Source organism: Vicia villosa, unplaced genomic scaffold, assembly GCF_029867415.1.
Source record: "Vicia villosa cultivar HV-30 ecotype Madison, WI unplaced genomic scaffold, Vvil1.0 ctg.002312F_1_1, whole genome shotgun sequence".
NCBI classification, from domain to species: domain Eukaryota; kingdom Viridiplantae; phylum Streptophyta; class Magnoliopsida; order Fabales; family Fabaceae; genus Vicia; species Vicia villosa.
In genome coordinates this window covers 299,993-372,081 of record NW_026705891.1, presented here as the reverse complement: position 1 = coordinate 372,081, position 72,089 = coordinate 299,993, and the positions used below count along the sequence as shown (strand labels likewise).

Below are 72,089 nucleotides of genomic sequence, written 5' to 3'. Positions count from 1 at the left end.
CGATCACACAAACTTTTGTCACAGGTGGATATGAGCACGTATCCATGATATCTAGCATGGAGGGAACGTCCAATTTCATCAGAATGATCAGGCCAGGAGAACAACTTCAAAATTGGACAAGCCTGGAGATACCGGAGATAGTTTACATTTCAAAGTAATTTGCTTTTCTGTCGTGTGTTTCATTTCCCTTTCAAGTTATTAAAATAAAAAACAATGTCGCTCATGCCTCGCCCGAAGCATAGAGTTGGTTTGTAAGGGCCCCATTTTACTTTCAAAGATCCAAGTTTATTAATAAAATTTTCGTTTGCGTTTGGTATCAAAATCCTGTCTCGCTCTTGCATTCACCTTCTCAAAATGACAAATAACTTTCTTGCATAAAACAAAAGCACAAACATAATTGCATACTAAAAAGACAAAAAAATCAACTTGTGCAGATCACCTTCTAACATCACCGATAATAATACTGCTGAAACTCAATATAAATTCGAGGCTCTCGCTAATCAGTCTGAGGAAGAAGATGAGGAAGACGAGGAACTTCCAGAAGAATTGTCAAGGCTAATGGAAAGAGAATCCAAAAGCATGCTCCCTCCTCAAGAGGCAATCGAAATCATAAACTTGGGCACCGACAAAGAACCCAAGGAAATCAAGATTGGGGCAACACTGAACGAGGGCATAAAAGCAACACTGGTCAAACTCCTCCATGACTATGTGGAAATATTCGCTTGGTCATACCGGGATATGCCTGGGCTGGACACAGACATCGTCGTGCATAGGTTACCACTCAAAGAGGGCTGTACACCTGTCAGACAAAAACGCAGAAGAGTCCGACCCGATATGGATAACAAGATCCGAGAAGAGGTACTCAAGCAGTTTGATGCAGGTTTCCTTGCCGTAGTCGAATATCCGCCGTGGATCGCCAATATAGTCCCAGTACCTAAGAAAGATGGAAAGGTACGCATGTGTGTTGATTATAGAGACCTGAATAAGGCAAGTCCAAAGGACGACTTTCCGCTGCCACATATAGACATACTAGTGGACAACACCGCACAAGCTTCAGTGTTCTCATTCATGGACGGATTCTCAGGATATAACCAGATTAAAATGGCTCCTGAGGACATGGAGAAGACCACCTTCATGACATCCTGGGGCACTTTCTGTTACAAGGTAATGCCTTTTGGATTGCGAAACGCCGGGGCAACATATCAAAGAGCTATGGTCACACTATTCCATGATATGATACACAAGGAAGTCGAGGTGTATGTAGATGACATGATCGCTAAATCCCATACTGAAGAGGAGCATCTCACACACTTACAAAAGTTGTTTGAACGCTTGAAGAAGTTTAAGCTAAGGTTGAACCCAAACAAGTGTACATTTGGTGTGAGATCAGGAAAGTTGCTGGGATTCATAGTAAGCCAACGAGGCATAGAGGTAGATCCTGACAAAGTAAAAGCCATACAAGAAATGCCCGTCCCGAAGACAGAAAAAGAGGTTCGTGGTTTCTTAGGGCGCTTGAATTATATCTCAAGGTTCATTTCGCACTTAACTGCTACGTGTGAACCCATATTCAAGCTACTAAGAAAAGATCAACCAATCAAGTGGAATGACGATTGTCAAGTAGCTTTCGAAACTATAAAGCGTTATCTACAAGAACCACCAATACTCGTACCCCCGGTGTCAGGAAGGCCGTTGATCATGTACCTCACTGTCCTCGACAGGTCCATGGGATGCGTACTGGGGCAGCAAGACGAAACAGGGAGGAAAGAACACGCTATTTACTACCTTAGCAAGAAATTCACTGATTGCGAATCCCGGTATTCACCATTGGAAAAGACATGTTGCGCCCTAGCATGGGCCTCCAAACGTCTAAGGCAGTACATGCTGAACCATTCCACATGGTTAATATCGAGGATGGATCCTTTGAAATACGTGTTCGAGAAACAGGCTCTCACGGGAAGAATTGCTAGATGGCAAATGCTACTGTCAGAATATGATATCCAATACGTCACCCAAAAAGCAATCAAAGGGAGTGTATTGGCAGAACATCTAGCTCACCAGCCCATTGAAGAGTATCAGTCTATGAAATTCGACTTCCCTGATGAGGATATCATGCTGGTCAGGGACTATGAAATGCCCGGACCCGATGAAGGGCCCGAACCAGGATTGGTATGGACTCTCACATTCGATGGAGCCTCAAATGCATTAGGACATGGCATAGGGGCAGTCTTGACATCTCCTGACAATCGTCATATACCTTTCACTGCAAGATTGTGTTTTGACTGTACCAACAACATTGCTGAATATGAAGCATGCATATTGGGTCTCGAGGCGGCGATCGATCTGAGGATTAAGTTACTTGAAGTATATGGGGATTCAGCATTAGTAATCCACCAAGTCAATAAAGAATGGGATACGCGAGATGCAAAGCTAATCCCATACCGAGACCTCATACTGGAACTAATGGCTGAGTTCGACATTATCACTTTCAATCATATCCCGAGGGAAGAAAACCAGATGGCTGATGCGTTGGCAACACTCTCCTCCATGTTCAAAGTAAACTGGCCTAATCACGAACCGCAAATAACGGTCAGACACTTTGAAGAACCAGCCTATTGCCTCACGATTGAGAAACAAGCTGATAACAAACCTTGGTACCATGACATCAAGGAATACTTGGAGAAGCAAGTGTATCCAGAAAACGCCTCCACGATTGACAAAAAGACACTAAGGAGGTTGGCATCTAAGTTCTTCCTAAATGGTGATGTCTTGTACAAGCGAAACTACGATTCAGTGTTGCTAAGGTGTGTGGATAAGAGTGAGGCCAAGGAGATTATCAAGGAGATCCATGAAGGAACCTTTGGGACTCATGCAAATGGACATTCAATGGCAAGAAAAATACTAAGAGCTGGTTATTACTGGTTAACAATAGAGGCCGATTGCTTCCAACATGCAAGGACATGCCACAAATGCCAAATATATGCTGACAAGGTTCATGTGCCACCAAATCCACTGAACGTACTAAGCTCGCCATGGCCATTTGCAATGTGGGGAATTGATATGATAGGTACGATCGAACCCAAAGCATCTAATGGACACCGATTCATATTGGTTGCTATTGACTATTTCACCAAGTGGGTCGAAGCTGCTTCCTACACTAATGTAACAAGACAAGTGGTTACTCGATTCATCAAGCATAACCTCATCTGCCGATATGGGATCCCAAGTCGAATCATTACCGACAACGGGTCGAACCTGAACAACAACATGATGAAGGAGTTATGCGAAGAGTTCAAAATTGAACACCACAATTCTTCACCATACAGGCCTAAGATGAATGGCGCTGTTGAAGCCGCGAACAAAAATATCAAAAAGATAATACAGAAAATGGTGAAGACGTACAAAGATTGGCATGAGATGCTTCCCTTCGCCCTGCACGGTTACAGAACTTCAGTACGTACATCCACAGGGGCAACCCCTTTCTCCTTGGTCTACGGCATGGAAGCAGTTCTCCCTATCGAAGTGGAGATTCCATCGTTAAGAGTCCTAGCCGACACAAAGTTAGAAGAATCGGAATGGGTAAAAACCCGCTTTGATCAGCTTAATCTCATTGAAGAAAAGCGACTGACAGCTTTGTGCCACGGGCAGCTCTATCAAAAACGAATGAAAAAGGCGTTCGATAAAAAGGTCCGCCCTCGAACTTACAAAGAAGGAGACCTCGTTCTCAAGAAAATCCTACTACCCCGACTTGACGCCCGAGGAAAATGGACACCAAACTACGAAGGGCCATATGTCATAAAAACAGTGTTCTCAGGAGGAGCGCTCGTCCTTACCACCATGGACGGAGACGAGTTAACACATCCGATCAATTCAGATGCAGTCAAGAAGTACTATGCCTAGCAGGGGCAAGACTTCAAACTACGAGCCCAAGACAATTCGTAAAGGATAGGAAATCGAGCAATCATTAACTTCCGAAGTCAAAGGATTACTGGGGCCCTCGATGGTAAAAGAGCGATAGTAGTATTAATATCATTTCTATTTGTCATTTTTCTTTCTCATGTACACTCGCCAATTCAAGGCAACAATCAATAAAAGTCTTTCCTTTTCATATCTATCTTTTCATCATTTCAACACCAAGTGCAAAGGATAATTTGTTTCTTATAAACTTTAAACTCTGAACTTAAAATAAGAAACTTACAAACTAACAGACTAAGCTAAAAGGGGATGAAACTACGACATCTCCGGTAGTCAATACAAGCCTGGTCCCGAAAGCACCGCAATACCCCAGTATACTAACTTCAGGCGATCTAAGATAAGACCCATGGAGCTGCTCAAAGGCCAAACAAATCCAATGGGTGACAGGAGATAAAGCATCGAGTTCGTCATACATATTCATACTCATGAACATTCACATATGTACTGTCTGCATAAGCATGCATACATTTACAACAAATCATAAGCATATACATTCGCAAAGCATCATTCTACAGACAAAAGCTCGGGTTCCCTCGAATCCAATCTCCAAACTCAACTCTCAAGTTCAAATTCAAACAAAAATCGTAACCCACGCGTTACGTCTTGTCACGGTAGTGATAACGGCACCCAACAAAAATCGTAACCCACGCGTTACGTCTTGTCACGGCAGTGATAACGGCACCCAACAAAATCGTAACCCACGCGTTACGTCTTGTCACGGCAGTGATAACGGCACCCAACAAAAATCGTAACCCACGCGTTACGTCTTGTCACGGCAGTGATAACGGCACCCAACAAAATCGTAACCCACGCGTTACGTCTTGTCACGGCGGTGATAACGGCACCCAACAAAAATCGTAACCCACGCGTTACGTCTTGTCACGGCAGTGATAACGGCACCCAACAAAAATCGTAACCCACGCGTTACGTCTTGTCACGGCAGTGATAACGGCACCCAACAAAATCGTAACCCACGCGTTACGTCTTGTCACGGCAGTGATAACGGCACCCAACAAAATCGTAACCCACGCGTTACGTCTTGTCACGGCAGTGATAACGGCACCCAACAAAATCGTAACCCACGCGTTACGTCTTGTCACGGCAGTGATAACGGCACCCAACAAAATCGTAACCCACGCGTTACGTCTTGTCACGGCAGTGATAACGGCACCCAACAAAATCGTAACCCACGCGTTACGTCTTATCATGTTAGTCCCTTGGCAGTGATATGGCACCATGTTTTCCAGCAACACATCTATTTTCACACTCCACAATACCAGCAAATTTCAGGGTACTCTCAGTGTTCAATAATCTTCCACCTTCAGGTCGTAACAGGCAAACAAGCCTATCCGCCTCTTCAGGTTTAAGAATATTGAACAGGGGCAGCTGTCATACCCCAAAATTTGCCCTACCTACTTCACTCACAAAGTTTCAAAGGATAGGGCTCCATTCAAGATGCACTCCTAGTCAAAAGCCTCCTAAGGCTAGGGTTTGAGATTCCTCTAAGAGGGATCAATGAGATGAGGCTCTTAATCAAGGGTATATGGCTCATAATGATCTAATCTAACCCCAGGGCAAAGGTCAAGGCACCACTCCAAAAGTCACATGTTCAAACAGTCTCCAAATCTACAATCAGCTGATTCAAAATCAAAGTCAAGGCATGAGCCAAACTTCTAAGCATGGGTCAAACAACAAGTATGGGGATGTATATCCATCATTTGATCAAAATTGATCATGATTCCATTAATAGAAACTCAGAGATGAACCAATCTAAAAAGTTCAAATTAGGGTTTCTATAGGAGAAAGTCAACCCAACTTTGACTGGGCATAACTTTCACATGGAACATCAAAAATTCCCCACTCAAAGCCTATTTTGAAGGAAATTGGATTCTCTACAACTTTGTCTCTCACAAGCCAAGGCTAGAAATGCTTCATTTGGAAGGTACAAGGCAAAAGATTACAGGTCCTTTTTAAGCAGTCTCCAAAAGCAGTTTTTTTGCAAAGAGGATATGATCAAGATAAAAGCTCCAAATGGAAAATATGTTCCAAAGTGGCTTATAGAGGACATCTTGAGGTTTCCAAAAAGTCCTAGCACTCCTTCATATCTTAAAAATTGAGTGAAATATGCTTGATCAAAGTTAGGAGATTTTTAGGGACCAAATGTGGAAAAAGAGGGTTCAAATGGAGAAGTTTTGCAAATGGGCCTATGGTTTTATAATACAAACTTGGTCCACAAGTCATTAGCATGCCCAAAACAAAATGCCACGAAATTTAACCTATTATTTGATTTAATATAATTTTTTATCTCATTTTTTATGATTTAATTAAGTGTAAAATCAAATATTATGTTAAAATATTGGTATAGGCCAAAATCCAATCAATATTAATGGTAAACATGATGTAATTTCGTGGTAATGGGATCAAAGAAGAATAAAATCAAATCTTGGCCAAAATAGTAGCTTAGCATTCAAGTAAGAAAATCAAATTTCTCAAAAAAAGCAAGATTGGATTCAAAGGCTATTTTGGTTCTTTTTCTTGACCTAAAGATCCCCCTATAAGTACTAAAGAGAGGCATAAGGGTTGAGGACGAAAATTCTGGGAAGAAAAGTTGCAAGAACCGAAAAAGTCATAAAAAAGTGGAATTCGGTTTTTGGAGAATTTGGGGGCTTTCATCGAGAACTAAAGGTTTCCAAAGCTTCTTCAAGTAATCTGGAACGTGTTTGGATCGTTTATCAGCTTCAGCACCCCCAGAATTTCTCCATAATAGCCAAGGTATGTAGTTTTAAAAACTGAATCGATTAGCATATTATACGCATGTTCATGTGAATTTGATTGTATGTTTGAGTTTGTGTCATTGCTGTGGACGTTTCTGAATCATTTTCTTTAAGTTTGGGGGCGTAAATCATGTTCGGCCATGGGAGGCCGAGTTAGGGTTTTGTTTTGGATTTGGGGGTTTTCAGTAGGGATAAAATTAGGGTAAGGCAGGGTTGGCATTGAGATCGCGTGACCAAAACGAGTGGAATCAGGGGGTTGCGCCTTTCCTATTGGCATCCATGTGCTGTTCGTTATTTTTGGTAGTGAGGGGTTTGCTACGAAAAATCCTTAGCAGTTTCGTAGCTAAATATGCAGGTTTTGCAGGTCTGGAGGTAAGTGATGATGCGTTGGCATGATCTGGTTCGCCAATTCAAATTTTGGCGCGCGTTACTATTTGCGTATTCCAGTTTTGTTTTTGTTTATTTTTTGATAGTTGTTTAACGCGCGTGTGTGGGTGGTGCAGTGGTCATGTGAAACGTTAGTGAAGGGGAGGTCGTGGGTTCGAGCCTCCCCTTTGCCCATTTATTTTTCTAAAATTTCAACCCTCGATCCAGTGCGCCTCAGCTTCAAACCCTCACTATGCACCCTCAAATCTGAGCCATAGAATTCTATTAATTTAGATCCAACGAATCCTGGTTGCATACCCATACCATACACCATAACTGCAACCATATTGAATCAAAACCTAGTTAACTAATTTAATTTAATTAATATATTCAAATTGTAATTATTTCTTTTATATAATTAAAGGTTTAATTAATTGTTTAATAATTATATTTTGTAAATGGAAAATATATATGATATTATTATTAAATTACAATTTGTTATTCGTGCCGATTAAATCGATTAATCGCTATGGTTAACAACAATTTAATTAAAATGTTATTTAATTAAGTAAATTTGGTTTCTATTATGTGGTTAAATGGTTGCAATTATCTTATTAATTGTGATGATTAACCGTTTTTCTCTCCGATTTAATTTGTTATTCTTTTTAATCGAATCAATCGATTGCGAGGGGTAACAATACAAAATAAAATTCTACAAAATTATTAAAAAATACTTCAACTCATTATTAGTGATAATCGAATCAATCGATTAAAATTGGTAGTGATGCAATTATTAATCTTTTAACTATGGTGATCAAACCTATTGATCATTGCGGTTAATTGTGCCAAATCAGGGTTGTACGCCCACTCCTAAAAAACACTTCCCAAAACTTGTATGCATCGAATCATACATTATCATAGGCTATTTCAAAAGCCTTTGAGGCAAACTATATCAAATCAAATTTCAAACCCTAAGGGCGTACAACCCGTCCCCCGAACTACGTGGACTCTGATTCTCCCTAAGGAGATACGTAGGCATTTGGCAACAAGGCGAGTCTCCCACCTCCAAACCCTAATCATTTTAATAATTAATTTTGTCAACCCTAATAACTGATTATCATCTGCCTTTGCCCTAACCCTAATCTTTGAAATGTTAACCTTTAGGAAAGGGTTTTGGGTGCCTAACACCTTCCCTTAACCCGAATATGGTATCTTACCCTGAATCTCTAAACCATCAAAGGTTTCCTATTCGCCTTGGTAGAATAGGTGGCGACTCTAAACATTAATTTTTAGGCAGGTTGCTACAGTCATATATATATATATATATATATATATATATATATATATATATATATATATATGAGGAGGGATCAAATTACACCCGAAGAGTTACACCACGAGTTACACTCGTTCAATAACTACATCTCGAATTAATATTTTTTAAATTTAACCGTTGGATTGAAACATAATATCATATAGATCATACCTATAAAGTTTGAGCTTAATCTATAATGATTTACTATGTCATTGAATTACATCAAAATTAACGTTATATGAAAGTTCATTTTGACGTTAATCTTTGGATATCTTGATGATATAGTAAATCATTATAGATTAAGCTCAAACTTTATAGGTATGATCTATATGATATTATGTTTCAATCAAACGGTTGAATTTAAAAAATATTAATTCGAGATGTGGTTATTGAACGAGTGTAACTCGTGGTGTAACTCTTCGGGTGTAATTTGATCTCTCCTCTCTCTCTATATATATATATATATATATATATATATATATATATATATATATATATATATATATATATAATTTATTAGGTTAATTATCGTAAATAAATAAATATGTTACTAAGGCTCAGTTTGGTAAGGCATAATTTTGAGCTTATGTCTTATAGCTTATAGCTTATAAGCTCATATGACAATTCAGATCTGTTTGGTAACAGTCTTTTCCTCACTAGCTTATAGCTTATTTTACTAACTTATAGCTTATTTTTTAGACGCTATTTCAAATATCATTTTAGCTTATAACTTATCATTTTTTCTTCCTTTTTTATCCTTTATTATTTTAGCATAAATTCATTTTTATCCTTTATAATTTATTTTAATTTCAAATTAAATAATTATGTATTAAATATCTTTTATGTCATTTTACATTTATAAGTTACTTGAACCGCTAATTTTACCAAATACTTCAATTAGCTTATCAGTTATTAGTCTCAACCATCAGATATAAGTTATAAGTTATCTGTCATCAACCATCAACTATAAACTATAAGTTGTAAGCTAGCTTATCAGTCAACCACTATTTTTACCAAACAGACCCTAAGTCTGAGTCAAACTCACTTTTTTCTCTTCCTCTCAAATCCTGCCATCTTACATGCTTCTCTCTTCCTCACATATTTTTTATTCCAATAATTCTTTATTTTTTCTCTAAATTTCTCCGATTAAAAATCAAAGGTAAAATAAGTATTTTAATTTTTTCTTATTCTTTTCTCTTTTTTGAGTTGAACCATAAAATTCCAATTTGTTAAATTAAATCAATTTTTTCAATTTCTCATAAATTGTTTTCTTTATAATCAATTGATTTTGTTGTTCTCTTTATAATATAATTAACTATTTTAAATGGTTTCATTATTCTTTTTATAGGATGAAGAAATTTTTTCATGTGCTTTCTAGAGACAAAGCTACTTCTTCGACTAATATAAGAGCATCGGAAACTCAACATCTAAGTGAGAGTACTAAAGTTGTCGATTTTGAAATGCTGGAAATAGATCCAAGAATTATGCCGACAATTTCAAGTTATCATCCTCACAATTTTGTTTACCCTTTGCCTGTTCAAGGTAAACAAAGACGTCGAATTTGCAAAAAATTGGTTTGATTTGTATGACTGGATTGATTATAGTGAATCTAACGACTTAGCATTTTATTTTCCATGTCTTTTATTTAAAAATGTCTCTAAATATGGGAGAGATCACTTTGTGACAAAGGGGTTTGGTGACTGGAAGAATTCTCAAAGATTGGCTAATCATGCTACTTCTTCTAATAGTCATGTTGATTATGTGCATATGAGTTACACTCTCATGAACCCAAACCAAAGTAATAAGGTTGCGTTTGTTAATCAAACTAACCAAATGAATTTCGAACATCGTGTCCGTGTAAACACATATCTTATAGCTACTAAGTTTCTTTTGAGGTGTGGCATGCCATTTAGAGGGAGTGATGAGTCATTTAACTCTTTATTTAAGGTGCCATTTCTTGAGTTGGTTGACACTCTAAAGGAAATTAACCTAAAGATAGCTAGTGTAATATAGTGTGCTCCGGGAAATAATTCTATGTCTGCCCCTAAAATTCAAAAGGATTTTGGCGCTGCTTGTGCATGTGAAATAACTCAACAATTGTATGTGATATTGTGGATGATGTGTTTTAGGTTTTGATTGATGAATCCAGTGATGTTGCTGGTAAATAACAAATGGTTGTTGTTATTCGTTATGTTAATAGTGAAGATTTGTTAAAAGAAAATTTTCTTGGCATTGTAAGTGTTAAAGAAACAAATGATAAGTCACTTAAGGAGGCACATGAGAAGTTGTTGTCTATTAATGGTTTGATTTTATCTAGGATAAGAGGGCAAGGATATGATAAAGCTAGCAATATGCGAGGTAAGTTTGGTGGTTTGAAATCTTTAGACCAAAATGAAAATCCATATGCTTATTATGTACATTGTTTTGCACATAAACTTCAATTGACACTTGTTTCATGTGCTAAGACTCACAAAGATGTTAGTGGTTTTTTCGGTAAGGTCAATATGCTCGTTAATTTCATACGATTTTCTAACAAGAGACAAGAATTGTTTTGGGATTAAAAAAGTATCTCAATTTTCTAAATTGGCTGAAGAGGGACAAATAGAGACTTATAGTGGATTAAATCAAGAATCACCCGTTGCTAGAGTAGGCTACACTTATTGGGGTTCCCGTTTTAGAACTATCACTAGTTTAATGACTTTATATGGTGCCATTATTGAGGTACTTGAAGAAGTCGGGAAGGATACGTCATTTGAAAAATATGGTGAAACTATACTTTTGCTAGATACGCTCTAGTCCTTTGATTTTATCTTCATGTTATACATGATGGTTGAGGTTTTAGGATTTACAAATGATTTGAGTGTAGCGCTACAAAAGTGTGATCAAGATCTTTTGAATGCTTTATCATTTGTCAAAGCTATCAAACAAGATTTACAAGAAATGAAGAATGATGGATGGGAAGAACTTATATATAAGGTTATGGAAATTTGTAGTAAGCATGATATTGATGTGCTTGTTATGGATGCACCATATGTGCAAGGAAAGAAACCTAGACGACAAGCTACAACTTCTAGTGTTTCTAATTTGTATCATTATAAGCATGATTATTTATTTAGTGTTTTAGATTTGCAGTTGCATGAGCTCATTGTTAGGTTTGATGAAGAGAATACTGAACTTTTACAATGTGTTTCATGTTTGAGTTCCTCATCGTCATTTGCAGCTTTTTATGTGAAAAAATTATTGAGGATGTTTGAACTTTATCCAAATGATTTTGTAGATGTGCCAAAAGTGGTTGTGCGACATCAGCTTCAGAATTATGTTAGAAATGTTCGAAATGACCCAAAATTTGCAAAGTTAAAAGGGCTTTAGATCTTTGTGCAAAACTGATGGAAACAAATAAGTGTAGCACATTTGATATGGTTTATAAGCTTCTAAAGTTGGCTTTAGTCTTGCCGGTAGCAACTTCATGCATGGAACGTGTAGTGATCCGCTGTCGTGCACGGATCAAAAACGAGTATTTTGTAAACGTAATATAGCGACAATGACTCGAGTCGTATCACAAGGATTCTTGTTTTGTTATTAACTAATATAAATAAAATTGGGGTTTATGGTTTAGGATCAATTTAATAATAACAGATTGAAAAAGTGATTATCAAAATAAGCTGAAATGATTAATCTACTGTTTTGGCTTCCTAACTTATCATCGATCCAAATAATTTCCAACTCACAAGCGGATTCTATTCCCTTTTCGATTATAAAAACAATTATACAAGCGCAATTGAAATTATGTGATGTATGTTCCTAATTCCCGAATTAAGCAAACGGATTATATATAGCAATCGTGAATTAAGCAAACACGACAGACATACGCGGATTAAGCAAACGCGATTAAAGTATAGGAACATGCAACCATCGAAATAAATCAATCTAACCTTGGATAATATCGAATTAAGCAAACAACATATCAAAGATTAGAATTGAAAGGAAATAGATTAATTGGAAAATATAAGAACCTCAAAGTATCGGCGGAAACCGTTTACAGCAGATTAACCTCTAGGAATTAGTTCTTCATGATCAAACGTACAAGCTCTTCCAAAAATGTGAAATGGTGATCCCTGGTGAACAGTACCGCAGCTGCTACCCTAAGGGGAAAGAGTGCAACCCGTTTTACAATCCGATTCTGACTTCGGCTCCAACATAAGAATTGTAGCTCTTTCTCTTAGCTTTCCGGCGATTTTTAGAACGCCTCAATCGGACTCCTGGAACTCTAGATATGATCGTTTCCGTGCAGACTGTTAAAGCTGAAAATTAAATACGAAAATCAAATAACAATAAAAATAAATTAAAATATAAAAACATTATAAAATACAAAAATAAGACAAGCAAACCATGGAAATGTATAAGTACAACCGTAGAGGAATGTGCATCAAAATGCACTGATCATGTAGTCAACACATAATTTATTTTGTGTCGAGAGTTATAATATGAATCAAGTGTAGTCAATTTTTTAATGTTAATAAGTGATGATTTTAAAAATATTTATGAAATTTTTACTTTTGAATATCATGTCACTTGTATAAAATGATAAGGATAAAAAATATAAATTATTCATAAAATCTCTCTCATCCTCTCGTGAACCAAACATATTTTTAATCAAAATTTCTCCACTCCCCTCCCTTCCCATCGTTTGAACCAAACATATATATATATATATATATATATATATATATATATATATATATATATATATATATATATATATATATATATATATATATATATATATATATATATATATATATATAAAATTAAAAAAAATCACTCCCTTCCCCTTCTATTTCCTCAATTAAAATTTCTTCCCTCCCCTCTCCCTCATTTGAACCAAATAGACCATAATAGAACAAATTATTTTCTTTTTTAAAAATAAAATGTTTTTTTTTTGTTTTGAATATTTTTATTTGTTTTACTGACAGAATAAAATTTAGATGAGCTTCATCCAAAGCTCCCTAAAATCAAGACAAACTTTAAGCACATATACTATTAGACTATATATCTACTAATAATATTCCCTACATAAGTAGGAAGTGTTGAACTCACTTTAATTAATAAAGTAATATGAGCCAATTCCTTATTACCTAACCTAGATCAACATTTGTGCTTGGCCTACAACTTGACATAAACATTCAAACAGCCTAAAAAGTTTGATTTTTTTTTGTTGTTTGACCAAATTTAATCAGTGGTGTAGAGCGAAATCAACAAACAACCGACAACGTTGGTTAGACTCAAGCCCACACTAAACAAAATAAATATTCCTACACTCTCTGCGATAAAATAAATAATATATAATGCTATTTCTTTTATTTATTCAATTTTTTTAAATGTATGTATAATCCAATGTTCCATGTGAATGCATTTGAGCTAATTTAGAACTTATAGAAGAGTGCATGCATGATGCCACCGACATGGATGAGGAGTTACAGAGTGACCAGTTGAATCAGGCGAGTAGAGTTGATAATAATTGTACGAAATGCATATATTATTAATAATTCTGTATTTTGGTGGATTGTTGTTGACAATTATGGCATTACTTTGAAGATGAAAAAATGAGCAGACATGATGTGGGTTTGGCAGCAACCCATTTCTAATCTAGGAAGCGAGTCAGATCTGAAGTTTGTCTCCACTTAAATCTAAACGTGATCGTTTTAATTTAGAATAATAATAATAATAACCACATATTTCTAGTATACAAATTTTAATCCTTTTTCATTAATAAAACTAACAAGATAGACTTGCTCCCGAGTAAATTTATTTGTTATTATATAAAATGTAATTAAACATATATAAATGTATGATTATAAATTTATTTTAAATGAGTGATCTAATTATAAATAAATAATGATCATATAAATGTAATTATATTAAATAGCTATATAAACAGAGAACCTGTGAATTGGAGAAAAAAATAAAATTTTAATATTTAAAAATAAAAATTATCTTTTAAATAAAAATAATTATTGATTAAAATAAAATAGACATTGTGTTTATAATGACCAGTGAGATAAAAAATTATTTGATGCGATATAAAATATATTTAGATCAGAGTTGACCCAGTCAACACAGAGACCCGTTGTAATTTTAAAAATCAGTTCAAATTTAAAAAGTAAATATAATTATGATAATTAAAAAAGACACATAAAAAATACAATTATGAATTAATCAATAATATATTTAATTATAATTATTCTGAATTTTGATATATCTCAATTTTTGTATGTATTGAGTTTTTATCATAGTATTTTTTTGATTTATTGAATTTTTATTATAACATTTTATTTATTTCGATTAATATTTGTGAAAAAAAATTGAACCTTTTAAAATTTGGGGGCTCTCATAATTTGGAACTCTCCTGTAGGACTCCTTGCACTTGCACAAGGGCGACCTCTAATTTAGATACAAATACAAAATTTAAAATAATTTACATAATTGTAAAATGAACAATAATTATATAAATTTAATTGTATTAAATAATCATATAAAAAATAGGAATCCTTAGATGGAGATTATAAAAATAAAGATTTTGTCTCTCAATTTAAGACAATGATTGATTAAGAAAAATAAATATTATGTTGATAGTGACGCGTGAGATAAATAAAATTTTAGTTTTATTAAAATTAATAAATGGATTATTAGTATTTTTATTGATAGGAAATAGAGAAAAAAAATAAAATAATAGTAAGAAAGTATGAGAAAAAGAAATGTGGGAAATTTAAAATTTTAATTAAAAGAAAGAATGCTTGTGTAACATTTGATTATGATTTAATTGGTGAATGTTGAAAAAGGAATGTCATATGTCATGCTATAATAGGAGACGAAAATGAAAAAGTAAGCATTACTTTATTACTTAAATGGTCTTTTTGTAGTGTAAAAAAATTGTGGTGGAAGAACAATTTAGAGAATTCATACAATTATTTTTAATTGATAGATCGTAGATTTGTATGAATCACACTACATTTATAAATGTATACGTGATTTGCATTAAGGATGTCAATGTGGGCGAGTCAGAGACCGCTTTTACCTCCTCAAATCTATTCTCGAATCTCCAAATAATCCATATTCTTAACCACAATTTATATATATATATATATATATATATATATATATATATATATATATATATATATATATATATATATATATATATATATATATATATATATATATATATATATATATATATATATATATATATATATATATATATATATATATATATATATATATATATATATATATATATATATATATATAGAGTATATCAAGTGAAAGCATTTTATAATGAGAGATGAGAGGAACAAATATCAACCATTAAATTCATCAAGAGAGAGAATGTTAATTCATTAATGTGGCAATTAATTTCTTTCTCTTGATGAATTCTATAGTTGATATTTATTCTTCTCATCTCTCATTATAAAATTCTCTCACTTGATATGCTCCATATATATATATATATATATATATATATATATATATATATATATATATATATATATATATATATATATATATATATATATATCTTGGTTGGAATGCCAAAATTCAAATGGATGTTGCGGGACGACCACCCCCGTAACTTCATTCTAGCGACGGGACCGTCCGCGGCAGCTCGCGGACACTTCGTGTGGCTAGCACGGTACCACAGGGAGGGAACGATGGCTGGACTGCCAAAATCTGATAGTGCTCTGCGGACGATTGCAGCGTACGTACGTCGCATATATAGCCCACGTCCGTTTGACAACTCCCGGACACCGCAGAACACTAGCACATTTTGACCTTACGGCCATAGAACCTAGTGCATGATTAAGATGAGAATACTAACAAATATTAATTATAATTAATAAAACTAAGCATATTAAACTAAAAAATGTAACTAATTAATCTATCTAAATGGTTGATATTTGTTAGTATTCTCATCTTAACCATTAAATATATATATATATATATATATATATATATATATATATATATATATATATATATATATATATATATATATATATATATATATATATATATATATATATATATGGAGTATATCAAGTGAGACCATTTTATAATGAGAGATGAGAGGAACAAATATCCCCTTCGATCGGGCACGACTAATCAGTAAGTTCCCACAACTAATTTATTCTTTTAAAATGATTATATATATATATATATACATATATATATATATATATATATATATATATATATATATATATATATATATATATATATATATATATATATATATATATATATATATATATTATTAACCACATATATCACTTATAAATCACTAACCAACTAGGACAACAAAAACCTTAGTAAAGTATGACAGTAATAAAGTAGCATTTCCGATTATAACTAAAAGATTAACAAAGTTGGGAAACTATTAACAACAATATTTGCAATATGTTAACAAAGTTGGGAAACTAGGACCAAAAAGTGAAAAGGAAACAAAATTTTACTTCTTCTAATGTCATAATAGTACACCCTTCACATCCTTCACTAAAATTGGCAATGAGGTGATTGTTAGAAGCCATTTCACATCCTGGGATAAGGTTTACCATATGATTAATTACTTCCCTATGCAATATTGTCATAGGCTAGGAAGTCTAATCTGTATGTGAAAGATACATGTTATCTTCCAGCTGAGTGAGCGATCAATTTGACTAGCAACATAAGACGCTAGACCGGAATCATTAGTTTGCGAAGTGATTACAAACAGCAAATGAAAAAAAGTAAGATGATTAGTAATTTAAAAAGTGACGTGATTTCTTAACAAATAAAAAAACAATTAGCAAGAAACTAAATAGCCATAAATGATGCATGGAGGATTGGAGAGAAATTCAAACTATAAGTTACAAAATAAATATATAGTTGATGTTTCGTTACAAAACTGTGGAGAAAAAGTATAATGGAAATCACACCATGACTGTGTCGTCAGCTGCTGATGCTGCCCTAGCAGTAGCATATTCTCCTGCACAAAAAGTTGTAAAATTTGTTTCAGTTTAGGAGACTAAGTAGATTACAGAATCCTTGTGAATGCATTTTGATTCTCTTTCAAAGTCCACTGCATTTTGATCCATAGTCAATTCAATATGAAATAAAAAGCAGAAGTGTACTTTAGGATCCATAAAATTTCAATGAGAAGATGATGATCTTAATAGAGTAATGACTTTCCAATTCTAATTGGAGATTCCTTAATTTCTTAGGTCCTCTTTCAATGAGATAAAGAGAATAAATATTTAATGATATTTTCTAGTGTCTACTATTGAGGACCATAATTCCTTATTTATAAGAATCACATGCTCTTTCATGAAAAGTCATGTTTATTCAAGTTTAGAATCTCATGCCCTTTCATGAAAAGTCATGATTATTTAAGTTTTCTTATTCCAACTTTACCCATCACAAAATAGAAATACGACTTTTGGTATGTACACAATATTTTTCATGACAATTACATCCTTAGCCATAAACCTTACATTAAATAATCACTTTAATTTGACTAATTAAATAATGATTCCGACATATTAATTTATTACATGTATGACCCAAAAAAATTCTAACAATCTCACTAGTCATATATGTATCTTTATAAAAGTGTTAAACTTTATGAGCTAACAAATTTCCATTATAAACATTGGACATATTGTCCTCTTGTCCATTAATTACATTATTATATAGGACCAAAACAGTTTTCATAATATCAATCATAATTAAACCCATCAATGATCACAAATATAAACACAACTAATTGACATAGATTAATCATGAAATGCGTAGCATGAAAATCACATGAAGGTGATCAATAGATGTCAATTTTCAATTGGTTCTCCTCACTTTAATGAAATCAATATTATCATACAAAGTGAAATGAACTATATAACCAAACTTTATTTCTAAACAGAAAGTAATATAAAATATGTGAGTATGTATATATCCTATCAAATATAGAACATAATTGATTAACAATGACTAACTCCCACTAAATCATAGAATCCTCTAATTGTATAACACACATATGAGTAGTGTGCTCACGAAAGATCTTGGTTGGAAGCCCCTCTGTCATAGGGTCCGCTATCATCGAGTTCTTCCCTAAATGTTCTATGGAAATCTGTCCACTTTGTACTTTTTCATTTTTCCATTGCTTTTAGAGGTACTTGCCAAGTGAGCACTCTCTATCCTATCTTGCTTCATCCTCTCTTTTTCTTGCACACAATATGAAATGAGTTCGTTAAGAGACCATTTCACTCCCTTTGACAATTATAGCTTATCTTAAACTAACCAAATTGTGCAAGAAGAGATATTAACACCAAATGCACGAGCAAGTCATCAGACAACTCAAACTTTAGTACCTTAAGTTTAAAAGCAATGTTAGACATTTTCATAATATACTCTCTTATACTTCATTTGCCTTTATACTTTATTGAAATCAAGCTTTGAAGAAGTATGCTTTTTTCCGCCTTATCGCTTTTAGCAAAGCGCTTTTCAATTCCAACAAGGAAGTCTTTGGCACTTGTTATTTCTTCAAATATAGTACCCCTAAATGTCTATGGAATGCCGAGCTTTATGATCATAAGACTCATGCGATTAGAGCGATCCCACTTCTCGTAATTTTTCTTTTCATTAGAGGTAGTGAAGTCTGTAGGAGAATATGGTTTCTCCATCCTTAATGCAAGGTCAAGATCCATGCAGACAAGAACAATTAAAATATTCTACTACTAGTCCTTAAAACTGGCACCATTAAGAACTATAACCAACGATTTAAAATAAATCATACATAAACTCAAATAATATGTGTTCATATAATATCATAACTCATCTCAAGATATCTAGAGCATCATCAATATCAAGTCTTTGGACAATAATATTAATTGTTAGTGATACTCTTGTTATAACGATCCAATATGAATAATAAAATATGTCAAATAACAAACCTCTTTTTGGACTGATTTATCATTCACATGTGAAGCGTTAAATATCAATTTTATTTTGGGCCAACTACTTATACTCACATAGAAACATATGCACACTAACATTTAATATTTCTTATAAGTAATCTTAACAAAAGAGGTTACTTTGGTGACTTTTTATTTCAGTTGACTCATTAAAAATATTAAACAATTGTATAAAATACAAATCATAATCAAAATTTGAACATAAAAAAATAATCAAATTTAATGGATAATATAATTGTGTGAGACACAACCGTGCAAACTGATAACTCGAAAACGTATCACATTTTACGACTCGATTTACCGGCTATCGATATTTTATTTTTTTTGGAGCAAATAATGAATATATATTCCAAAAAAGGCAAGAGAGTACAAGCTGATCCGAAGATCCAAGCCTCAAGAAGACAAAACTATAAAACCAGAAATACTAGAGAAAATTACAATAAGCCCATAATTTCCTATCCATCTTAACACGTTCAGATACCACATCTTTGATTACTAAGAAGTCTAGCTCAAGATTGTTATTAGGTTGAAAAGCTTTTCTATTCCTTATCAACCAAACATGGTATATCGTCTCAGCAATACAGATTTTCAGAAGCTTCGCACGACAATTTTTTCCCCTAGTTGCATCTATGATCCACTTCAGCTCATTTTCTCAATTCTGAGGAGTGTGCACTATGTGCATCCACTCAAGGGCCTGCTTCCAAATATGGTTAGTGTCCCTGCACCCAAAAAACAAGTGGTCACACGATTCAGATTCACTACAGAACAGGCATTTACCATCTGTCCCAACTCCAAACTTGTGCATTCTATCCTTGGTGGGTATCCTACTTAAGCAAGTCATCCAAAGCAAGAAAACTGTGCGAGGCCTTGCGATATTTCCTCTAATAAGGTTCTTCTAAGGCACAGTAGGTTTCTCCCCTCGAAGCTCCAAATACATACTACTAGTTTTGTACCTACCTGTCGCACTGAAACTTTGCCAGGCTGCAGAATTCAACAACACAGTTTTATGTTTGAACATGGCTTTGATGGTCCAGGATGCTGTTTGTTTAGACACATACATACTAAACAAAAAAGGATAAAACGCAAAAAATCTGAAGTCCTGCTGAGACGGTGATGTCGTTTGGGGAATGACGGTCACCATTTTCTCCGAGACCAGAAATTGAAAGAAACGCTTCAGTTTCAGAAGCAAACCAATTCTTCCCCACTTCCCTTATTTTTCTCAACTGCCAAGCACACATTTTTCCACTAGCAACTTGACTGTAACATTATATATAGGACTAGGATTTTAGTTAGAATTATCTTGGAATTTATTAGCGAAGCTCTGACGAATTCCAGAGGCAAATTTGTACACCGAGATCAAACCTTTACATCAATTCAAGTTTTAATTCAGGTTTCTTTAATTGCATGTTCTTTAATTATATTATTGTATGCTCTTCATCTTTACTCCCATGAATTCTTCTTTAACTACAATCATGTTTAAAATCAATTTAATTAAAACCATGTTCGGCTAAATAGGTTAGAGTCCAGTATATGAGAACTGTCGTTTCGACGGGACTCAATAATTTTGTGGCTTGTTAAATGTTATTAAATTCAAATTTGGCTTTAGTTTTTAATTCTAATTTAGGTAACCTTGTCACAAGAGTGAGAGGTTACTTACCACGACTTCGTCACGAGAGTGAGAAATCCATTAAGGTCCGAACCGGCACTACGAGAGCCTGGGAGTCGAACCAGATAGTAAAAACTAGGTATCAATCCTAAAGAGAGCGAGAGCGCTTTAGGTATCGATTAAGTATTAATTAGTTTTCAAAATTTGATCCTTAATTAGAATGGGAGAGCGAGAGCAAAATCTCATGGTTAGAGAACGTGGCTTTATTCAAGACCTCGAGAGTGTGATATTTAGTCTTTGAACTGTTATTTCTTACAAAATACCTATTAAGTCTAGACGAATCATCGATTTACAAAGTCCCATAGACGTACGAAATCACGTTCCGATCTCTTCTTAATTTCTTATTTCTCTAAAAACCATTTTCTTCCAAAAGCTTTATTTCCCTCCTCTATAAAAATCACTCTCCTTAGCTAAACATAGTAGCAGTCCGATAGCATTAGTTTGACTGTTAGTCCTTATGTGTCCGACAAACATTCCAATTTGTGATTTACTTTCACATTGATTATGCTTTGACGTTTATGTCGGATGACACGATTTTTGACATTCTTGTTTTGTTGATGCTAGCTCGCGCGAAGTATCTGGATTTCTTTGCTTTTTAGTTTACTTTATTACAAATTTCTATCCGTTCGGTATAATTTCTTGAACCAATTTACTATTTCTGTATTTTTTTTCTTTTCTATACCATGAGAAGTAGGATTGAAAGTCCTTGCCACTTGGCAGGCATAGTGGAAGTCCTCAAAGGAGGCTATGTTTGTGTGTGTTTACTTTTTGTGCTTGTAGGAGTCATGATGTAATAAGACCTCATTGAAGGCACCATCATTAAGTCCTCAGAGAAGGCAATCGGGAAGGGTCAACAATGTGATTGTAACTGTTCACCTTAAAAACAAAAAACAAACAAAAACTAGTTAGCCGAACTACGGTAACTCTGATTCCTCAAAAATTATACATAGACATTGGGGTAGGGTCCTGGCGAGCATAACTCTTTCTTTTCTCTATATTGCATGCATCCTAGCTTAGATTTAGACATAGTTTCTTTTACACACCCATAGATTAGACAACAAGCATGGATCCCATCGAGTACGGTGAACGTGAGGGGTGCTAACACATTCTCCTCGTGTAACCGACTCCTTTACCCGTTTCTCTTGTTCACGATGACCTTGCCTATCATTCTCTCAGGTTTACTCTATGTTGCCTTTCCCTCTCTTGGGATAAATATACACGCATGACGACTCTGTTTCCGTGTCACTTTCGCGTTTGTACTTGGATGAAAATCCCGGGAAAGACAATGCCCATCGATTAGATTGGTGTATTTTTGAAGATTAAGGTTGTTTTAATGTATCCAAATGATTTGCAGAGACTATATATCAATTCTTACTTATTTTGGAACTCATTATCGTTTCCTTTAAATGATATAATCAATTGGTCCAATCGATTGGTAAAAGTCAAATTTGTTTAATGATGTTTCCTATTTTAGAGGATTTGAAGCCTATAAATAGAGGCTCCATTTCTCATTTCATTTCATCCAGAATTCGATTTGATTATTGACACACACACACACACACGCACTCTCTCTCTCTCTCTCTCTCTCTCTCTCTCTCTCTCTAGTTTTTGTTCTTCATTCACACACATTCCGCTGGTAAGTCTTAGAAAATCTTTTTAAACTCTAATAGATCTTAGGAAAAGTTTTCAAAATCATGTTTTTCCTAACCACAAAATTCACCCCCTCTTGTGTGTGAATTCTCAAATCCAACAAGTGGTATCATAACCTACCTTCTGTTTAAAGGACTAAACGTCTCAGGAGGAAGATGACTTCCAATACAAGATTCCTATTTCTCCACCACCTTTTTGAAAATCTTATTTATTTATTAAGTCGTTTTTTAAATTTTCTTTTGGTATGTTTTACCCTACTAATCAAATAAATGATGAAGGAGTGAAAAAACTTCTTTGACCAATTATATTTTATTTTTTTACCGCCAAGAAAATGTAGGATGCTTTGGAAAAAGATATATGAAGTTTCTCCAAGTATCAAACCAAAGGATATGAACACATGAGGCGATGAAAAAAATTCTTTAGATTATTGTTACTAACATTTATCTAGAGAATTAAGAATTGAAATATTTATCCAACTCTTAAATCTATAGATAGAAACCTTCACGAGTTTCGGGGAAATCAAGAAAGAAGAAAAACATAGAAATCGATAGACTAAACTGAAAGATCATCATTCATATCATATTTTAGCCAATCAAGGAGTCCTCATGCTCAAAGTACAACAAAAAGATGAAGGAGTTCTTCATCCAATTGGACTAAGAGGAGAAATTTCAACCTTGGGGAGAAATATAAAGAATCATATTCCAACGGAGAAGATAACACATGCTCAAATGTACCCTACAAGGAATGGAAAGAAAAAACCAGAATAACCTATTTAATTGTTTTACAGGCAATGCATCCAAAAACTCGAAAGAAATATCAAAGCAGAAGTATACTTATTAAAACACTTTGATCTTGAAGAATGAACAATGATAGCAAATGTCAATAGTTATGATCATAGAAAATCTTATTGAGAATTTATCATTTTTTATATGTGATGATCAATTAAGTAAATCATTCTGTGATGGATGAAATAATTATGTGATGAGAAGAATTCGCCATGAGGTGTTAATCCCATATGGGAAATACTTATCAATATTTATTTCTTGAAAGAAGGTAAAATTATTTTAAGGTTGAAATAATCAAATAATCTAATTAACAAAATTATTATTTCTAAACTCTTTCATAATTTAATATTTATTCATTTATTTCTAACTTATAAAAATAAGTGTGTTAAAGTGTTTTTAAGCTTAGGATTGTTAATAATATGAAATGGAGGTGTCAAAAAGCAACAAGGCCCAACAAACAAAGCAAAACATCAAGGAAGTCCAAATGAAGCAAAATAATCGATTATTCTAATCGATTAGAATGTTTAACATAGAGAAAATTCGAACATTGAACAACTCCTCAACAGATAGTTGAAGGATTAATGCTATAATAGATAGTTGCAACGCAAAAATCTAAAAAATTATCGTTGCTAATCGATTGGCCAATCGATTAAATGAAGGCTATATAAAGAGGTAAGTTCTCATTCTTCTTCACTCATCATTTCTCACTCCTTGCTTGCATAAATATCACCTTTCCCGTTCATAACTCATCATCATCATCAAAAATGGCCACAAAAAGAACTTGTTCTTCCCAACCATCACCATCCCACGGCTCTGAGGATTTCTCAAGCCTAACTCAAAGATTGCTCCTTCATAGAAGCATTCAACTTTACTGGGTTGAAAAACTTTGTCTTTGAAAAACCCAAAGAAAGATATCATGAAATAATAAGGAGATTCTATGAAAACCTCTCCTATACTAATGGAATCATCCAATATGAAGTTAAGATGCATCCCATTGTCCCAATCCCATTGACTTTATGATTATATCTACTAAGAGGTTAATGGTTATCCTGTTAAACCATATTGATCTTAGATATTTTGTGGAGAGAAGTATTACCATTTCAATCTACCATTAGGAAGGAAGCTTGGCCACTTTAGTCTCAATATTTCAAAAGGAGAAGAGGCAATCGATCATATCCTCTGTATTGTATAAACATGGTTGTAAGTCAACCACCATTTCCTTATATAAGGGGGTTAATAAGCTTCACCTACTAAAAGATCTCAAGTATATAATGGAAAATATCAAGATCAATTCTTGGGGAGAGAAGTATGTCTCTTATTTATGATCGAACCTCTATACATCGCGGTTTTTTCTTTTCTCTTAAAATTTTTACTTTTCGCACTTTATCTTTCAAAACATTTCTATAGTATTTCTATTGGTAACGTTTGATCATTTGGGTCCCTTCCAATATTATTTGTCCTCTATAATAGCCCTTTAAGAAAAATCCATCCAATCCTATAATGGACATGCACTTGAAAAAACTATCACTGCAAGATTTAAAGTATATATACATCCTCTGAAAATGTGGATTTAAAGGTCTGTCAAGATGTTCAGTGTTTTCCTTCTCCATTATATTTGTCAACTTCAAATTTGGATTTTCTCCTACATTAGTTTATATCTTTTTGCCTACTTGGAAGTAAGGAACCTAACCTTATAATACCTACTACATGTATGGTTGTTAACTATTTTTCTCAATTTCCCAATCTTTTCTTGTGGTATTTTTGTGTAATAAGCCTCAGAGGGACAATCTGCCTTGCATATCATTCTCATCCACTTGTTATCATTTTTTTTTAAATTTTATATTCCTGCCTGAGTGAATAGCATATGTTCTCATCCCCTATTTAAAATCCTCCTTTGTAGAAAAATATTTTCCTACTTCCCACTTGTAATTTTCCATTATTTTTGGAATCTTAAAGGTTTGAGAATCAACCTTTGAAATGTTTTCATCTTCACTGTCATACTCATTAGGTAACTCTTCACTGTCATATTCATCAATGGCACTCAATTCTCTAAAATGTTCCTTTAACACATCATCTACATTCACACCATCATGCAAACCATTCCCTTCACCACTACATTCATTATTCCTAGTTTGCTTACTTGGTCTCCTAACCTTGCCTTTCCCTTTACCTTTTTCTTTTCCTTTTCCTTTCCCTTTAGATTTACCTTTTGCTTTCCATTGTTTTGCCTTGATCTTCACCAATTAACTCTTCTAATACTTCTTTAATTGAAACTCTTCAACATACCAATATCATCCTCTGAATCCTCAAAGTTTACTTCAAAATCATTATCTTCACTAGCACCGCCAATTTCTTGGTTTTAGTCAAGTCTCTCATCTTCTTGCTGGTAGCAGTTAAGTCCCTCATCTTCTTGTTGGTTGTAGCCGAATCCAACATCTTCCTCCTGGTTATAGTCAAGTCCCTTATCTTGTGTTGGTTGTAGTCAAGTCCCTCATCCACTCCATGATTCAACTCAGTAGTCCCATTGATAGTAAAATCTTCTTTTTCAACTTTTGCAACAGTGGTCCCTCCCTCAGTAAAGTGTTATAATACTTCAGTGGTCACATCTAACTTGTCTTTTTCTGCATTTTTAATTTCACCCAGTATGTCTTTTACTCCATTACTCACTTCATCCAATTCAATTGCTCTTTCTCAATTTTTTCCTTTTGCACATCATCCCCTACCCCATAGTTGTCATTTCCCAATACAACACTTTCTTCTTTTTTTCGTTGGGTCCTACATCATTATATTCAAGTGAAAGTATTGGCTCTTCAATTATATTAGGTTGTGACAGTGGATGGATAATGTATAAATTAATGCACATTCCCATTAATCATTACAATGGTTTTCATCCTCTTAGTTCCCCTATCATCTTTCAATAATACAATCTCATTAATGTCAATTACATCATAACACCACAGGCTTTCCACTTTTGGATACTCTAAGTCTTTTAATCCACTCAACACTTCAAAATAACTCCAAAAATCAAGGTCACATTTCCAAACCTCCTTTAACCCCCTTATAATCTAATTTCTTAAACTCAATAAACTCACCCACATGATGCACAATACACTCAAACCTATTATCCATGACCTATTCAAGATCAATTATGTATATAGAATCAGTTACGAAGATGCAAAAAACATAAAAAGTACGATTTTTAGCTTCCAAAGATGATATTATACATACCTTTTTTAGAATGGAAATGAACAATGGAGGTGAGTATTCTAGGATTTTGATATCTCTTCAAACGTCTTCGTCCTCCGGAAAAGTTAGGGTTACACCTCCTTTTCGTCTTCTCTGCGTCTCTTTGTATTCTCTACCTCTCTTTGTTACTCTTCAAACAACTTTTGGGATTTTTGTCTCTCTCTAACCATCTTCCTCTTCTGGGAAAATTAGGGTTTCAACTGTATTCCTCTGTATGTATTCTCTATCTCTCTTTGTTCTTTTGATTACGTGGTATAACTTTGGAATGAACTTCAATTAGGGCTACTTCATTTTGAACAAAATATGTTTCATCAATAATCAATAATAATAAATTCTTAAGAACCAAAAGAGTCATGTCAGATAAATAAATCTAACTAGATTGCCACATATGCAGAAGTTAAAGTTTTTCACAAATCCTAATGGAAATTACTAATTAGACTAATGAAAAGTTTTTTAAGGGACTAACCTATAACATTTTTTTAATTAGACAAGAGATTAAGTGAAACATTAAATTAAGTTAAGGGACTAAACATACCTTATCATTGTTTTTGATATAATTCTTCTTATTGTTATTTCTCTAATGCAGGTCTAGTCCCAATTCAATTAATACATATTATAATACATGTTCATGTAATTTATACGTATTGGAATACCTCTTCATGTATCCAAATTATAGAATCTAAAATACACTTTTGATTTTAAATACAAGCATCCAAGTTGTTTCATTCCTTAATTTTTGACATAGTTCGGATTTTAGAATTCGACCCCGTCAAAGACACGTTATGGATTCTAAAATTTTGAAGGCATTTTTGTCAATATAAAAATTTTCAAAGAGATTTAAGATATGGAAAAAGAATTTCCCATGAACACATAAATAGTTTGTACATCAAATAAAGTTAGATTGCACGTACAGTTACAATAGTTATTGAGCCAAAATTACACAATTTTAATAATTGAGAGACTTAAAAGTAAAAGTAGAAGAAATAATGGGAATCCATTCTTTGCTAAATAGTAAAAAAGATTGGAGAATCAAATAAGTGGGGACCGAAATATTTGCGAAGTTTAGTGAGAGATAATTTAGATTCTGTATACATGTTTCTAAGTTGTAATAGAAAAGATGTCAAACCTCGTGTCTCAATATTGAAACATATATATGTCTGTTCCCACTTCCAATCACTATCTCTATTAGAAAAGTGTTTCTTTTCACACCAACAAAAGTAACGTTTTATTCACTCTTCTATAAATTAATTAATGTCACATTAGTATCTTACCAAAATCTACAAGTCCAATTTATAGTTTGTGATGTGCAGTGCAGCTAGCATATTGATGTAACACTTAAATAAAGTTAAAATATCATAATCAAGGACTCTTTTCCTTGTATATTCTCATCCTCTTTTCCTAGTATGTTCTCATCCTCATCAACTTATATGTATTTATACTACAAGTTTACTATGATATCTTCCAAATATATTCTCACATAGTATTAGATTCTTCCAAATAAAATCAAATGGAGGAGAAAATGAAGAAGATGCATGGCGGGGGAGATCGTGGCCAGCGAGTCCTGCCTCCCGTTAGAGGCCGCGTCAAGCGTCGCATATTTTCTGTTATAGCGTATGTCATTGTACGTCGAATAATCTGTTCCACTAAATAGTTTTATAGTTTGCATGTATCTATAGTTCTGCTCAGAAGTGATTTGTAGTAACCGTTAATAAATTTATGAAATTACTACAGTATGTATTAAAGCTCACTTGGAGCATTCTATACATTCTCCCTGTTGTATTATATTGTTGTAATTAGTGGTTTATACCAGTTCCTATACTTACTGATATACTAGTCATCCTACTGTTGTGTCAATGACTTTGTTATATACCATACACATGTACATAATGCATCAAGTATATTTTACTCTTCTGATACTCTCCCACAAGTTCGAGGAGGGATGAAAGTTGATCTACTTTGAGTTTGGTACGGAGATTAGTGGAAGTTGTGGTTCTAAGAGGTTTAGTAAGTGTATTTACAATTTGACCATTGCTTGAAACATGTTGGATCAACATCTTAGTTATGACCATTTTCCTCACAAAGTGGATATCAAACTCAATATGTTTAGTAGGTGGACTGGATTGTGGGAAAGAAGTTCAATACTTAAGTTGTCACATAGAAGTATGGTTTTAAATTGCGGTTGCAGCGCGAATGTGATTGCGGTTGCGGTTGCGGCTATTACGGCTGTTGCGATGCAGATTGTGGTCGTTGCGGTGTGAATTTCTTTTTTATCAACAATTTATTATTTATTTTATGTTTCACAATGTCTTCCATTTCCTCTCTAAATCTTCATATATCTCTATAATAATTCGCCATTATTTAGAATCTTTCGAATCTTTTTAAAACGTACCTTAAATTTATGATAAAAATAGGAAGGAAGGTAGACCAAGTAACTTTAAGGAGAGAAATCTTTGCCCTTCGCCGTGACCAATGAGAACAAGTCGACAGACTAACAGAGCAGATGAACCATATTTTCCAAGAGATCTATTCATTAAGGAGGGCTCAAGTCCATTATGGCCCCTGATTTGACACACACCAGGTTCTATTCTTCCTTTCTTACCTTGGATCGAAACATTGAGGACAATGTTTGTGTAATACGGTGAACTGACTTTATTGGAAATGTTGCGGATAGCATGAGTCGCCACTGACTTTTATTTTATCCAATTGGAAAGGCTAAAAGAACGGGAAAGACCTTTTTGAAAGAGATTGAGTTCAGGGGGTAAGTTATACAAAGGGAAGGTGTAAGGCACCCTTTGTATCCATGGTTATCCATGGGCTCTTAATTGCTTAGCTCACTTTGTTTAAAAAAAACGTTTGAATTGTTTGAAAAGTAGGGTGTAAATAGAAATTTGAATAAGAACTTTAGCTTGTAAATAAGCGTAGTCTTTTCGAAAAGTTTCTTTGAAAAGAAGTGGGAAAAGTATTTTTGATTTGAATTTGAAAAGAGCAAGCTATTAGTAGCAACTACCCTAAGTTTGAAAAAACGTTCTTTTAGCTTTTCAGGCGAAAGGATCTATCCATACCATAAGAAGGCAGGAAGTCTTTGTTAGAACAAGATTTGTTCTGATCAATATTCTTAGTTTTGATGATAACAAGGATATGAATTTTGTGTGAGATAATGTGGTACTCTAATACATTGCAATTTCCCTTTCAGGAAATATATAAAGAGTATGCACAAATCAGCGCTCAGAAGCTTTGACTCAGAAGGTTCAGCATGCAACATCAGAAGATGGTCAAGGCAGAATCAGAACATGGGTCTATGGAAGCATCAGAAGAACTTGAGATCAGAAGCAGAAGCACTGAAGTTCTCATGGTATCACGCTCAGAAGCACTTCAAGGTCAGAAGACAAGAAGATGCTATGCACCAAGCTGTTTGACTCTGATGATATTCAAACGTTGTATACACAAACATCAGATCAGAAGAAAGTACAGGTGGCAGGCTACGCTGACTGACAAAAGGAACGTTGGAAGCTATTAAAGGCAACGTCAGTAGACACAGCGTGAACAAGGCTCGAGGTAGTTGACAAAAGCGTGAAACATTAAATGCAATGCTCTACGGAATACGCAAATCATTAAATGCTCCAAATGGTCATCTTCTCAAGTGCCTATAAATATGAAGTTCTGATGAGAAGCAAGGTTAACAATTCTGAACGAACTTATTCTGAAAAACTTGCTGAAACGCTGTTCAACTCAAGCTCAGAAACTTCATCTTCATCAAACCTCACTACATTACTGTTGTAATACTTTAGTGAGTCTAAGCTTAAATCTGTAAGAGAAATATCACAGTTTGTGATTATCGCTTTTAAGAAGCAATTGTAATACTCTTAGAATTGATTACATTAATTTGTAAGTAACTAGAGTGATCAAGTGTTGATCAGGATACTCTAGGAAGTCTTAGCTTGTGTCTAAGCAGTTGTAATTAGAGTGATCACATGGTGGTCAGGATACTCTAAGAAAGTCTTAGCTTGTGTCTAAGCATTTGTTCCTAGAGTGATCAGGTTGTGATCAGGATACTCTAGAAGACTTAGTCGTGGGCTAAGTGGAAAACCATTGTAATCTGTTGCGATTAGTGGATTAAATCCTCAGGTGAGGTAAATCACTCCGTGGGGGTGGACTGGAGTAGTTTAGTTAACAACGAACCAGGATAAAAATAACTGTGCAAATTGTTTTTATCATTCAAGTTTTTAAACTACACTTATTCAAACCCCCCCTTTCTAAGTGTTTTTCTATCCTTCAGTCTTTCAATTGGATATTTAAGGGTCATCGAGAAATTATCGTTCGCCACAAGACTGTCCCTTGCCATAAAGAGGGCAGGTAGTCTAAGGGAAGGATATAATAGTCTTTTTATCTGTTTAGGCATCATGCGAGGATACCTTAGCAATTTGGGACAATCATTTTATAAGGCAACATCGAGGGAGTTTCAATAACTTTGAAGGCGACAGGCAACATTGCTTTAGGTATCCTCGGAATCGAGGGACTTTGACTATTTTCATAAATTTAAGGCAACAGGCAACAGTAATAAGACAACAAGAAGGATTACCCTAAAGGTGTGTGGGTGCAACAATCACGTGATTCAATTCGATTATATTTATCTTGTATTGTTAGTGATCTAAGGTTCAGTTCAAGGCTTGCACTCCCTAAGATTACTAACCACAGCAGAAAAATAAAGGCAGAATGAAAATCCTACGCTATTACAATAAACACCTGCAGGGATGGGGAATTAAAAGGCGAAGAATAAGAAGGAACAATAATTAATCAAAAAAATCTTGAATGTCCTGATCTTCCTTGAACCCTTTATTAATCCTCGAACCCTTGGTCAACCTGGAAATTAAAAGGCAAACAAATAAGAGTGAGTGTAGGAGGGATTTATTGACTATTCGAGGCAAACCCTATTTTAGGCAAAAAAGGAAGAATAAAATAAACTGATGTTTGAACGAGAAAGGAATGGGAAACTTAGCTTCTTGATGGGCATGGCGCGTAATCGGAGAATCTGGAATAACCCTGAAAATTGGCACAAAAGAACTTTTTAGTGTAGGACTGATCTAATGATTGTAACAGATCAAAAATTAAAATGGCAGGGTTAATGGGCAACACCTACCAGTAAACCTAAGGCTACTAGGGTTTATAAATGAACCGAGGTTAACAAACCTAAAAAATTAATCATTGGTTTTTAACCTAATTAATTTAAAAATCGGCTAATCCTGATTAAATTTATCTATCTTAGATCCTAGAATTATTTTAAATTTAATCCTAATTAATTTTAAACCAATTAATTTTAAATTAATTTTTAATCCAATTATTCTAAATTAATTAAACTAGAATTTAAAAAAAGAAAATTTGATTTTATGTGAATAACAAAATAAAAATTTGGTTATTATTATTTTAAGTAGTAAAAAACTATTTTGAAAAAGAAGATTGTTTAAAAAGAAAGAAAAAAGAAACACTTGAAATAAAAAGAAAAAAAAATAAAATTAAAAGAACTTAGCGTGAGATCCCATATAATCAGCTTGTGGGGTTCCATGGTGGTCCTTAATCTTCACAGGCGTCGGATTCAGGCAGGCTTCGATCTAAGGGTGGGCATCTGCATGTGCATCATAGTCTTGCGTTGGAGAGAAGCACCATATAGTCTTGCGTTGGAGAGGAGCACCAGACCTGCGAATAAACAAAAGAAAAGAAAAAATAGTTTGTAATAGCCTGGGGATCGAACCCAGGTTATGTTAGTACCAACGCCTTCACTCTAGCCAACTATGCTGCTTGTTTATGCTGACACTATAACAAACCATAAACAATATATAAAAATAAAATATTCAGATAATTTAAATGGGAAACGCGCGCCGCCCAAGGCCTTCTTCCTCGTTTTCACTTGCCCTTTTTTGTAACCTTTGCCCACGGTTTCAGCAAATCTCCCTACGGTCAAAACCATAGCCACAAGACGGTTCTGTGTGCTGCGTTTGATGGTGACGATGCAATTAGCTTCAGAAGAGAACGAGGGACCTTCCTGGATGCTTGGAATGACCTTAATCACGCTCCCAACTTGACTGCTACCTCCATGTATATCACGATTTTTTTTGAAGCTTGAACAGGGGTCTGGCCGCAGAAAATCCTCCTCTTTTTCGTCTGAACCTCTTGCCTATATATGTGAGATGGATTAGGTTAAAAAAATTGAATCCAATCTTAGTGAATCAAGGAGATTGGTATTTGATTGAAAATCAATCATCCAAGCTTTCCAATTTTTGCTCAGTTTCGTTCTTCTCTTTCCAATCTCTCCTAATCACACAATTTGATTTAATTATACCAATTTAGTCACATAATAGACTTAGACACACATTTTTTTTATTTTCCATTATTTGTTTTAATAATGCTGAATTTAAAATTAATTAAAAATTAAAATAACTAAAATAAATAATAAGATGCTATAGGATTGGGCCACTAGACTTCCAACAAGATTAGAATCAAGTTTGGATCAAATAAATATGGGCCCATTTGGAGAATTTTAAATTTCAGTCAATCTCTTCCTCAGGCAGTTAACTCCTTCAATATTTATCATATGAAGGTGTTCTAGGACTTTTTGGAAAGCCCGAGATGTCTTCTACAAGTGACTTTGGAACACTTTTTGAATTTGAGGATTCTTTGAAGCATATATGAGGCGACGGAGTCCATTGGAGATATCAGAACCTGACTTTTCTTTGAGAAAAGCAAAACCCTAGTTTTGGGTTGATTGTTTAGGAGACAAGCAAATGAGCCCAAATCTTGTATTATCTTGAGCAGTTGAAGATCATATGAGTCAGGATAATTTGAAACATGATGGGCAAATTTTGGGGTATGACAGTTTGGTTTAAGTGTGGGAGAGGAACTTTACAGTTTTATTTTATTGCTTTCTAGTTAGAATTTCATATTGGCTCTTTCCATCTTTCTAGTTTTGATTTTATATTCCTGTTTAGTTATCAAGTCATTTGCATATGTTGTCGAGTCTTTATGTGTGGTTTTATGTTGTTTATCATTTCTTCCCATTTCTTGAGCCATAACAAAAAGTTTGAAAAAGAAAGTGTTCATTTTGAAATTAAAGGCTAATTAAAGATAGATTGTGGAGACTTGGGAAAATTCCTGAAATATCGGTATCGTCCTAACACCATAAGTCCCCTTATCTTGGAAATCAATTTGAATACATGTTGTGTTGTAGCCTTGAAATCTCACCCTGAAATAAGTCCTTAAGTAGTTTATCTTAGCAGCCGGCACCATCTTAAGCATGCTCTACGTAGGGAAATCGATGAATATAAGTGAATGATCCTAGTTTTAAATGAAATAATTAAAAATAGGGAATGCACCTTCTAAGTTAGATAACCCTCTCCCTAGCACTTAATCCAAGGGTTGTATAACCTGTAAAAATAAAATAAAAATAATCTATTGTTAGTTGATTTAGAGGTTTTCTGATGCTGAACTTCATAGGGCGGATTACGGTCCGATCCCCCGTAGCTAGAATTGGGTAAACAAAGGGGTACACCACTTAAGTATCAGAACCCTATGCAAAGGATCAGATTCACTAATTGGTCACCTTACTACTAAAATGTACGAATAACAGGCTTAATGTGATTGCACCTAAATGAAAAAGGACATAAATATGGGATAAGTAAGTTAGGCCTAAGCACAATAACATGATGCAGATTGGTTTGTATAGGAGGGAGACGTATGACCGCGAAAACGGATTGTGTTATTACGATATCCTTAGTTTTTGAGTTAGTACCTATCAACACAACCAAGAACAACGTAAGGGTTTATAGCTTGGATATTTATCTTAACACCAATATTTTCTTATTGTTTTGCTTGAGGACAAGAAAATGTTCAAGTGTGGAAGAGTTTGATGACACGTAATTACACCGTTTATTTGACTCAATTTAAGCATGTTTTCTTATTGTTTTAATTCCATTTTTAGTATTATGTTGGTGTTTTTCCTATGTTTTAGGAAATTGACTAATCAGGAGCGGTGTGCGAAGAAATGGAGCAAAACAGATGAAAATCAAAGAAATGGAGCAGTTTGCACTCAAGGCGACCACATGGGGCCCACAAACGAAGGAAGAGGAACAAACGGGCATGAGTTACCAAGTTGTGTCATTTTCCACACCTCCATGGCGTTCGTCACCCCTTATTAGGTCTAAACGGTTAGAAACGGGCTTTACTTAGCCCTCAAGAGTCCACAACGCCCGCTACTTTTTCTCCACGTCTTTGGAGCAATTTAAAAGGGTTTTTAGAACCCTATAAATACCCCCTAGGGCCTCCATTTTTGGCATCCAAACTTAGTACAACATTACGCATATATTCATATCCAAAGAGCTTTAAGCCTTCACACCGGAGGATTATCGCATTGTTGTTGTTGTCGGGTTTGGAGCACCTTTATTTAAAATAATTTATTTTCCAACATTTACATTCTGCAAAAGTTTATTTCCTGTACCAGATTCAACCCTCTTCGGGGTAGGTTTTTATTTAATTCATTTTTATTTACTTATTACTTGTCTATTCATTTCGCATTTCTACTTTCCTCACCTTAATTCCACACTCGAACTTTTATTATGTTTAATTCCGCACTTAAATCAAAAGCTTTTACTTTTACCGCAATCATATCCAGTTAATTTCTCAAGTGCTAGAATGCGAGGATCGTCGATTCGAAGACACTCTTTATGTTCTTTCTTAAGGATTGCATTTCAGGGCTGTTTTGGTTTTAACACAATCTTTCTGAACTTATTTTGATCAATTATTACAAAAATAAAACTGTGAACATGTCGGGTAAGATCGAAACCCGTCCAATATAAATAATAAAATTGTTTTGTTTTTTATTAATAAAAACCGAGAAAGCACTTTATTAATTAATTAGGAAAGCTTAATATTTATAGAAAGTGATTTTGAAACTATTAGCGGACGAATTCATAGGTTTAGGTTCCGATTATTCGCGCATATGTCGAATGTATATTACTATTGTTACAGTGTTTATCTAAAGCGCATACTACATTTGGATCGTTACTATTGTTACAGTGTTTATCTAAGGCGATCGTTAAAAGATTTGTAGTGGACAGAAAAATAAAATAATGAACTTTAAATAAATATGGAATAATGATGCTATAATGTGATTCTCATTGACCAAACAGTACTCTTATTATTTCTAAATAGGATTACATACGAGACAGTATTTTCTACTTTGAAAAAGAATTAATGAACAGGAAATGTCACTCTCGCGTGTTCAGAACCGGATTTTTCTCTTTAATCTTTAAAGAGGTTGTCACATTCCCAAGTTGCGTTTGTGTTAAATAAGTAAATTTTTTTTTAAGAAATCAAACCTTTGAAACAGTATTTTCTACTGTTTGGTCAATGAGAATCACATTATAGCATCATTATTCCATATTTATTTAAAGTTCATTATTTTATTTTTCTGTCCACTACAAATCTTTTAACGATCGCCTTAGATAAACACTGTAACAATAGTAACGATCCAAATGTAGTATGCGCCTTAGATAAACACTGTAACAATAGTAATATACATTCGACATATGCGCGAATAATCCAAATGTAGTATGCGCCTTAGATAAACACTGTAACAATAGTAACGATCCAATTGGATTAAAACTATGTTTGGTCTCTGTGGGTTCGACAATTGGATTAAAACTATGATGGTGTATTCTTATAAATACTACAATTCAAATGTATATCACTTAATGCTAAAAATCTGTGTTGGAATCAAAACTTTTTTAGTTTGAGAAAGTTTACAATGTTTCAATTTATTTTGAAAATGAATGATATTTGAAAATGATATTTGAATTGTGTAAATGAGAATCTGATTCTTATTTCATTTTCATTTGTAAATTTCCTTATATACACTCCTAGCATCCTCTTTGAGTGAATTCACAACTTTGAAAAGGTTCCATGAAGCATTGTCATGAATTACAATGATGTTGTTTGGTAAAAAAAAATTATGATTTACATGTGGTAATGGATTACCATAAGGTTTTAATTGATTACTATTAACCAACGATTAGAAAATTTGAAAACTTTGAGCTGGTAATTGATTACCATGATCCACTAATCGACTACCACTACTATTTAAAAAAAATAAAAATACAACTTTTGGCAAATTTATTTCAATGGTTTCTATGCACAATTTTTGAAATTATTTTAGATAAAGTTTTAACGATGTTTTATGAACTTTTAAGTGATATAAAATATGAATCATGATATTTTAAAGATTTAACCTAAATTCTTTGCCATTTTCTTCTTGATAGATCATAGTTTTCATCTTTTTATTCCTTTGTTATCATTGATGTCATTGTCTTTATCCTTTTTTGGATGTATTTTTATTTATCAAGACTATTGCCAAGGTCAATGAGAGGCTCTTCTTCACACCATGGGGGTCAGTGAGCTTCAACCTCAGCATACTCTCAGTTTAAGTGTGCTTATCCCAGTCAACATGTTTTATCAACAAGACCCTCAGCAAGGGGATATCCTTGAGATCCAACAACTTGAAGGACGCCCGTGAACTTATAGCATTAAAAGAGTGATCATTCCACATAAAAGACCAGGGAGGGGAATATTTTCTTGTGGATGATGGATGCTCCTCGGGCGGATCACCTTCAGGGATCTGAATCGCCTTGCGCTTTAGAGCAGGGAGGATCCCAATTCTCGTGTTTGGTTTTTAGGGCATGGGGTTCATAAGGCGCAACTCCCTAGCCTTCCTTTTGGTTCCCCCGGTGTTCAAGTCGTCTAGGTGACTCCGGGGATCGCTACTCCTTGAGTGCTCGACCTTTTTTCTTTTTTCAAGTGTCTCTTCATCTCGTCTAGGGAGACTTTCAACATCTTATATGCAAAAAAAGAAGAGTAACAAATATAAGCAATATAATCAACAAAAAGTCCCAAACAAGAGTTATTGCGATATTGAACTTACTTAGATACTTATCAATGTCTTTATCATCCTTTTGGTCCAAGGCGATCAGAGTACAGGAATGCATGACCTCAAATTCATCCAAGAGTTGGACCCATATGCCACAGACGACTGAGAGGTAAAAGTAGAAGTATGGAATAGAAGAATCTTCTAAAACAACCATATTTTCCCTTTCCATCATAAAACGCATCTCTTGGATAACTTCTTCCTCATCACTCAAGGCAGAAAGGTTAACATGTTGTCAAAAGGAGGCTAGCCTTTCCTCAATGACATAATTGGACTCAAAATCATCTACATCCTTGTGCTCAATACCAGATGTAACCATTATCATATCTTTTCCTAAGAAAACATAAGAGAAAAAGGATGTATTATCGCTATCCCCGTTATTATCGCTATTGGAGCTATTGAAACTCTCACAACTGCCAAACATGCCTAGATCCATCAATTTGTAATCAACTTTGTAGTCAATCGTTATGTCAAGACATTAGGCATTTCTATATCCATACACTTATTACGAGTCGAAGGCTCCACTAGGTTACCACTTTAGTCTAAATCCTTAATTATCGCTATAAACAGGTAAAGTAATAAGAAATGGTAGTGAAACCATACATATGAGTGGGACTTTAAATTGAGAAGATTGAAGGACTCGTGAAGAATTTTGAGAAAACTCTCAACGACTTATGAGACAAGAATGTGCAAAAAAAGTAGAAGAGTTTGGGTTGAACCCCTTTAATAGAGGTTTAGAGACTAAGGATAATTAAGGGTCTCCTAGGTTTACCATCATACGCGAAAGCCTCTGTACGCTTCTAACACATGTAAGATATTCAAGGCAATTTGGTGTCCTAATATTAAATGATCATTGATCACATTTAATACTTCACCTATTTTTCATCTCAACTGACGTTTGAGGATTTCCCTTGGATGACGTTTGAGGATCCACCTGGTTGACACCGGGAGACACATACCAAGCCAAGCTTGAGGGCTTCGATCATGCTTGAGGGACTCTTCTAGATAATACGGGGAGGCAAACTAAATCACTTCACCTTTTCCTGCCCTATGCCCGAGGGACTCGCCACAGGCTTGAGGGACTCTTACATTTATATAAGTAAAATATGTGACAACCCATTGAGTTGTAGGGTTGATCCAATAACATACGATAAATTAATCCTGACATATGACTGATAAGTGCTTTATTCATGCTAAAATGACTTATTATAACATAGCACTTATCTTGCTTATTTGACCTATTTCTCACATAAAAATCCCCAATTATTGAATAAACTATTATTGTGCAAGATTACTTGGCTTGGTTTGTTTTTGTGCAGGATTTGGCCTTAAAGCAAAAACCAGAAAATAGAGCATTCGCTGCAGCGAACTATATTTCGCTGTAGCGAACTCCAGGCACTCAAAGGCAAAAATCCAGAAACAGTGCATTCGCTGCAGCGAAAGGTAGCGAATGGTAGCGAAGGCCCGATTCGCTGCAGCGAACCATATTTCGCTGTAGCGAATGAAGTCAGAATCAAACTTCCCAGTTTCGCTAGCAGCAAGCAGTAGCGAGGTACATTCGCTGCAGCGAACCATATTTCGCTGTAGCGAACTTTGGCGGTTTCTAGAAGATTGGAATTTCATAAAACTGAAGAAAACATTCGCTGTAGCGAAATATCCTTCGCGTAGCGAACTCTGGCGGTTCAACAAAGACTTAACCCTGAAGCAAACGTTCGCTGTAGCGAACTTCTGTTCGCGTAGCGAACTCAGGCGGCCAGAACTGCTATGAAAGGAGCAGAACTCATTTCAGAAATCATTCATTTTTCAGTTTCTATCATTGTAATACTTTTGTAATAGCAGTAGAATAGAAATATAAGAGGTTTTTAGGGAGAAGGAGCTGGAGATACATCGAGAGTCGAGAAATCGTCATTGATGTCGTTCCAACTCAAATCTTCCATTGAGCTTCAAACTACCATGAGTAGCTAAATCCCTCTCTTGTTGGGATTGGTCGTAGTTCACCAAACAGTATGTATTTTCTTTGATCATGGCGTTATATATAATTTACGTTTGAATCATTATCGTTGTTATCTTCGTTTTACCGTTTATTTCATGGATTGAATTGATATTGACAAATACGATTCTAATCTCGATCCAAGATAACAACTATTAAACTCTAAATGCTAGACATAGATTTAGGTTTAATATTTACTTCAAGTATTGAAACTTAATGCTACCGTATCGTTTAATAGGCTGAGAAATCGTCGATTAAACCATAAGGTAGAAATCTCAACAAACGTTTAGACATGAACTTTGTTGTGAGCAATACGTGATGATATTGAAACAAGCATACATTATGTATAACTGATCTAAGATTTACATATTGAATCGGTGGATGAAAACCAATTCCCAACAAGTCTATTCCTCTAAACTTATCTTTCGTTATTTACGCATTTTTACTTTCCGTAACTTTCAACCAAACAAACTTGAAACCTTATGCTTAGAACTATAGAAATTGTTGAACGGTTTTGATATCGCTCCAATCCCTGTGGATACGATAATACAAAATACTTACATTTGACTTGTACTTTCTACAACATCAAATTGGCGCCGTTGCCGGGGATTGGCGTTTAATATATTAAAACATCGCAATCGTTTCTATACTTTTAAGCTTTGTGCATTTGTTTATATATTGTATATATTTTTCTGTTTGTTGCAACGTTTGCTCAAGTGTTTGGATAGGTGGAAAAATTTCTGTTTATGCTTCGAGGCAAAAGTTCAAAGGAGCAACTTCTTTTTAATCCCGAGATCGAAAGAACAATCCGAAAGAACAAAAGGCAAACGAAGAAACAAAAATCCAAACAGAAAAAGAAAGGAGCATCTACATCAACTTCCTCATCAAATTCATCAAAAGAAACAATGGCTGAAGTTGTTAATGGTCCTTGTGAAAGTAGCCCAAGGCGGTTCGCCCATCTCACCAACAATCCAGCCGCAAGACGAGCTGAGATGAAAACAGGACTGCTGCAAATTATTTATGCTAATCCTTTTGCAGGTTTGGATCATGAAGATCCATACACTCACCTCACCCGATTCTACGAAATAGCTGGTACATTAGGTGCACCAGAAGCTGAAGAGGAAGCCGTTTTCATGAGATTATTCCCGCACTCTTTGATCGGCAAAGCAAAGGATTGGTACCTCGATCAATCAACGGAAACCATGACCAATTGGAATGTGTTAGAGAGAAACTTCCTTAGCAGATTCTTTTCTCACAACCGATTCATGGATGCAAAGACAGCTATTGCCACATTCACCCAATTTTCAAATGAAACTTTGTGTGAAGCCTGGGAACGCTATAAATCCATGCCACGGAAGTGTCCAAACCACGGTTTCGATGACATGTCACAAATCCACATTTTCCGTAATGGATTATTACCTCAACCGAAGCTTTTACTTGACGCAACAGCTGGAGGTTCCTTGATAGCAAAAAGTGCAGCAGAAGCAATTTCAATCATTGATAGGATGGCTCTCACAGATCACCAAGTTCAACACAATCGAGGTACCGTCCAAAAGAAGCCTGGAGTTTTGGAATTGGGTACAAATGATGCAATCCTAGCACAAAACAAACTGCTCACTCAAACCGTAGAGGAATTGACAAAACAGCTGTCCAAGCTTCCTCAACAACTCAAAGATGTGCACGGTTCGTCAAACGCATCACAACAAGTAGCTTTTTGTGAACTTTGTACGGGTGATCATCCAACTGGTTTCTGTCCCCCGATCAACGAAGAGGTAAAATATATGGGAAATCAACAACAAAGGCAAGTTCCGTACAATCAAGGTTATCCACACAACAACAACGCAAGCTATGGCCAAAACCGACCAAATCAGTACCAAAGTTACACGCAGCCAGATAAGCTTTCAAAGATTGAGGATACCTTGAATCAATTCATGCAATTGTCCATGGCAAACCAGAAAAACACTGATGCGTCAATTAGAAATCTTGAAACGCAAGTTGGGCAAATTGCGAAGCAACTAAGTGAGCAACAAAGAGGTACGTTTTCTGCCACCACTCAAGTTAATCCCAAAGAAACTTGTAATGCAATCACGACAAAAGGTAGTGACATTGTTCAAGACAAAGTTGGGGAGAATTCAAAAAGTATAGTTGTGGAGAAAAATCAAGAAAAAGGAAAACGTAAGGAGGAGGAAGAAAACAATGCGGATCCTGGAAAAGTTACCTTACCGGTTAACATTGGAAATATCTATTTTGATAGTGCTTTGGTTGATCTTGGATCAAGCGTCAATCTTCTTCCATTATCCGTCGTGAGAAATATTGAAGATCTTCACTTGAACCCTACAACAATGAAGTTGCAACTTGCTGACAAATCAACCACAGAACCAATTGGCGTAATGAAAGATGTAATGGTCAAAGTGGATGGTTTTCGATTTTCAACTGACTTTGTGGTAATAAGCATGAATAAAGATGAAGATAGTCCTCCAATCTTAGGTCGTCCCTTCACAAAAGCAGCCCGAATGATGATTGACGTGGATGAAGGGAAGATGAAAGTAAGGTTCAAAGATGAAGAAGTAAACTTCAAATTGTTTCAACACAAGGAGGATGATTATTCCAAAGCTAAAGCTCCTGATGAAAAAGGTCTGATATTGAAAAAGATAAATGGTGAAGAAAGGCCAAATGATGATGGAAAGGACGTTTTGACGAATTCATACAAACCACCGTAAGTTTATTAGAAACAGGCGTCGAGCTAATGACGTTAAACAAGCACTTATTGGGAGGTAACCCAACTTTTCATTGCTTTCATTCCCTTTATGCATAATTAATAGATTAGTAGGAAGAAAATGGCATGACATAGCACAAAGAAAATTCTGCAGAAAACAGAATTATGCAGAGTTCGCTACGCGAAACCCTGATTCGCTGCAGCGAACACAACAGAATCAGCAAAATTTCTTTGCCAATCATGCCATCTTCTTCATCTTTAAATTTTGTGTGTTTTAATCTAGTGATTAGTTATGTGTCTTATGACCAATCCATGATATTGCTGCTTGAACATTTGTCCTCTAAACAAATGAGATGAAAGAATAAGCATGGAGTGGAAGGTCAACTTCACATAAACCAAAGGCACAATGGTAAGGGCATGACTTGAAAGGATTGAATCATCCAAGGTATGTGTTTACTTCCTTTTTTAGAAATTAGCATATACATGACATGAGTAGGCTTCATAAAACAATTTCATTCAATCCTAGGCCATGACATGTTTTCATAAGAATCACTAAGTTCTAAAACAAGAAAGTGAGGTAACCTTCCATTGTTCACTATATGCTAAGGAGACTGACAAATTCTTGTTTTAACTCGTTTGATTCATGCTTAATCTTGCATTTATGTTGGTAATTGCAAAGACATAGAAGGGATCAAGGCAATTCTTTGAAATTGAGCATAACTACTAAACCAAATATAGCCTCATTATCCCTTGTAAGTGAGTGATCTTTTGCAAACCCTTTTTGAGCCATATGACAATGAATCTATCATTGATGAACTGAACAATACATTAAGTAAACCACTTAATGGATATTGTTCTATATCTCTGAAAATCATAAAAAGTTCATATATGATAGATTCAATTTTTCCTTGAATAAATACCTTGAAACCATGATATCTTTTGCCAAATCTCAAAGAGCATTCAAAGAAAGTAAGGTGTTGTTCAAGTTGGGGAGAAAAGAGAAAAAGACTTTCTTCAAAAGAAAAGAAAAAGATGTGAGAATCAAAAGAAGAAATAAAAAGTAAGAAAAGAAAAATGAACAACAAGAAAAAATGCATTCAAAAAAAGAAAGAAACAAGAAAGGTATGATGAGTGATATGTGTAGAAAAATCACAATTTATGAATGCTCTTCTAAAAAGAAAAAATCAACAACCTTTTTGTTTCCATTATCCCTATAAAATGACACTTCCTTGGTACCTTAGCCACATTACAACCATAAAAGACCTTAGTGATCTATGTTCTTGCTTATCAACATATCTTGCTTGGATGAAAGTATGAATTGATCTAGATGTTAGCAAAATTTGTCATGAGAGAGATCAACATACCTCATCATTTTCACTTATACAAAAAGTGTGGTAAGTGTGATTCATGATTAACATGTTTAGTGCTTTGGATTGATTGACATGGTTTTTATGTGGAAGCCTTGTTTCATGAATATGTCTAAGTACTAAAGGAAGTCATAAAACATTTATCCTTGGATGTTCAAACTTCAAAGAGCCATGTGCCTCCTATACTTCATTGAGAAATTTGGTTAATCATGTGAAGGTGGTTTAGAAACTCTTGCTTTTGTTTTTACTTTGATTGAGGACAAGCAAAGATTCAAGTTGGGGAGAGTTTGATAAGTGCTTTATTCATGCTAAAATGACTTATTATAACATAGCACTTATCTTGCTTATTTGACCTATTTCTCACATAAAAACCCCCAATTATTGAATAAACTATTATTGTGCAAGATTACTTGGCTTGGTTTGTTTTTGTGCAGGATTTGGCCTTAAAGCAAAAACCAGAAAATAGAGCATTCGCTGCAGCGAACTATATTTCGCTGTAGCGAACTCCAGGCACTCAAAGGCAAAAATCCAGAAACAGTGCATTCGCTGCAGCGAAAGGTAGCGAATGGTAGCGAAGGCCCGATTCGCTGCAGCGAACCATATTTCGCTTTAGCGAATGAAGTCAGAATCAAACTTCCCAGTTTCGCTAGCAGCAAGCAGTAGCGAGGTACATTTGCTGCAGCGAACCATATTTCGCTGTAGCGAACTTTGGCGGTTTCTAGAAGATTTGAATTTCTTAAAACTGAAGAAAACATTCGCTGTAGCGAAATATCCTTCGCGTAGCGAACTCTGGCGGTTCAACAAAGACTTAACCCTGAAGCAAACGTTCGCTGTAGCGAACTTCTGTTCGCGTAGCGAACTCAGGCGGCCAAAACTGCTATAAAAGGAGCAGAACTCATTTCAGAAATCATTCATTTTTCAGTTTCTATCATTGTAATACTTTTGTAATAGCAGTAGAATAGAAATATAAGAGGTTTTTAGGGAGAAGGAGCTGGAGATACATCGAGAGTCGAGAAATCGTCATTGATGTCGTTCCAACTCAAATCTTCCATTGAGCTTCAAACTACCATGAGTAGCTAAATCCCTCTCTTGTTGGGATTGGTCGTAGTTCACCAAACAGTATGTATTTTCTTTGATCATGGCGTTATATATAATTTACGTTTGAATCATTATCGTTGTTATCTTCGTTTTACCGTTTATTTCATGGATTGAATTGATATTGACAAATACGATTCTAATCTCGATCCAAGATAACAACTATTAAACTCTAAATGCTAGACATAGATTTAGGTTTAATATTTACTTCAAGTATTGAAACTTAATGCTACCGTATCGTTTAATAGGCTGAGAAATCGTCGATTAAACCATAAGGTAGAAATCTCAACAAACGTTTAGACATGAACTTTGTTGTGAGCAATACGTGATGATATTGAAACAAGCATACATTATGTATAACTGATCTAAGATTTACATATTGAATCGGTGGATGAAAACCAATTCCCAACAAGTCTATTCCTCTAAACTTATCTTTCGTTATTTACGCATTTTTACTTTCCGTAACTTTCAACCAAACAAACTTGAAACCTTATGCTTAGAACTATAGAAATTGTTGAACGGTTTTGATATCGCTCCAATCCCTGTGGATACGATAATACAAAATACTTACATTTGACTTGTACTTTCTACAACATCAATGACAAATCATGTGTTTGATGATCCAATAACATATGCTAAATTAATCCTAACATATATGACATCTTATCTCTCTAGTGTGAATTTTTTTCTGAATTTGAACTAAGTTAGAAAACAACATGATATAATAAGAAAATAAATTATTGATTTATCTATATAAAATATAATTTAAATAATAAAATCACAATTAAATATGAAAAAAGTTGATTAAAAAGTTAATATTAAAACTTAAATTTGATAAAAATTGTTAATTAATAACTAGTTTATTAAATTTTAAATATTTAAAAATAAAATTATAATTATAAATGTGAAAAAATAATTTAAAATTTCAAACTAAATTTTAAAAATAAAAAATTAAATTTCATTCAAACATGCTCTCTAACATTTCATTTTAAATTTTCACTAGATTTTAGACTTTTTGGTCCAGTCCAAAAATTGTCTTTTGACACCTACAAGTCACACACACTTAATAATTTGACTAAGTACGAGGAGACGTATGGTTTTTGCTCTTATCGGTGATGAGAAAGGTGAATGACCGGTGAATGTCCGTAGGCTTGATGGAATCAACGGAGGAGGGGGTGTACCTGCAGACACTCCGATCTAATACTCAAGTAAGTACGAGTGAAGAGGTAGTGAGAAAAGGATAGAAAATAGAATATCTGACCCTACTGCAAGGGAGGATATTTATAATGAGCCTCCAGCACTGGACTAATGGTCTCCATTATGGGGTGAATGTCCAGGCCCATGATAGATGATTGCCCGAACTCCCACGTGAAAGTAGGGATGAGCAGCTCGTGCTCATCATCTTGGGTCAACTGCCCTGGGATTCCTAGATCGTGGGTGGACTTGCCTGTTACGAAGGGCAAGACGGTTTCGCTTGTAACGCGAAATGTGGAGGTGCAATTGGTGATGTATCCTCGGGTGTGGAGCACGTGGGGAACGTGTTCTCCACTGGCCTTAAGGTATTAGGCCAGCACTTTAGGCCGTACTCAACTAAACATGAATTGAGTTGTGCTCAACGGTGAGTCAGCCACCGGCCCAATTCAGAATAGTTTTCTTATGACTTTTCTATGAAAAAAAAATTAACTACTCTAGTAGTTTCAAAACAATTAAATCAGTTTAAATATATTTAGAAGTATATAATCAAAAGAGAAAAATATCATATATTGATGTTCTTACTATTCTATAAATTATAAAAATGAAAAATATAGAAATAAAGTAATACTAGTATTAATATACAATTGGGAAGAAAAATTTTATGTCAATTATTTTGGGACCAGGGAGTAATATTTTAGTTTTTTCTAATACAAATATTTAGCTAGTAGCTTTCAAATTACATATTTCGTCTATTTCTTAATCTGGATTTTAATTATTGTCAAATATGTAAAATGAATGCCATTACTACAATCAAAACCCAAGAATTCAAGAATAACTTAAGGGTCCTTCTTTGCAAATTCTTCATGCATTGAGTCCTCTATTTCAAATATTCTGAATTTTCAAGCTGGCAAAGGTGCAAGAGTAATCATCCTCAAAGTTTCAAAGTGTCCTTCTTTAATTTGCTTTTTCTATGATCAAAGAATGGGAAACAACCTTGTGAGAATGAGAAGCTGCGATCAACATACCTGATCAAACGAAATGCAAATTAATTAGGATCATCGTCGACGTGCTAGTATCAATGTCGTGTCGTGTATCAGGGTCATTAATTAGTATTATTATCATCATTATCTAAAATTTTCTGAAAAAAAATATCATATATGTACCTGCTTTTGTCATTGCCGTCGCAGCCGCTGTTGCTGCTGCTGCTACTACTACGAGTATTTTGTCTATGTTCAGTGAAAAATCTTTTGATTCGCCATTCTTTATCTTTTTCTTCTACCTTGGAACCATTTTGTTTTTTAGTAGTCTTCTTCTTCCAATCAAGAGAAGTTGGAAAAACCATCTTCAGTAAGAATGTTTCACTGTCCATGCTTTCAGCCCTCAATATCTTACCATGTCTACTATTGCATTTGTTTTCCTTCTTCTTTGTTTTCTTCTTCTCATTCAGCTTCTTGTGTTGAGGTTGTTGAACTTTACTAGAGACTTGTTCTGGTTCTGGTTTAGGTTTAGCTTCTGGAACTTGATGCTGCTCAACAACCATGTCTTGGAAAGAGAGTTCAAAGCTAGACTCAGGCATGTGTTGCATCATCTCCATGAGTTCCTTCTTTCCTTCTAAAATATCTTTGATCCTTGAAGATTCTGAAGATGGTGAAGTCCAGAAACAGAAGTCTTTATCTTCTCCTTCATTATTGTTAGGAGTATGTGTTTGGATTAAGGTTGAGTAGCTCATGGTTTGAGAGATGAGTGAAAAGTGAAGAAGTGGTTTTGAGTAGGAGAGAAAGGGAAGTGAGGGACATATTATGAATAAAATATCAAGTCAATGTCTTTTTCTTGGTGGAATTTGAGAGTCATAAGTCATTGCCGTCTAAGATGGGAGTAAAAGAAAGTCTATGGTCAGAGTATTCATTTTCCACATATATATCTCATCAAGTACAAAATCAATACATTCACTTGTTAATGCAGAGATTTATGGGTGAGCTCGGGTGACATCAGAGTGTTTTATTAAGGGTTATATTTGGTGACTCAGGCTTCTAGAAACTAGAATCATAATCTAATATGAAGTTTCCAAGAAAATCAGTGGATTTTGACCCAGCACAGTTTGAGTTTTGTGGTTTCTAATGAGTCTAATGACCATAAACTTGTTATCATGTGATTCTAGAACAACCTTGACTATGGTCAGTTTAAAATTCAAATAGAAAATACCATAAAAATGTCTATTGTGTCACAAGAGTCAACTAAGTACACAAAACAATGGATACTTTAGGATAGAATTTAGAGGTAACAAGGAAAACTACAACAACAATTAAGTTTTATCCTACTAAGTGATAGAATTTAGAGGTAACAAGGAAAACTACAACAACAATCAAGTTTTATCCTACTAAGTGAGGTCGATTACATGAATCAAAATTCATCATAATGTTCTATCTTATACCATATTTTTATTCAATTTGTTAATCTCGAGATATTTTTTAATAGTTTTTGTAGGTATCCTTTTACTTCGAGTTCTTTGACTCATCTCTATCTGATCTACTCTTGTTAAAATAGAATGTACAAGTTTTCTTTCGACATGCCCAAACCACCTAAACTTATTTTTAATATATTTTCTATTATAGATATTACTCCAACACTCTCTGTTATTGTCATTTATAATTTTATCTTGTTTAATCTTACTATACATCCAACAAAACATTCTCATCTCTACTACACTTATTTTATTCTCATGTTGATTATTAACCGTCCGACATTATGTCTCGTATCATAGGTCTTTCTACTTTCTGGTAAAATTTTATCTTCAATTTGAGAGGTACTTTTGTGTCACATAAAACGCTTAAGGCTCTCTTCCATTTCTCTCATATATATATATATATATATATATATATATATATATATATATATATATATATATATATATATATATATATATATATATACATCTTGGTGCTAGCATTTGCATGTGTTCTGTGAGTACCTCCAAAATTAACATAAAAAGGTAGGGGCTTAGGTTGAACCTTGGTGCAATCCTATTGTAACGGGAAAATTGTTCGTCTCTCCACCTTGTGTTTGCACACTAATTGATACGCCTTCTAACATATATTGGATAGCTCGGATATAGACAATCCTAATTGTTAAGAGTCAATATATGGCCTGAACATGTCCTTATAAGTGGGGGCAATCTTCATCCTAAAAGCCGGTTTTGTAGGGTTAAGTTAGGCCTAACCACATTTCTTAACATGGTATCAAAGCCTCGTTTAAGATCCGGTGGGCCACCTTCTATGGTTTCCGCTATCGGGCCACCCACCGTTTATTTCCACGCTCCAGTTGTCTAGTCCTGGGCGTGAGGGGGTGTGTTAAGAGTCCCACAACGGACAATATATGGCCTGAACATGTCCTTATAAGTGGGGACAATCCTCACCCTACAAGCCGGTTTTGTAGGGATGAGTTAGGCCCAACCACACTTCTTAACATGGTATCAGAGCCTCGTTTAAGATCCGGTGGGCCACCTTCTATGGTTTCCGCTATCGGGTCACCCACCATTTATTTCCACGCTCCAGTTGTCTAGTCTTGGGCGTGAGGGGGTGTGTTAAGAGTCCCACATCGGACAATATATGGCCTGAACATGTCCTTATAAGTGGGGGCAATCCTCACCCTACAAGTCGGTTTTGTAGGGTTGAGTTAAGTCCAACCACATTTCTTAACACTAATATCTTACTTCTTTAGGGCTTTCCACAAAATCCCTTTAGACATTTTATCACATGCCTTCTTCAAGTCAATAAAACCGAATTGAATCTCAATAACTTGGACCATTCGATACTGCTTCATCACACGTCGTAGTAGATAGATCGCTTTTATGGTCAACCTCACATGCATAAAACGAAAATGAATCTCTTTTCTTAATCACAGTTCGATCATTTTTTCTCATAACTTCATGGTATGATTCATAAATTTAATCCCCTTATAATTTGCACAATTTTATATATTCCCTTGTTCTTATAGGTTGGAACTAAAGAATTCATTCATCTGACTTTTACTTTGACCTCATAATTTCGTTAAAGAGTTTGGTGAACCATTCAATTCATCTACCTTCAAGAATTTTCCACACTTCAATATATAATGTTGTCGAGCACAACCGTCGTATTGTTACTCATCCTTTTCAATACTTATTTTACTTCTTGTTTCTGAATCCGACAATAGTAATTATAGTTTCATCATCTTCTTTAATGTCGAGCTTCTTAGAGTTTAATATATATCCTTCATTAAATAAATCGTAGAATTACGTTTTTCACTTATCCTTTATATCATTTTCTTGAAACAAGATTTTACCTTTTTCATCTTTAACAATTGTCCAAATCACTTGTCTTTCTCTCTTCCCTTAACAAGCATGTATATAGATTCTTCTTTCTCCTTGATTCTTAAATATTCGTATAAAAAGTTTGGGTTTTTGCTTTATTCACTGCATTCTTAGTCTCTTTCTTAGTTTTCATATATTTTTCCCAACTTTCGGCATTTTTACACTTGGACCACTCTTTAAAACATTCAATTTTAAGTCTAACTTTACTTTGAACACTTTCATTCCACCACCATGATTCTTTACTCCTAGGTTAAAAACCTCTTGATTCTCCCAACGTCTATTTTGATATTTTTCTAATCTCTTTGACCATCATGTTCCACATATCATTTGGACTTCCTTGTGGTTGTCTAAACCCCCTCCCTCCAAGATCTTGTGCTCAAAACTCGTTTTTCACCCTTCAAATGCTACCTATTGATCTATGGAGCTCCCGTATGATTTCTTATATTAGCTCTCCTCTTGATTGTTATATCCATAACCAAAACTGTCTATTAGGTAATTAAGCTCTCTTCCGATATAACTTTACAGTTCAAGTAAATCTTCCTATTTGACTTCCTAATAAAAAATAAATTTATTTGAGAACATGTCGTCTCAATTTTATATGTAATAAGATGCTCATATTTTTTTCCTAAAGTAGATATTAGTTGTTGAAAGATCAAAAGCCGACGAAAACTTCAGGATGGATTTACCCTCTATATTCACCTCCCCGAGATCATTACCTCTCATGCATGCCCTCAAAACCTCTTGTTACACTCCCGACCTGTCCATTGAGACCCCTTCCTAGAAAAATCTTCTCTCCTTAAGATATATTGTGAAATAAGCTTTCTAAATCCTCACAAATTTTTACTTTAAGTTGTTCTTCACCCAATCTACGGTGCGTAAGCACTAATAACATTAAAAGTGTCTTGTTCCATTACAAATTTCAAGCCTATGATCCATTGTCCTACTCTTTTCACATCCACATTATCCTTCTTTCACTCATTGTCTACACTAATCCCCATCTCATTTTTAGAATTTACTTTGCTGGTGTACCAAAGCTTAAAATCCAAGTTGTCTAATTCATTCGCATTTTCTCCCGCCCACTTAATTTTTTGTAAGCTCGTGAAATTGATCTTCCTATTAACCATGACGACCATTATTTCCATAAATTTTCCAGTAAATGTGCCTATATTCCATGTTCTAAAACGAGGTGAACAAACTTCTTTACCCAAATTAGTTCATAAAAAGCCAGGAACTCTTGCTTATTTTTCAATGCATCTAGACGATAATGCAACGACCCTTACTCTTTTAACACTGTACTTGAGCCATACAACAGATAGCATCCGGGCAACAACCAGGCATTCACATGATTACGTAATTGATCCATGAATTGACATGTAACAAAGAATTCAACATTTTTATTTTCTTATCAATCAATACAAAAATATAAATATAAAAATTATTTCACAAAAATAAGAAATTAGTGGAGTAACTTACAGATCAATGCATCTGTAATGGCTAACTAAAGTAGAAATCATCATCCTCATCAAGAAGAGAAGGGTAACTAAGGCATGGTTGATATCCAACATCCATCAAATGCTGCACTAATTTACTGTTTACTTCATATATCTCATCAATCTGTGGATGAGACTTGGCCTTGGCCACAAACTCGTGCTTTGAATTCTTCAACTCAATCCAACTACAAGCTGGTTCTTTCTTCAAACCCCTCTCCTTCATTACATTTCTAATATTGTTAGCATCGCCCCATCTACCAGAAGCAGCATAAATGTTAGACAACATAACATATCTACCAGTGTTTTCAGGTTCTAACTCAAACAAAGCTTCTGCAGCTTTTCTAGCAAGATCCAAGTTCCCATGAACTCTACAAGAACCCAACAATGCACCCCACATTGCAATGTGATTTTTGGTTCCATATGACACTTTCTCAATCAAACACATGGCTTCTTTAAGCTTATTTTTCCTTCCAAGCAAATCAATTAATAACGCATAGTGATCACTTTGTGCCTTCACTCCGTATCGCCTTTCCATTGAATCAAGCAACTCTAACCCTTCGTTAACTAAACCTGCGTGATTGCAAGCAGAAAGTAGTCCAAGAAATGTCACGTGATTTGGTTCTATGTTGGCTTCTACCATTCTGTTAAAAACAACCAACGAATCTTCGCCGCAACCATTTTGTGCAAATCCATTTATTAATGTATTCCAAGACACAACATCCCTCACATGAATCATCATCTCAAACAAATTTTCAGCTGATTTCATATCTCCACACTTTGCATACATGTCAATCAAAGCATTACATACATACACATTAAACAAGTTGCCACTACTTCTACCTCTAATAATTTGACAATGAACCTGTTTCCCTTTTCCTATAAGAGCCTCACTTGCACAAGCATCTAAAACACTTACAAAAGTTTGTGCACTAGGCATTACCCCTTCTTCAATCATTCCGCGAAAAACTTCCAAAGCTTCGCAACAACGTCCATTTTTCACAAAACCTGTTATCAAAGCAGTCCAAGAAACCATGTTCTTAATTCGCATTTCATCAAACACCTTACATGCATCCTCTATTCTCGATGCTCGACTGTATGTAACAACCATTGATGTCCAAGACACAACATCTTTCTCTAACATCGAGCGAAAAATACGAAAAGAAGCATGGGGTTCTCCACATTTTCCATAAGCATCAATCAAAGCATTGTTGAGAATCACATTGGAGTGAAATCCAACTATAACTGCCACCCCATGAACCTGCCGCAACCATTTAACATTACCCAAACAAGAACAACTACCCACTATGCTACCAAGCGTGAACTCATCTAACACCAAACCTCCACAACCCTTTTGCATCATCCTAAAGAATTTAACTGCTTCTTCATAAGACCCATGACGTGTTAAACCGGATATAAACGAGTTATAACTAACGAGGTTTTTTTGCGGCATTTTATCAAACAGTTTATAAGCTTCATTGAAAGCTCCTTTTTTGCAGTAAAAAGAGAGAAGCGTGTTCCACGAACGTGTTGTTTTGATGGGAAGATCGTCAAAGGCTTTGTGGGTACTCTCTACACAGCCACATTTGGAATACAAATCGATTAGTCCATTGGCGAGAAAAACGTCAAGGAAAAACGCTGTTTTGATAAGGTGAGAGTGCAAGGCTTTGGCATGCTTCAAGCTTTTCACTGTAACACAGTTTGAAATAAGAGATGAAAGGTTATCAATCGTGAAGGTTATAACATCGGTGTGAAACATTACCGTGTTTATTTATGAGTCAACTCGTTAGGAACAACGTGAGAAAGATGTTTCATTAGTGGGGCCTCTTGAACATAGAACTGGCTAACCTATGAACTCAATTGAACCATAAACTGAACTAAACTGTACCGAATTGAAGTTAAAATAACTGAATCAAGTTAGTGAATCAAACTATTATTTTTATTAACGGTTCTAGAACCGATCAAAGTTAACCAAAACTTAACTATTATTAGTCTGAATTTTTAAAACTGGACTAGTGTATAGTCTCAATGTATACTGGAAAATTTCAATATATCCGCGGTATTGAAATGAAATTGATGCATGTTTATACTTTTGATATATAGCAACTTAACAATAATGTATGTTTATAATTTACTTGAATTATAGTTTATTATTTCCCACTAAATAAACTACACCAGTAACTCATTATAAGTTATAGCAGTAATTCATTATATATATATATATATATATATATATATATATATATATATATATATATATATATATATATATATATATATATATATATATATATATATATATATATATATATATATATATATATATATATATATATATATTTGTTAACACCAAATAATCTTATTTATTTATTAAGGGTAGCAAATTAGCCATTATATTTCACATTATATTAAACAGAAAACAAAAATTGGAGAAAATTGTTCAAATTGAACAAAACCTACTGTGTATGCATGCATGTAAGATTTTGTTGAGTTAATAGCATATTAGGAGGGAATCAATTCCTTCCCTTAAAAAAATAAAATTAATTTTTATATATAAAATTCTTTATTATATGGTTTGGTTCGGAAAAAAACTATCTTCTAACGGTTTTGTACGATTCGGAATTCCGAACTGATATACCAAACCATTATATTTGGTTCAGTTCGATTCTAGCTTAGCTAAAACGGTTCAGTTCGGTTCGGTTATGTTCTGATGCCTTTTTATCATGGTTCAGTTTGGTTTGGTTCGAATTTTTGACAGAACTGTACCGTGAACAGCCCTAGAGTTGACGGTTGCAATTAGGCCTGCCCGCCGCGTTTTAGACTCGTTTCGCAAAAGCCGTCAATACAATGGGATGGGGGTGGAGTAGGCATAATTAAGAGTGTGAGCCTAAATTTTTTGGCCTGTCTTATACTCATGGTTGAAAATAGGCTAGGTTGGGTTAGACTTTAGAAGGCCTGAATTTGACCTACGACAAACTTACAGAGCTTGAGTCTAGTCTATGGCCTATTATAGACTCTTTTTTTGCCTGACCTGACATTTTTAAACGTCTGGTCTACCTTAAAGCATATTTCTCATTGAGGTTTTAAGTTAATCTATATTACTTAAGAAGCCTCATATGTCGGCCTATATATGCATATATAGGTCGACCTATTTAGCATTTTTTTCCTAATATATATGCATATATAGGTCAGCCTATTTAGTCTTTTTTTTTCCTAATATATATGCATATCTATGACAACATATTTAGACTATTTTTAATATATATGAAAATATAGGCCGACTTATAAGGTTTTATAGGTTTTTCTAACAGCATTAGTCTGGCTTATTTAATTAAATAGGTTTTTTAAAAAGCCTAATCTTGATCTTAAATAGGTTAGGTTATAATCCCCTATAGGTCGGTCTGGCCTATTCCCATCCCCACTTGTACTAAATGTGAGGGTGGGGTGGAGTGGGCCGCAAGCGCTACACCTTTTAGGCTTAAAATACTAAATTTAAGTTACCATCCATGTTTGAAAAAATCTACAAAAAAAATACGGAACTGACATATTAGAGAGTGTAAACCTAAATCTTTTGTCTGTCCCATACTAAAGAGCAAGCAAAACATATATTTTCTAACAAGCCATGTCTGTTTTGGTACCCTTTGAATTTAATTGGGTATTAGATATACTTTAGTCAAATATGATTTTTTTAATAATCATGTTATCGAACAAAATTCTATAAATAACCATGTTTTTCAATTAATTTCTAAAGTATCCATATGTAAAATAAAAAATGCAACATAGATCACATGATCATTCAATTGACGACTCCATTGAACTAATAAGAGCAACACATATCAATTGAATTGTGGATTGTATCATGCTTAATCAATTGAATTGACGACTATGTACAAGACATAAGAGCAACCGTCAATTCATCTGGCTTCTAAGTGTTGGATACTTTTTTTTATTATACCCCATCAGTTTGAATCATAACTCATCAGCTTGTACACCAATGTTATTGCTAATCCACTTGCATTTGAATAAAACATAATCAATCTCCCAAATTTCTTCAATGACCCCAAAGTACGCTCTATATACCAATATATGATTCATATGTTTTGAACCAGAGAAATACATGGATTCGGCCTCAACCATAATCTCACAATTTTGCATTGTACTACGATTATATTTTGATTTTGTACAAAATAAAAAAAATAATAATGTCATATGCAGTGCAAATTACTACATTAAATTTTGACAAGTATGACAACCATTTAATTGTCTCGAATGCACTATCATAATAAGAAATTCTTTCACTAAACCAACTTATGAAATTCTTGTTATGCTTTTTCAACAATCACTTGTCACTCATTCGAAGATATGCTCAAGGCCAAAATTCGGAAACAACGAACCAATTTTCTTCCATTGCAAAGAATCAGCTACATGGCAAATATTTCCATCATATTTTCTTTTGTCTACATGTCATCTAATATTCTTTACGCCATCCGCATTAGCAAAAAGTCTCTTGAACATTGGAATTGTTGGTAAGTACCATAATACTTTAGCAGGAGAAAACTTCTTGCTAACATCGTCATAATCATCACCACTCTCGTCCTTCACCATGTAGCGCGACTCATCATATTTTAGAAATTGATTCATTTTTTCATACCCATTCATGTATAATATGCAATTATTATAACATGCATGTATTTTAATATACTCCAAATCCATTGGACACAATATCTTCTTGGCCTCATAGCAAAGACCCGACAAATTCTCATCTTCTGGTAGCACTTGTTTAATCAAATCAAGCAATTCCGTGAAACTTTTATCCGTCCACCCACTTTTTGCCTTCAGATTAAACAATTTTAACACAACAGACAATCATGTAAAACTTGTGCACCCTTTATATAAAGGCGCATCCTTATCACTACATAAAGTATCATAAATATGAGATTTTCTAAAATGAATCTTCCAATATCACTGATCATATCTTCTAATTGATCATTCATATCTTCATCAATTTCATGTCTTTCTGACATCAGATTTTGATTTTTATCTACTTCACCATGCCATGTCCATATTGTATAATTTTGACAAATATCATCACAACAAAGGTGATTAAATATTTCTTTCTTTTGAAATTTTTTTATTTTCCTGCATACAACTCAAGAATAATAAAAAGTCCATTACTGTTGGGAAGATATTGTTCCGTGTATTCAAGGAATTCAACAACTCATTTCTCATACACTTGACCTAATCTATCATCTTTCATCCAACTACAATCCATAATAAATTCTAAAATTTATATCAAAAGCTTGTAGAATCATCTAACAATACAACAACAAAATAAGTTATAAAACAATCTTTATCTTCATATCATTCAATCACAATAATATATAACATTTTCAACAACATTAATGGCACATTCACACATACTAATATGTTGCATACACATATATATACAACAATATTTTCACACACACACACACACACACACACACACACACATATATATATATATATATATATATATATATATATATATATATATATATATATATAACGTGCAGACACATAACATACTAGAGGTTCATACACACACTACATAAGAATATGGTTCAATCTCAATATCACTCAATCACAACAACACAAATGACACACTAATGTTATACACAATATACTAACATTCACACAACATTCTCACATACTAATATGCAACATACTCATATATACAATAACACTTCCACATATATAACCTATATTCACACAACATGTTAGAGGTTCATACACACATTACATAGAAATATGGTTTAATCATAACAATATAATATTTAACAACACCAAAACCTAAAACTCAACATAAATGGTGATAAAGGAGAAGTAGGGTGGATAAAGGGACATGTAGGGTCAAAATCGGACCAAAAACCCTAATCTGAATATAACCACGAATGATAAAAATGAATCCATTTCCTACCAACTCAACCTTTGGTTACGATAGGTGACAGTTTCGACTAAATATGATTTATATGAGTGGTTTGAAATGGATTGAAGTAAATAAAAAACCCTTAAAAATACAAAAAGATAAATTTAAGCTACTAAACATTAGAGTTCATAAATTTTACCATTATATCATTAAGCAATAACAGTATTACATACAATTTAAAAAAAAAAAAAAAAAAAACCCAGCTTTAAATCTTAAAACAAACATAAACACAATAAGGCGTCTCTTTCCAATAAGATCTCATCACAATTGAGGCTTAACTTTTTTGTATTTGAATCATATGTAAAAACTTGGGTAGATCTACATTTCTTGAGCAGATTGGAAGCAAAATTCATTTCTTTTCTTTTTTAGAAACTTTAGTCTTGTTTAGAAATGAGCTTTTAAGAGGTGCTTGAGAGTAAGATAACAGTTTTAGTAGAAGAAGTAGTAGAAGTGAGAGAGAGAGAGAGAGAGAGAGAGAGAGAGAGAGAGAGAGAGAGAGAGAGAGAGAGATTAAGAGAGTAAGATTACATGATTAGAAAAAGAAAAAGTAGAAGTGAGAGAGAGAGAGAGAGAGAGAGAGAGAGAAATTGAAAGAGTAAGATATCAGGTTTAGAAAAAGAAGAAGTAGAACAGAGAGAGAGAGAGAGAGAGAGAGAGAGAGAGAGAGAGAGAGAGAGAGAGAGAGAGAGAGAGAGAGAGAGAGAGAGAGAGAGAGAGAGAGAGAATTGAGAATAAAATAACGTGAAGAGGTTTTGAAGAAGTGTGGGAGAGAAGTAAAGAGTGTGAAATAAATTAGTACTACCTCCAGACTCATTTATAAGAGAAAATTTGTCTTTTAGATTCATTGAATAATAAATGTATTTGGACTGTATCATAGACCAAATACATTGATTATTCAATGAATCTAAAAAAACAAACTTTTTCTTATAAATAGGACAAGAGAAAGTATAAAGGGTTATTACCATTTTTGCCCCCTGCCATATAGGCGATTTTTGGTTTATCACCCTGTAAATTTTTTTTTTGTAAAAGTAACCTTGCCATTTCAAGATTCTGTTTTTTTAGACCTTGGAGGAAAATGGCACACGCCCAAAGCCTATGTGGCGTGCTTAGTGGCATTTTTTTTCTTTTTTCTTTTTTTTAATTTCAGCTAAGCTGACGTGGAATTATATTTGTTTATTTTGATTTTTTTTTATTTCCACGTGGATTTTCTTTTTTTTTTTTTTTATTTTTTTTCAAAAATTTTTTTTTTTTAAAATAATTTTTTTAAAAAAAATATATCTTTTTTTTTTACTTTTTTATTTTTTTTTATTTTATTTTTTTAAAAAAAATTTGTAGGTAAATCCGCAGGTATTTTAAAACCCGTAGGTAAATCCGCAGGTATTTTAAAATCCGCAGGTAAATCCGCAGGTGTTTTAAAATACCGCAGGTAAATCCGTAGGTATTTTAAAATCCGTAGGTAAATCCGCAGGTATTTTAAAATCCGTAGGTAAATCCGCAAGTATTTTAAAATCCGTAGGTAAATCCGCAGGTAAATCTGCAGGTATTTTAAAATCCGTAGGTAAATCCGCAGGTATTTTAAAATCCGCAGGTAAATCTGCAGGTATTTTTAAATCCGTAGGTAAATCCGCAGGTATTTTAAAATCCGTAGGTAAATCCGCAGGTATTTTAAAATCCGTAGGTAAATCCGCAGATATTTTAAAATCCGCAGGTAAATCTGCAGGTATTTTAAAATCTGCAGGTAAATCCGCAGGTATTTTAAAATCCGTAGGTAAATCCGCAGGTATTTTTTTCAATATTTATGTGTTTTGAATTTGAATAATATTAAAATAAATAATATATATATATATATATATTACGTTAAAATAAATAAAAAATAAAATAAAATATTATGTTAAATAAAAATAAAAAAATTTAAATTTTTTTTTTAAAAAAAATTTAAAAAAATAAATATGACGTGGAATTAAAAATAATAAAAAATAAAAAATATAATTACATGTCAGCATATTTGAATTTTAAAAATTTAAAAAAATAAAAGAATTACACAATCAGCATGCCACATATGCAAATGGCATGTGCCATTTGCTGGCGAGGTCTAAAATGACAGAATCTTCATTTGGCAAGGTTAGTTTTACAAAAAAAAATTTTACAGGGGGGTAAACCAAAAGTCGCCTATATGGCAGGGGGCAAAAATGGTAATAACCCAAGTATAAATTATAAATTGCAAATGCATTTAATTGAATGATAGTATGTTAGATTTGTGGTTTCAATGCAAATTAAACCGACCATTGTAATAAATATTGGAGTATGATACGACAATACAATTGATAAATGATTATTATATTAAATATGTAGATTGTGTAGTCGGGTTAGGGTCTCGATGGATTAGATTTTGATATCCGAGACCGACCGTATATCCCCATATTAACTCGAATTCAATCACTTTTTAAATCGGTACCCATACAAATCCAACTGAATGGTCTAAAATTTAGTCCGATAAAGTGGATTGTGGACGGGTCGTGATCTTTTGTCCACCCCTAAAGAGAAGAAATAGAAAAATTACTGTATATGTGAGTTATTATTCTATTTAATTAATTATTTAAAAAAAAATAGCGGGGTATATAAAATTGTTTCTTATTTTAATGTTACTTTTGGAATGTAACTTTTAAGAATCTTTTTCAAAGGTGATGGAATGGGTAAACATGGGTTGGTCCGAAAACTGGTCGGTGACTTATCATTTTTGAACTCCTAACCCTTTTCCAAGCTATTGGACTCTTGTGTTAAGTCAAAGTCTGTTTATGAGGCGCGCGGCGTTCATGCTCAAATCATTAAGACACGATTTTCCTCTAAAATCTTCATTCAGAACAGGCTCATTGATGTTTATGGGAAATGCGGATTTTTGGAAGACGCGTGCAAGGTGTTTCATCATATGCTGCACAGAAACACTTTCAGTTGGAATGCGGTTTTAAGTGCTTTGACAAAGTGTGGTGCTCTTGATGCGGCTTTGAGCTTGTTTAAGTGTATGCCTGAGCTTGATCAGTGTTCTTGGAATTCTATGGTGTCTGGTTTTGCTCAAAGGGATTGTTTTGAGGAAGCATTGAGATTCTTTGTTGATATGCATAATGAGGATTTTGTGGTTAATGAGTAATCGTTTGGTAGTGCTTTTAGTTCTTGTGTTGGGTTGATAGATTTGAATATTGATGTTCAAATTCATGGTTTGATATCGAAGTCTTGTTACTCGTTGGATGTTTATATGGGTTCTGCTCTAGTTGATATGTACTCGAAGTGTGGGGTGGTGGAGAGTGCTCAGGGAGCTTTTGATGATATGGGTGTGAGTAATGTAGTTTCGTGGAACAGTTTGATTACATACTATGAGCAAAATGGTCATGCTGGTAAAGCTTTAGGGTTTTTTGTGGGGTTGAGCCTGATGAGAATACTTTGGCTAGTGTGGTTAGTGCTTGTTCAAGCTTATCCACAATGATGTAATGACTCTAAATTCGCAGTTTGATTCAACATTAACTACCTCTTTAATATATGGCCTAATATAACTTGGAAACTGAAGAGTGAATTGATGTTTCTTTATTTGTGATTGCTTCTTTGATTGTGATTGCTTCTTGGAAGCCTGTGATGATTGAGATAGTCTTTGTGAAGATTGAGATGCCTGATCAACATAATCATGATATGAAGGACCCCTATAAACATCATATCCATCCGGTTTCTTCCCTTTCTTCTTCAGTCCTCATTTGGTTTTTATTTTCTCAGGTGGTGGACACATTGAAGTTGTAATGGGGTAAGCAAGTTCACTAACCATGCTTTCTAATGCTCCTTTTCCTACAACATCTAGTGATTTAAACCTTCTCCACAATTCATCTATTGCACTACTCATATACACCTGTGATCAAACTTCTTCATCTACCAGCAACTCACCTTCTTATTGTACTATTGAACACTTTCTATTGGTATCGGGATTCCACTAACAACATATCTTCCTAACTCACAAGCACAAGGTAATTAACCCATAATTTGTTCTAATAGTACAACCACATTTTTGCCTGTTACTTCCAACATAATCAAGCCTCGATAACTCTTCAACAATGCGTCTCAAAGCAGCTCTCGATACTGAACCACGCAGATTACCATAAAATGGACTTATGTGTGCGTGCTCAACCTCAAAAACTTTTTTGAAAAGAAGCTCGAATGTTGCCTACTTGTAACTTCAGATTGTTATTCATAGCTTCTTCCCAAACTTTGACATGTCACCAATACTATTCCCTATCATTTGCTTTAACTTCCAATGTGCAGACTCAACCCTAAAAATAAAACAAAAATAAATATACAAAAAAATAACATCGTAAAAATTAATGCATAATAAAAATACTTAAAGATATGACATACCGATTAGTCGTGGTGTTACGCAAATGAAGCACTCGATTTATCCATGCTTCAACAAATCTTTGCCTATGTGGAGTCAACCATGTGTCCTTGACATAATCAAGGAATTCACTACAATCAAAATATGTCTACTCAAGTTGTTGCTGTAACACCCTATTTTTATTAGATATAATTAATTAGGATTATTTGATATTGATAATTGTTTGTGTGTTTTATTTAATTATTGTTTGAGTGATAATTATTTAATTGGGTGGTAATATGTTATTTAGCTAATTAATAAATGGTAGAATTTTATTAGAAATTAGTTAAATGGGCTTAGTTGAGTGAGAAATATTATTGGGTGGGTTAAGCCCAATGAAATAATGAGAATTAGGAGAGAATTTTGTGTCATAACCTAATTATAAAGAAAAGAGGAAAAAGATAGAAAGAAGAGAAAAGGAACATAGAAGAGAAGGAGAAGGGATTTGGAGATTCTTGAAGAGGGTGGATTAAGAGTTAGAGGTAAGGGTTTGAATCCAAGTTCTTGTAGAATCTATGATTGAGTAATGTATGTGTTATGTGAATCTCTTCTTTCTTTGCTATTTCATGAGAAATGTATGAACCCTAATTTCTATGCTAATTTCTATGGATTTACATGATTAAACATGATTTTGATGATATATGTGGTTCAATAATGATGAATACTGGTTGTATTTGATGTTTATTGATGTTTGGAAATGATTTGGAGTGGTTGAATGTGGTTTCCGCAGTTCTGTGTTTTGCTGTTTTTTTTCTTCTAAAAATCGCAGGCCCCGCTGAGCGGAGCTGTGAAAATGGAAGTTTATGCCTAGCTCCGCTGGTGGTCCGCTGAGCGGACCCTGCTGTATGCAAAAATTCCAAACTTTGAAATGTCATAACTTTTGATCTGTAACTCCTTTTTAGGCGTCGTTTGAAGCATATTGAAGCTTAAATAATTGTCTATATGATAGAATAGAATGGATTGGCACTTGTTTGATTAATTATGATGATAATTGGGAATAACATTTACCTATATGTGTATGTTATGGATGAATTGTGCATGATCAATGTTCATGGATGCATTATGTGATATGATAACCGTGAATTATGTGATTGATTGCTAAATGCTAATTGATGTTTGATATTGGTGGAATGTCATGTTGTGTAATGTTGTGCAAAGTTGGAAAGAGGTGATTGTGTAGTTTAAGAGATAGAGAGGTCTTCTTAAATGCATGAGTCTTGTTTTGTTGCACACGTACACAAGCATGAATCTTTGAAAGTGGCAATGTTGGGTAATCTCGTGAAGGTTATTTACTTGTCCCAAACCTAACGAGTATGGGGTTTGAAAGCTTAACGAGTATGGGGCTTTGAGGTGGTTATCTAGTCTAGAGAGAATGACAATCGGCATGACCGGAAATGATAACGGAGGGATCCACATGCATATCGCATAGAGTCACACTTGAGTCGCACGTGTCGGTGTGAAATGTTGTTATGTGTGATTATGTGGTATGATTCATGAATGTGTGGATGTGAATTTGATTGATATGCATATATGTGGAATGATGAATCATTTGATATGAATTAGGGAATGTGATGAGAATGAGATATATGTGATTAATACATATTTGATGTGAAATGTGAAGTGTATATATATATATATATATATATATATATATATATATATATATATATATATATATATATATATATATATATATATATATATGTAAGTCGTCAATATATAAGGTTGTGAATTTGATTGTGATGCTTAATTGTATTGAACATGTTAAATTTATATTAGAGATAAATGCATGTTTTGAGAAAAGTGAAGAATTGTGAAATGTATGCTTATTTATTTTTCATTTCCCATTATTATATTTTCTATTGAGAATTTGAATTCTCACCCTTCTGTTTGAATGTTACCCTTGGTTGGTAACGTGCAGGTTCAGAAGAGTAGTTGCTTGATTCGTGGCTTAGCCGGAGAGCTCTGAGGTTTCGTTTTGATTAGGTAGAGAGTCATATGCTCTGATCATGTAACACTTGTGGGTTTTTCTTAGACTTATGTTCATGTTTGAATATTGCTATTTTCTATGTTTTATTGAATATTGGATGTATGTGATAACTTTTGGATATGTTGATTAAAGGCCGTTGTAGCCTAGAATTGTAATTTTCAAGTAACAAAGATATTGATGTTATTTGAATTTGGTAGATGAATATAGTATGAGTAGGGATGTCAATGGGGCGGGGCGGGGACGGGGGATACATTCGCATCACAATCCCCGCCCTCGAATCTATTCCCCATCCCCACTTCGGGTCCCCGCTACGGGGAGATTTTGTCCCCCATCCCCATCCCCATCCCCGCGGATCCCCACGGGTCCCCATGGTTCATGCGGAGATTCATAAACATGATTTTTTATTTATTATTTTAAATCAAATTAAAAGTAAAAGCATGAAAAACTAACCATAAGAAATTTAGAAATTATTCTTTTATGACAAATATATTGTTTTAACAATATTTAATATATAATATTGAGTGTCATGACCACCAAAATTTCAAATTAAAAAAATTGAAATAATCATTTATATCTCACTCTTTTACTAACAATACATATATATTTTAAATTTGTGTATAAGATTAATTATATGAAATGACAAATAAACTTCCACAATAATTTAAAATTATATAAAACTTAAGGACATTATGTTACTTTAGGCGGGGCGGGGACTCCACGGGGCGGGGGATATTTACGCCACCCCCGTCCCCGAAGTGCCTTCGGGGAGACTTTGTTCCCCATCCCCGTCTCCGCGGGGAAAAAAATCCCCGCCTTTGGGGCCTCAAACGGGGAATCCCCACGGGGATCCCTGCTAATGGAGGCAAGTTGACATCCCTAAGTATGAGATATATTCATCGAAATCTTTAATAGCAACTCAAATTATTTTCCGCAAGCGTTTATGCATAATGTATGAGAACGTGAGATTACATTTGTGTTACAATATGATCTTTGCATATTATGGATGTTGTATGTATGTTATTTTGGAATTTTCATTTTGTGAAAATCAACACGTGGCGCCCTTTTTTCCTTTATGCATGCTTACTCTGTTTGATCGTATGATATATATTTGGGGTTAGAAAAGGGGTGTTACAGTTGCAACCATTGGCTATACTCAACCTCATCACTAGCCCATACAACATCCATCCATAATGTCTCTATCGTCTCTTACATGTCTATTACCACATATTGATTGCATTTTGCACCAACATTTTTGTTAATGTAAAATCAACATAGCAAATTAATCAACGTAGGAAACACAACTTCAATTGCTTTCATCAAAGCAAGATCTCTATCCGTTAAAATCACCTGTGGACACAAATATTTCTTCACAAGCAATTGCTCGAGCTTATTCAACACCCAACAAAAACTCTCCGTCTGCTCACACTCCATATAAGCAAATGCAACAACAAATGTCAACTCGGTTGATGTCATGCCAACTATTTCAAACAGAGGTTATCGATATTTGTTTGTCTTATAAGTGGCATCCATAACCAAGACAACAGGAAAAATATTCAGCAACTTTACCGAATCTGGATGAGCCCAAAAAATATCTCTCACAACTTATGAGTCATCTCTTTTCCTACTCCAGTAAACAAAGTTTGTATCCTCTATAAGCTTAAGCAAATGTTGTATCTCACTTATTGGACCTCTTATCTATTTCTCTATCACACTCTTGCGCTTATATACTTGCGTGATCCGAGTGACATTCTCAGGATCTCGCTCTTTCAATGAAATCAAGATGTGTCTAGGTGGAACATGTCTCTTTATCAAATTAGCAACATGTTGCTTCTCATATGTGGTCAACCTACCAACAAAGAAATGAACTTCTAATCTATAAAGTAATCCATAATTATGAACTCCACATTTTACATCAACCTTCTATCCAGACCCATCTTTCATCGGAGTCGGCATTATTTTGAATGGACATCCACATCTCTTAGTCGCACTTTGAGTTTCACTTTTGTCCTTGTATTTTCCCTCTTTATCGCAACCAAATAATACTTTGTTACTTCTTCCTCTTTTTTTTGGGTGCCTGAACGAGTGACAATAACAATTACTTTATTTCTGATTCCAAACTCTTTAATCCATCGGATAACCTCTTCTCGTGTAACGAATCTTTGAGTAGTTATGAATGCATCAATGGTATCTACAAATTTCTGGTTCTTTTGGCAAATTTGGAGCGGAATTTCCATACCTGAAAAAAAGCATTATGGAACAGTTGAAAGAAGTGTTCCAGTTTACAAAACTGCAAACAGGGTGACTTGGGGAAAGTGTTCCGATTTGATTTATGTCATTCCATAACAGTTTTTTAAAGTCTTCCGAAACACATTTTTTTTAATCTGAAGTCCTTTTGTAAGTGTTCTGGTTTATGAATTAACATACCAGATGACTTTCTATAAGTGTTCCGGATCGCCTGCATAGAGATGCAATTTTATGATTTTTTTGGCCAATAGTAAAAAATGAAATGGTAAAATGTTTACAAACGTTGAAAACTCATTTTTTGTAATGGTTTTTCTAATAGAGTCACTCATGAGCTTTTTGGTTTTGAAAAGTACAGAAATAATATAAAAAACTAGTTAAGGCATAAGGTAGGCCAAAACCACAACAAAACTACAAAGTTATCACTGAAAACACGTGAACAAACAAAACAAACACCTACAAAACCATGCTGTCAAAAGACCCTAGAATTTTACAGAAGTCTATTAATGTCACTAATATATTGATATTAGGCGAAATGCTTGTCACATTAGTTAGACCATTGGAACATGAAGTGCTGCTCCAAACTTTTATATTCTCTAAGATTATTTTCCATTGGTTTGAACACTAATTGCATCTCCTGAGTTAATCATCGATCATCATGTTGAAAAGAATGCATTTCTCTTTGGTTCTTCTACTCATGATGATCACCATCACCAACGTAGTGATCAGTTTTAATGCTTTGAATACCACTTTTTTAACTCCATTGATGACCATAGGTTTGTACAATCGCACCAATTCACCCTATTTCAAACACCTATTTACAGTTTTATAAACCCATGCCATGTCCTCCCACACAACCTGGGAAACTTCTTTTAATTTGTTCTTCCAAGTCGGGGTTAGGGGTAGGTTACAAAGGTGGACTTATAGGGCGTCGATTTTTTTATTTATATGATTTTAATTAATTAATTAATTTTTAAAAAATAAAATTTTAAATTATTTTTATATTAATTAAATAATAATAATTTTTAATAATTTATATAATAATAACAACCATTTAGAATGTATATTGTATAATTGATTAATTTAAAAATAATAGTTATAAATAATAAACTTTTAAGTTCTCTTATAAAAAAAGATATTTAAAATTTAAGTATTTTATTAAAAAAAATTGGTAATGTTTTTTCAATTATGATTTTTTTTAAGGGTCTGTTTGGTTCAAATGAGGGGAAGATAAGGGATTTTAATGGAGGGAAGAGAATGAGAGGGACTTTTTTTGATTATATGTATGTTAGGTTCAAATGAAGGGAAGGAAGGGGAGGAAAGGAATTTTGGTTAAAAATATGTTTGGTTCACGAGGAGAGATGAGAGAGGAGAGATTTTATTAATAATTTACATTATGATTTTATATAAGTGATATGATATTTAAAAGTGAAAATTTCATAAATAATGTTTTCGAAATAATATTTGTAATATTGGGTGATTAAAAATTTATAACTTACCACATAACATTAAAAAAATTGAGTACACTTGATACGTATTATAACTTTCGACACAAAATAATCTATGTGTTAATAACAACTTTTGAATACATAAAATAGCTTATTATTAAATATATATATATATATATATATATATATATATATATAATAATAATAATAATAATAAACAAAATAAATGAATAATTTAAAATTTTATATAAAAATATATATGATAGAATACATAACAAAATTATAAAAAATTAATATAAATAAAACATAAAATAAAAAGGGTTAATAGCCATTTACCTCCTGCCATATAGGCGAGTTTTGATTTACCTCCTTTAAAAAAAAGTTTTGGATTACCCCCTACAATTTTGGGCACCCCTAAGCGTGTAAAAACCAAGGTGTAAATCAAAAATATATATTTTACAAGGGGTAATTTTTTCTCTTAGAGGGCAAAAGACTTTGGAATTTTAAAATTATAGGGGATAATCCAAAACTTTTTTTTTAAAAAGGGTAAATCAAAACTCACCTATATGGTAGAGGTAAATGGCTATTAACCCAAATAAAAATTATAATAAAAAAAATTATAGTGATTATAGTTTTCATTAAACAAAAAATAATAATATGAAGGTAAAGAATAATTATAATAAATTGATAGAAGCAATAGATCACCAAAAAAAAAAAAGCAGGAAGACGAAAGAAAATAATAATTTTGAAATAATAAAATAAAATTGAGGATATTTCAGTAAATAATCTGATTTGGAGGGATTTTGTTCTCCTCCCCCTTCTTCACTCTTAGAAATTGAACCAAATACATTTTATTATAAATATCCTCTATCCTCCCATTCATTTACCTCGAACCCAAAACACTCTAAAGTGATAAGATAAATGTTTAGATGTGTTAATTTTATTATCAATTAAAAAATAAAATAAAACTACTTGCAATAAATTATTGGTTTAATATTTTAAAAACTTAAAATTAAAATATATTATCGGTAAAAAAATATTTTTATTATAATAAATATATATTTTAAAGTTTTTTTTCAAATCTTTGGGTCAGCCTGATTCTAGCAGCAACTATAGAACATACCTAGCAGCTGCTATGAAGAACATGTGCCCCAATACTCAGGTTTATACTCTCTTTTTGCTTTGTTGTAATTTCACAAAAATTAGTTAAAATCTATTTATAGAAATTCATAATATTACTATTGTTAGAGATAATTTCAACATAATAAACATAATGAAGAAAATCAAATTTTTATTTTCAGACTAGAAAAAAAGAAAGCGATGTAGCTGAAATTTATATAAATTGAACATATTTTAATCATGTAAAAAGTTTTCCAAAATCATTTCTGTTAAGATTTGATAAAAAAATAAATAAAGATTTTGTGTTGCACAAATATTGTTGAAGCATGTAAGAAAATGTGAAGAAGACTCACAAAATTTGTTCATATGTGATATGTGAGAGCAATAATATTTTATAGACACAACAAACACTCCCCAACATACTTGCTTCAAATTAACATGTTATAGCATGTTAGTTACACTTACGTTGTTGGTATATTAAAAACTGTACAAAAAAAATGAATTAATAATATTGTTATTTTCTTACTTTTAATCAATAATGTGTAGAATATAAATGTAGTGAGAGAAGGTCTGACTTCTCTCCTCAAAACCCTTTTCAAACAAAACTAATAAACCCTTTTTAAACAAAACCCTTATCACAGCATCTGATCTTTGGTAGCATTCAAGATTACTTGACATAACCAGAATCACATTCTAACCATAACCATGATTAGAAACGGAGAGAATGAATGGACTGCTGTTCATAGGAGAAAGAAACACTGGGAGAAAAACAAAGCACGATGGAAAATAGCTGGCGACAGAGATTCAAGGGGACCAGACATGAGAACAACAACGTCCTTTTTCTTCACAGAGTTCCCGGAAGGCTATGGGGCTAAGGAAATGTACAATATTTTCAAAGATTTTGGTGATATAGATGAGGTTGTGCTTCCACCTAGAAGAGATAAACGTGGTAAAAGATTTGGCTTTGTAAGGTTTTATAATGTAGCAGATGAGAGGTGGATTGCGACAAAGCTGGACAATATCTTCATTGAATCAAAAAAAAATCTACGTAAATCCCCCGAGGTTTAGCAGGGATTCGAAGGTGGTTAGAGATGTTGGGAGGGTACCTAATAAGCAGGGGAGAAGTGTTGGGGTGAGGCTTGATAGTAATCCACAGGAAGATAACCAACACTACCGGAGAATCAATGGAGGGCGCAACAATCTATGGGTTCAAGGTGGTGGTGATAGGAAATCATATGCTCAAACACTCAGAGGGGACCAAAGGGTGGTTGATGGTCAGCTGTATACAAAGAAAATTCCATTCGCGAATTTGGAGTTTAATATTAAGGATGAAGACTTACTCAGATTTCAAAATGCATACGTCGGGGTGGTGGAAACGCCAGGTGACACTTATAATATGCAAGAGAGATTTAACAAGGAAGGCTATTTTGGTGTTAATGTAACTCCTATGGGTGCAAACATGTGCTACATGGAGGAAGGTATAGAAGGAACCTTAAAAGCAATAATAGCTGAAGCTCCGGACTGGATACATCAATGGTTCGAGGAAATTAGACCCTGGCGACCTGACGATGTGGATAATGAAAGAGTCACGTGGATGAGAATTTATGGATTACCATGTCATGCATGGCAAGATGCGTTGTTTGAGTTCGTGATGAAACCTGTTGGTGTCTTCATTTGTGCGGATGAAGAAACAAAGAAGCAAAAAACTATGGATGTGGCTAGAATCCTGATACGAACAAAGTATTGTTTGGTGCTGAATGAAACTTATAATATCTCCATCAATGACAACATATTTAGGATAAAAGCGGTGGAAGATAATCATGGTCCCCTGCGCATTGCATTGAATCACGATGAGTAGAATTTTGAACCAAGCAATTACTCCGGGGAGAGTTCCGACGAGGAGGTGGGAAGCTGGTGTAGCCAGGGTTCTGAGGAAATCATGCGGTCGTTTGTCCAAGAGTCCCACGATGAAATCGGTGGTCTGGCGGCGGGGAGACGTGTGCTGAGAGAAACATCATTAAATGCTTGTACAAAAGTGGTGGCAGAAGAAGGAAATGTGATGATGTTTCAGAAAGCTATGGAAAAGGAGAAACTTTTGGCAGAAAAAAGAAGGCTCGATGCGTGCTTTAAGAATTTTTTTTTATGGAACCAGTCAACAGCAACATTATCCAGATTGAGGAATGGGTCAATGAATGTAGGCAGGATGGTAGGGGCTTAAAGGCGTTATCAGAAATAGATATAGTGGGTTGGGATAAAAGGTTAAGGCCCAATATCAAATACCAACATATGGGGTCTATAAAGGACCAAAGTGTGGATGGGGACTTTAGAGAGGAAAAGGCCTAAAGCTTGCGTCACGAATTAGGCAAGGGGAAGTGTAAGGGGACTATCAAAGGATCATCCGATGTGTCAAACTTTGAGATTTCAAAGTCTTTTTTCTCTGTCCTAGCTCGTCCAAGAACCCTAAATTGGGGAGAATCATCAAAGGTGCCCAGAATGGAAGTCTCGAATTCTCAATCATCAGAAGGAACGACAATATGCAGTAAATCTATGGAGGTATGTTCTCCAATCAAAAAGGAAGCAGCATCAATAAGGGTGAATCACATGATGTGGCTGATAAAGTCTGGAAGGAATTAACTGCGATAGGCATTTCAGGAGGGGAAAGAGAGAATTTATTCGTGGAAGCTATTATGGGCTTAGAAAGCAGGGATGCAGATGTTTTGAAGGAGAGGAAGGAGAAAAAATTGAGTGGGTCATGAATATAATGACTTTTAATATCAGAGGGTGTGGAAGTGCTATTAAGAGAAGGTGGTTAAGGAAGATGATCGAGGTTGGGCAGGCGGACATGGTGTTCCTGCAAGAAACCAAAATAAAATCTATGAATTTCAACTTTGTTAGAAGTCTATAGGGGACATAGGATTGTGAATGGACAGGCAAGGACTCAATTGGGGCTTCAGGAGGCTTAATCATAATGTGGA

General features: G+C 34.1%; 3 protein-coding genes and 1 pseudogene across 3 annotated transcripts; 2 read left to right on the top strand and 2 right to left on the bottom strand.

Moving 5' to 3' along the window:
• Positions 1–8,971: 8,971 nt before the first annotated feature.
• On the top strand, positions 8,972–29,035 carry LOC131638431 (uncharacterized; annotated as a pseudogene).
• A 17,637-nt stretch (positions 29,036–46,672) lies between these two features.
• On the bottom strand, positions 46,673–47,867 carry LOC131638422 (uncharacterized). The gene is made up of 2 exons (XM_058908988.1): positions 47,269–47,867; positions 46,673–47,130 (listed from the first exon to the last, which is right to left on the bottom strand). Exons 1-2 carry the CDS (start codon positions 47,832–47,834, stop codon positions 47,037–47,039), a joined length of 660 nt encoding a protein of 219 aa, XP_058764971.1. The 5' UTR covers positions 47,835–47,867; the 3' UTR covers positions 46,673–47,036.
• Positions 47,868–50,507: 2,640 nt separating this feature from the next.
• LOC131638418 (pentatricopeptide repeat-containing protein At2g21090-like) lies at positions 50,508–53,821 on the bottom strand. The gene has a single exon (XM_058908982.1). It carries the CDS (start codon positions 53,697–53,699, stop codon positions 51,948–51,950), a length of 1,752 nt encoding a protein of 583 aa, XP_058764965.1. The 5' UTR covers positions 53,700–53,821; the 3' UTR covers positions 50,508–51,947.
• A 6,184-nt stretch (positions 53,822–60,005) lies between these two features.
• LOC131638430 (pentatricopeptide repeat-containing protein At2g13600-like) lies at positions 60,006–61,386 on the top strand. The gene is made up of 3 exons (XM_058908998.1): positions 60,006–60,029; positions 60,769–61,041; positions 61,135–61,386. Exons 1-3 carry the CDS (start codon positions 60,006–60,008, stop codon positions 61,384–61,386), a joined length of 549 nt encoding a protein of 182 aa, XP_058764981.1.
• The last annotated feature ends 10,703 nt before the right edge of the window (positions 61,387–72,089 follow it).

What these genes read in the sequence shown, in the direction of transcription:
- LOC131638422 (XM_058908988.1), bottom strand. Translation starts at nt 47,834, where the DNA reads ATGAGCTACTCAACCTTAATCCAAACACATACTCCTAACAATAATGAA. An exon ending in GACGGCAATGACAAAAGCAG is followed by an intron (nt 47,131 to 47,268) that starts GTACATATATGA and finishes TCGTTTGATCAG; the next exon opens with GTATGTTGATCGCAGCTTCT.
- LOC131638418 (XM_058908982.1), bottom strand. Translation starts at nt 53,699, where the DNA reads ATGTTTCACACCGATGTTATAACCTTCACGATTGATAACCTTTCATCT.
- LOC131638430 (XM_058908998.1), top strand. Translation starts at nt 60,006, where the DNA reads ATGACAGAATCTTCATTTGGCAAG. An exon ending in CAGAATCTTCATTTGGCAAG is followed by an intron (nt 60,030 to 60,768) that starts GTTAGTTTTACA and finishes ATCTTCATTCAG; the next exon opens with AACAGGCTCATTGATGTTTA. An exon ending in TGCATAATGAGGATTTTGTG is followed by an intron (nt 61,042 to 61,134) that starts GTTAATGAGTAA and finishes TTGATATCGAAG; the next exon opens with TCTTGTTACTCGTTGGATGT.